This window comes from Scyliorhinus torazame, chromosome 5, assembly GCF_047496885.1.
Source record: "Scyliorhinus torazame isolate Kashiwa2021f chromosome 5, sScyTor2.1, whole genome shotgun sequence".
Lineage (NCBI taxonomy): Eukaryota > Metazoa > Chordata > Chondrichthyes > Carcharhiniformes > Scyliorhinidae > Scyliorhinus > Scyliorhinus torazame.
In genome coordinates this window covers 137,744,863-137,816,251 of record NC_092711.1, presented here as the reverse complement: position 1 = coordinate 137,816,251, position 71,389 = coordinate 137,744,863, and the positions used below count along the sequence as shown (strand labels likewise).

The 71,389-nt window shown below is 52.9% G+C and overlaps 1 protein-coding gene across 1 annotated transcript; it reads left to right on the top strand.

Moving 5' to 3' along the window:
- Positions 1–11,865: 11,865 nt before the first annotated feature.
- On the top strand, positions 11,866–49,888 carry homeza (homeobox and leucine zipper encoding a). Its single transcript, XM_072503869.1, has 2 exons — positions 11,866–12,237; positions 47,570–49,888. Exon 2 carries the CDS (start codon positions 47,617–47,619, stop codon positions 49,822–49,824), a length of 2,208 nt encoding a protein of 735 aa, XP_072359970.1. The 5' UTR covers positions 11,866–12,237; positions 47,570–47,616; the 3' UTR covers positions 49,825–49,888.
- Positions 49,889–71,389: the final 21,501 nt, after the last annotated feature.

Here is a 71,389-nt window from a genome sequence, read left to right as displayed (position 1 = left end):
GCATTCAGGATTGATCAGCGAGTGCTGTCCATTGGCAAAATCGCATCCAAAGTTCCACCTTAAGTTTTGAGTTTGCCAATAGGGTCGAGTTGAGTATTATTAGTAATCTGCCTATTGTAAACAGTGGAAGTGGCATGTTGTTAGGTATAATCCACCAGTCCTTAGAACGTACGGCCTACATACCGTGCATCACACAAACATTAAAATTCTTAGACCATGTTACTCGTTTGCGTGCGAGGCAGAAGGAGTCTTGGTTCGACAGCAACCTCCCGTCAGTCGATAATTTCGAGAGTCCCGTCTTTTAAATGTCTTTGTTCGATTTGAAAATGGGTCACGGTACGTTGCTACACTTTGTACCTCCCTTGACCCCCCGTACTTCCTTCACGATGTTGTGAGTCATTCTTGGCACGAAGGAAGGTGGTTGTGGGCGGTCGGTCGGAGGTCAGTCGTCCTTATCCCCGGGACATCGCTGCAGGAGTTCCTCGGGGCTAGTGACCTCGGCCCCACCCGCATGAAATTGAGGGAGGAAAATGTCGGGCATGCGTCCTGACTTCACCGCGCACTTGCGCAATCTGTCGGTCAGCCAGTGCAACTCCCGACTCTCAGGCAGGCGATTTAGCCAATTAAGGGGCCAATTGAACGTAATTCTGCACGGCCTGCCTGCTTTTATGGTTTGGGGGGGGGGGGGGGGGGGGGGTGGGGGTCACTTGGCCAGGCAGCCTTTACGTTTTTGCTCTGACCTCAAGTCAGAGCGATTTATTTTTCACTGGTCTACAGCTAACAGAGACAGCTCCGTGAAAGGCACTTCCCCTCCCTCCCCCGCCCTGAGGGAGCACAATGGAAAGGCTAGCTCCGCACCTTCCTGATTCTCAGCACTCGTCCACTTCCCTCGCCCTCCCCAGGCAGCGGGCAGACTTTCCCGTTCATCAGCCAGCCAGCGCGGGTTCGCGTTCCGGGGCCACCCACGTGCGCAAAAGCCGACGTGCGGGAGATTCAGGCTGCAGAGAGCATGAGTGGGCCTTGACCCTCGAGTCTGCTGGACCGTTCAACATGATCGTGGTTGATACTCTATCACAACGCCACAGTCCAGCACTCTCGCTCCCCTACCCCCTGCCGCCGCGCCCCCTCCCCCTTGATTGCTAGAAATGTGTTATAGAATACCTACAGTGCAGGGGAAGGCAATTTGGCCCACCAAGTCTGCACCGACCCTCCGAAGAGCACCCTGTCCAGGTCCACTCTCCGCCACCCTATCCCCGTAACCCCACCTAACCTGCACACCTATGAACACTAAGGGACAATTTATCACGGCCAATCCACCTAACGCGAGCATCTTTGGACTGTGGGAGGAAACCGGAGCACCCGGAGGAAACCCACGCGCACACGGGGAGGACGTGCAGACTCCGCGCAGTCACCCGAGGCCGGAATTGAACCTGGGACCCTGACGCTGTGAGGCAGTAGTGCTAACCACTATCTCCCTCCGAGTGAAGGGGTATCTCCTCATCTCAGTCCTAAATGGCCTATCCCTGAGACCGTGACCCCCTTGTTTTCCAGTCTGTCTCATTTCTTACGCGTTTCAATGCGATCCACCTCACCCTTCTAAACCTCTGTGAACACAAGGGCCCGGTCGACCCGATCTCTCCTTGTACGACAATCCTGGTGAGACTCTAGTGAACCGTCCCTGTGCATCCTCCGTGGCCTGGAGGCAGGTTCAATCGAGGGGCTTGAGAGGCCATCGGACGGCTATTTGAACAGGAACAACATGCAGCTGGGTTACGGGGGAAACAGACGGGAATGGTGCAAAGTCACGATGCTCGTTCAGAGAGCTGGTGCAGACACGACGGCCAAATGACGACCTCCTGCCCCACAACGCAGGAGACCAAAGAAACGAGGAGATTTTTTTTTTTTTTTAATAATTTTTATTAAAGGTTTTCATAAAATATCAATAACAAAATGAGAAAGAAAAAAGAACCCAACAGGGTTAAGTACAAAACACAATCTAAAAAACCAACCCCCCAAACCCCCCCCTGTACATAAATAATAAATTAACATTAACACCCCGAAGTAAGACAACAGGTGTATACACCCCCTCAGACCCTCCAGTGTAAATAACATAAACAAAAATAAAGTAAACCCCCCCACCCCCCGAGCTGCTGCTGCCATTGACCAATTTCTATCGTTCTGCCGGAAAGTCTAAGAACAGTTGCCACCGCCTAAAGAACCCTTGTACCGACCCTCTCAAGGCGAATTTCACCCCTCTCCAATTTAATGAACCCTGCCATATCGCTGATCCAGGATTCCACGCTTGGGGGCCTCGTATCTTTCCACTGAAGGAGAATCCTTCGCCGGGCTACCAGGGATGCAAAGGCCAGAATACCGGCCTCTTTCGCCTCCTGCACTCCAGGCTCCTCTGCCACCCCAAATATTGCGAGCCCCCAGCCCGGTTTGACCCTGGATCCTACCACCCTCCACACCATCCTCGCTACGCCCTTCCAAAATTCCTCCAGCGCTGGGCATGCCCAGAACATAGGGGTGTGATTTGCTGGGCTCCCTGAGCACCTAACACACCTGTCCTCACCCCCAAAGAACCTGCTCATCCTTGTCCCGGTCATGTGTGCCCTGTGCAGCACCTTAAACTGTAAGAAACGAGGAGATATATGAGGCGACCGGCTTTGCATAAAATTAAAGCAGGGTTACGTCGTCATTGCATTGTGGGATTGTGCTCTGCGCAGACTGGCTGATGCATTCCACACAAAGGCAGCAAATAGGAAGCAGGAGGAGGCCATTCTGGCTTGCTCTCTCTCCCCTCCCCACCATTCAATAAGATCGTAGCTGATAGGATTGTGGCATCAACTCTCATTCCCCTGCCTGTTTCCGGGCCCCCTTCCAAATCCCCCGACCCTCCTCGTCGATCGGAACCCTCTCTGACTCGGGCCTTGAATATATTCGGTGACCCGCAGCCTCCGCTGCTTCTCTGGGGGAGAGGATTCCACAGACTGGCCTCCCTCTGAGGGAAGTAATTCCTCCTCATCCCCGTCTTCAATGGGAGATCCCCTCATTTTTAAACTGTGCCCCTCCCACAGTTCTAGATCCCCCCCCCCCCCCCCCCCCCCCCTCCGCTGATCTTGTTCTTGATCTTGTTCTTTCTAAACTCCAATGGGTTCAGGCCCCGACCGGCTCAACCTTTCCTTACAAGAAGTAGGAACAAAAGGGGGCAATTCAGCCCCTCGAGCCTGCTCCACCATCCAATATGATCTCATCTCGACCTCAACTCCACTTTCCTGCCCGTCCTCCATAACCCTCCAACCCATCACTCATTAAAAACATGTCTATCTCCTCAAAGTTACTCAAAAGACTCTGGCATCCACGGTACTCCGTGTCATGATATGCGGACACACACATAACGATATACAGACAAGCAGCTAATGGACACAGAGAACAGGACATGACCAATAAGCAGGCAGGACACGCAGGGGTGGGATCTGACTATAAAAGACATGAGGCACTCACACTCCACCTCTTTCCACTGATGAACATCTACAGAGTGAGTCAGGGTGTATGTACAGCATCACACCTCCAGCACGTGGTTAAGAGCTAGTCTGGTTCAGTCAGACAGAGTAACCACACTTAGGTTAGCAGAGAGTCGAACTCACAGAGAACTGTGCTAACTATGCTACTGGTTCAATAAATCAGATTGAACTAACTTCAAGGTCTGGAGCATCTTTCTGATCTAAGCTGCATCCAGTTGCAGCCAGTGTTAGACCAGTGTACCTATCACGACACTCCGGGGTAGTGAATTCCGCACGTGCACGAGGGCACCTTGATCTCTGCACTAAAGCACTCCTTCATCCCAGGAATCAGTCCTGCGAGCCTTCCTTGAACCGCCCCTTTGTGGAGCGGACTCGATGGGCCGAATGGCCTTACTTCCGCAAGTTCGTCCCTCCACAAGTAACTGAAGTTCCCCAGGTTACAGTAAAGTAGCCATCGTCCCAGATGCTGCTTTCCCTTTCAGGGGGGGGGGGGGGGGGGAGCTGACCGGTGGTGATTTAACCCGAAGATCGCCACACCTCAGGCAAAGCTGAGAAGGCGGGGCCTTCAGGAGTAACCTCAGCCGGTGCGGGAATTGAACCCCCACCGCTGGCCTCGCATCACGGACCAGCTATACAGCCAACTGAGCTAAACCGGCCCACACTTTGACAAAGGGTTCCGTTGGGCGTCTTAAGTCAATGCGGCGGTTTAAAAAAAAAGCAGGACGTAGCAATGGGAGGCGTCCTTTGTTCGCGCAGGATTTGCGGCCCAGCAGGGAAGAAAATGATTCCCGTGCGGTACAAAATCGTCGCTCCCTCCCCGCTTTGGTCCAGACCAAAGGGTCATCACAGTGCGGAGGAGGAGGAGGAGGTCATTCGACCCATCGGGCCTGCACCGGCTCTCTGAAACGGCGTCGTGGGGAGGTGGGCGACGTTGTCTGGGCCAGCATTCATTGCCCACCCCCAGTTGCCCCTTGCGCGGCCATTTCAATGAGCATTTAAGAGTCAACCGCATTGGAGTCACGTGTTAGGCCAGACTGGTGTAAGGAAGGGCCGATTTCCCATCCCTAATGGGCACGTTAGTGAACCGGGCGAGTTATTCTTTTACGACCATCGACAATGGTTTCGCGAACATCGTTAGACCTGATTTAATTTTCTTTTCCCTTTGTGAATTCAAATTTCTTCCATCTGCCCCGATGGGATTCGAACCCCTGGTGACCGGTCCGGTGACTATGCCACTACAATCATTGCCTTCCCTCAGCCTGGATGAAGGACGGCAGATCACCTGCCCCTCAGGGGATAGTGAAGGAGTCAGGAGGGTGGTTAAAGGACGACAGGTCTGACCGCCTCACCACCCCGTCCGCTGGGAAAACAAGTTGTGCATTTTGAGATCTTCAACTGAATTCAGTCTCTCAAACCCAATAGCGTTGTCCTCCTTGGAGCGGAGAAGGCAGAGGGGAGGGGGACCTGATTGCGGTGCGTTAAATTATGAGGGGCATAGAATCCCCACAGTTGCTGAAGGTGGCCATTCGGCCCCATTGAAACTGTTATCAAAAGAGCGCCCTACCCAGGCTCACTCATTCTCGCCCCATCCCCATAAACCCCACCTAACCTGCACACCTTTGGACACTAAGGGACAATTTTAGTTTGGCCAATCCACCCCTAACCTGCACAAATGCAGACACAGGGAGAAAGTACAGACTCCACACAGACAATTACCCAAGGTTTCCTCCCACAGTCCAAAGATGTGCAGGTTAGGTGGGATTGGCCGGGATAAATTGCCCCATAGTGTCCCAAAAAAGGTTAGGTGAGGTCGCTGGGTGTTGCAACCCCCCTCGGAGGTCGCGGGCTGTCCCCGTGACTGCTGCTGAGTATGAATGTCTCCTGTAATGGGGTGGGGCATCCTCTTAACGAGGGGACCCTGTGCAGTATAAAAACCTCGGCCGAAGTGAAGGTCGGGGCATGAGAACCCTTCCGGGAGTGGAGTCATCTTGTTTACGCATGTTGATAAAACTGTTTATTTAAATAAATTTAGAGTACCCAATTCATTTTCTCCAATTAAGGGGCAATTTAGCGTGGCCAATCCACCTACCCTGCACATCTTTGGGTTGTATAGAACTCGCATAGAACATACAGTGTAGAAGGAGGTCATTCGGCCCATCGAGTCTGCGCCGACCCATCTAAGCCCTCACTTCCTCCCTATCCCCGTAACCCAATAACCCCTCCTAACTTTTTTTTGGACAAGAAGGACAATTTATCATGGCCAATCCACCTAACCTGCACGTCTTTGGACTGTGGGAGGAAACCGGAGCACCCGGAGGAAACCCACGCAGACACGAGGAGAACGTGCAGACTCCACACAGACAGTGACCCAGCGGGGACTCGAACCTGCGACCCTGGTGCTGTGAAGCAACAGTGCCATCCACTTGTGCTGCCCACGTGCTGGGGGCGAAACCCACGTTGACACAGGGAGAATTTGCAAACTCCACATGGACAGTGACCCAGAGCCGGGATCGAACCCGGGCTCTGAGCGTCATGAGGCAGCAGTGCTCAGATAAACCTATGATGTGGAGATGCCGGCGTTGGACTGGGGTGAGCACAGTAAGAAGTCTTACAACACCAGGTTAAAGTCCAACAGGTTTGTTTCGATGTCACTAGCTTTCGGAACGCTGCTCCTGCCTCAGGTGAATGAAGAGGTATGTTCCAGAAACACATATATAGCCAGATTCAAAGATGCCAAACAATGCTTGGAATGCGACCATTAGCAGGTGATTAAATCTTTACAGATCCAGAGATGGGGTAACCCCAGGTTAAAGAGGTGTGAATTGTACCAAGCCAGGACAGTTGGTAGGATTTCGCAGGCCAGATGGTGGGGGATGAATGTAATGCGACATGAATCCCAGGTCCGGTTGAGGCCGCACTCATGTGTGCGGAACTTGGCTATAAGCTTCTACTCGGCGATTCTGCGTTGTCGCGCGTGCTGAAGGCCGCCTTGGAGAACGCTTACCCGGAGATCAGAGCTGAATGCCCTTGACTGCTGAAGTTTTCCCCGACTGGAAGGGAACATTCCTGCCTGGTGATTGTCGCGCGATGTCCGTTCATTCGTTGTCGCAGCGTCTGCATGGTCTCGCCAATGTACCACGCTTCGGGACATCCTTTCCTGCAGTGTATGAGGTAGACAACGTTGGCTGAGTCGCACCAGTATGTACCGCGTACCTGGTGGGTGGTGTTCTCACGTGTAATAGTGGTATCCATGTCGATGATCTGGCATGTCTTGCAGAGATTGCCATGGCAGGGTTGTGTGGTGTTGTGGTCACTGTTCTGAAGGCTGGGTAGTTTGCTGCAAACAATGGTTTGTTTGAGGTTGCGCAGTTGTTTGAAGGCAAGTAGTGGGGGTGTGGGGATGACCTTGGCAAGATTTTCATCGTCATCAATGACTTGTTAAAGGCTGTGAAGAAGATGACGTAGTTTCTCCGCTCCAGGGAAGTACTGGACGACGCAGGGTATTCTGTCGGTTGTGTCCCATGTTTGTCTTCTGAGGAGGTCGGTGCGGTTTTTTGCTGTGGCGCGTTGGAACTGTCGATCGATGAGTCGAGCGCCATATCCCGTTCGTACGAGGACATCTTTCAACGTCTGTAGATGTCTGTTACGCTCCTCCTCGTCTGAGCAGATCCTGTACGGAGAGCTTGTCCATAGGGGATGGCTTCTTTAATGTGTTTAGGGTGGAAGCTGGAGAAGTGGAGCATCGTGAGGTTATCCGTGGGTTTGCGGTAAAGCGAAGTGCTGAGGTGACCGTCCTTGATGGAGACGAGTGTGTTCAAGAATGCAACTGATTCTGGAGCGTAGTCCATGGTGAGTCTGAATGGTGGGATGGAACTTATTGATGTCATCATGTAGTCGTTTCAGTGATTCTCCGCCCTGGGTCCAAAGGAAAAAAATGTCATCGATGTATCTGGTGTATAACGTCGGTTGAAGGTCCTATGCGGTGAGTAGGTCTTGTTCAAACTTGTGCATGAAGATGTTGGCGTATTGGGGTGCAAATTTGGTCCCCATGGCTGTTCCGTGCGTCTGGATGAAGAACTTGTTGTCGAAGGTGAAGACGTTGTGATCCAGAATGAAGCGGATGAGTTGCAGAATTGCGTCTGAAGATTGGCAGTTAACGGTGTTGAGTACTGAGTCTGTTGCAGCAATGCCGTCGTCATGGGGGATGCTGGTGTAGAGTGCCGAGACGTCCATTGTGACGAGGAATGTTCCTGGTTCAACTGGTCCATGGGTGCTGAGTTTCTGTAGGAAGTCCGTCATGTCGCGACAGAAGCTGGGCGTACCTTGTATGATGGGTTTCAAGATGCCCTCGATGTAGCCAGAGAGGTTCTCACACAGGGTCCCATTGCCTGAAACGATAGGGCGGCCAGGTGTGTTGGCCTTGTGTATTTTCGGGAGGCAGTAGAGATCTCCAATGCGGGGAGTACGTGGGATGAGAGCACGTAGGGTGCTCTGAAGATCTGGATCCAAGGTCCTGATCAGTCTGTTAAGTTGGTGGATGTGTTCCTTGGTCGGATCTGCAGGTAACTGTCTGTAGTGTTCTTACCTAGTTCTTACGTCCTCCCATTCGTTTCCCTGTGGTCACGCAGGGATTCAAGATCCAGAGGGGTTTGGTCAGGGTAAATAGTGAGAAATTCTGGGTCGCTGTCCGTGTGGAGTTTGCACATTCTCCCCGTGTCTGCGTGGGTTTCGCCCCCCACAACCCAAAGATGTGCAGGGTAGGTGGATTGGCCACGCTAAATTGCCCCTTAATTGGAAAAAAATAAAAAAAAAATAGTGAGAAATCCTCATGAAGAGCGAATGAAGAACGAGAGGTCAGGGAATTCAATATGATGGGCGAAAAACATTAAAGGGATGTGAGGGAATTATTTTATTCAGCCAGAGGATGGTTGGAGTCGGGAACAAACTTGCTGAGAGGGTGCTGGGGGCAGATTTGAGAGGGGTATTTTGAGTGGGACAAATGGCCTGCTTCCGCACTAAAGGTTCTGTGATACAACACGTGTGGCTACATGAACATGTCAGAGGCTGGGTTTACAGACGGACCAAGTGAGTTCAGATCCCCTGTCCTCAGCTTTGACTGAGGCCTGCTCCACCTCCACCCCTCCCCCATTAACTATCTCTCCCTCCCTTCATCCTTCCCTCTCTCTCCCCTTCCCTCCCTCACCCCTTTTCCCCCTCTTTCCCTCCTTATTCCCCCCTCTATTCTTTCCCCCTTCCCTCTCACCGCCCTTCCCGTCTCTCTCCTTCCCTCCTCTCTTTCCGTCTCCTCTCTCTTCTTTTCTCCATCCCCGCAGCCGGGGCTGAGGCAATCACGGGTGAATGTGGTGAACCACGTATTGCTACTAGATATATATATATATATTTACCGTTATTTGTCCGACTGTTATCCACCACTGTATATATGTTCACTATTGTTGTTATTCACTGTTACTTACTGTTGTTGTGTTGATGCTTCTGTTGGCTCCGCCTGTGGCTCCGCCCCTCGGGGGAGGTATATAATTGGCAGACCTGTGGCCAGCTCTCAGTGTGGGAGCAGCAGCAGGCTGGCATACTTCTTAGCTTATTAAAACCCACTGTTCTCTTCTACAACCCGACTCGTGTGAATTGATGGTCCATCACCCCCCATCCCCGACCACTCTCCCATTCCCCTCTCTCCCCCCATCCCCCCTCTCTCCCCCCCATCCCTCCTCTCTCCCCCCCCCATCCCAACTCTCCCCCATCCCCCCTCTCTCCCCCCCATCCCCCCTCTCTCCCCCATCCCCTCTCTCTCCCCCCATCCCCCCTCTCTCCCCCCATCCCCCCTCTCTCCCCCCCATCCCTCCTCTCTCCCCCCCCATCCCAACTCTCCCCCATCCCCCCCTCTCTCCCCCCCATCCCCCCTCTCTCCCCCATCCCCTCTCTCTCCCCCCATCCCCTCTCTCTCACTCCCCCCATCCCCCCTCTCTCCCCCATCCCCCCTCTCTCCCCCATCCCCGCTCTCTCCCCCATCCCCGACCACTCTCCCATTCCCCCTATCTCCCCCCCACCCCCCTTCTCCCCCATCCCCCCTCTCTCCCCCATCCCCCTCTCTCCCACCATGACCCCTCTCTCCCCATCCCCCCTCTCCCCAAACCCCCCTCCCTCTCCCCCATCCCTGTCTCTCTCCACACCTATTCCCCCCCTCCACCCATCCCCACTCTCCCCCTCCTCCCACTTCCCCCTCCCTACCCTCACTCCCCCTTATTCCCCCCTCACCCCCCACTCACCCTCCTTCTCTCCCCCTCCCTCCCTCACCCCTTCCCTCCCCTCCCCCACCCCATCCCTCACTCCCCCCTCCCCATCCCCCCCTCCCTCACTCCCCCTGCCCCTCTCTCACTCCCCCCTCCCTCACTCTCCCCCTCCCCCACCCCCAGCTTCACTCCCCCTCCCTCACTCCCCAAATCCCTCCCTCCCCATGCCTCCCCTTCTCCTCCCCTCCCCCTTCTCCTCCCCTCCCCCCTTCTCCTCCCCTCCCCCTCCCCTCCTCCCCCTCCCCCTCCCCCCTCCCCCTCCCCCTCCTCCTCCTCCTCCTCCTCCTCCCCCTCCTCCCCCCTCTATCCTGGGTCTGGGGCGAAGAGAGAGCAACGCCGCCTCGATTTGGGATTTTATTCTGGCAACTGGTCAGGAATCGAGAAGCAAACGGGGTCAACGTGGGGATGGATCCTCCCAGAGAGAGAGAGGGGGAGGGAAAAGCAAGGACTGGCTCATCAAAACATACAGACCTGGAGGCGAAAGCCTTGGATCTGAAATGGCCAAGAGAGGGTCAACCCAGTAAACTGTGTGGGCACACTCCCCAACATCTGATCACAGGGTGGAACCCCCCCCCACACACAAACACCCCCCCCACAAACACCCCCCCCCCCACACACACACAAACACCCCCCCCACAAATACCCCCTCACAAACACCCCCCCCACAAATACCCCCCCCACACAACACCCCCCCACAAACACCCCCCCACAAACACTACCCTACCTCAAACACCCCCCCCCACACACACAAACACCCCCCCACAAACACCCCCCCACAAACACTACCCCACCTCAAACCCCCCCCCCCACAAACCCCCCCCCCACAAACACCCCCTCCCCACAAACCCCCCCCCACAAATACCCCCCCCCCCACAAACACTACCCCCCACAAACACTCCCCACCCACACCCATCCCCACCCCCGAAGCCCACACCCACCCACAAACACCCCTCCCCCACAAACACCCCAACCCCCCCCCACAAACACCTCCCACCGCCCCCACAGACACCCCTCCACCCCCACACAAACACCCCCCACTGCCCCACAGACACCCCTCCACCACAAACACCCCCCACCACCACCACCACAAACACCTCCCCACAAAACACCCCCCTCCTCCCAAACAACCCCCAAACAGCCCCCTCCCCCAAACAGCACCCCCCCCTCCAAACATTCCCCTCCTCCAAACACCCCTCCCCCTCCCTCCAAACACTTCCCTCCCTCCAAACACCCCCTCCCCCTCCAAACACCCCCCCTTCTCCAAACCCCCCCTTCTCCAAACCACCCCCCTTCTCCAAACACCACACCCCCCCTTCTCCCAACCCCCCCCCTCCTTCTCCAACCCCCCCCCCTTCTCCAACCCCCCCCCCTTCTCCAACCCCCCCCCTTCTCCAACCCCCCCCTTCTCCAACCCCCCCACCCTTCTCCAACCCCCCCCCCACCCTTCTCCAACCCCCCCCTTCTCCAAACCCCCCCCCTTCTCCAACCCCCCCTTCTCCAAACCCCCCCCCCTTCTCCAAACCCCCCCCCTTCTCCAAACCCCCCCCCCTTCTCCAAACCCCCCCCCCTTCTCCAAACCCCCCCCCTTCTCCAAACCCCCCCCCCTTCTCCAAACCCCCCCCCCCTCTCCAAACCCCCCCCCCCTTCTCCAAACCCCCCCCCCTTCTCCAAACCCCCCCCCCCTTCTCCAAACCCCCCCCCTTCTCCAAACCCCCCCCCCCTTCTCCAAACCCCCCCCCCCTTCTCCAAACCCCCCCTTCCCCTTCTCCAAACCCCCCCTTCCCCTTCTCCAAACCCCCCCTTCTCCAAACCCCCCCCCCTTCTCCAAACACCCACATTTCAATCTGGGTCAGGACCCAGAAACTGCTCTCCCTCCCAGTCTCTTGTGCAGAGACAAATCACATCATGCTCAAATAATGGACTTGGAGAGAGACCCCTGGAAAGAATAATGTGCCTCTGAATTGTAGCCATGGTGGGGATGTCACCTCCCCCCCTCCCCTCTCCCTCAAATGGCTAAAATGCTCAGGTTGAGATTTATTCATGTGTGTTGTGTGTGTGTGTGTCTCCTATGCTCATTCTGCCCTCTCTTGGAGAGCCAGTGGCCTCGGCATCTCCCTCCAGAGAGCCAGCCTTTTTTTTCCCATGAATGTAGGGGTGGCGGCGGCAGCAGCAGCGGCAGCCCCTGTTTGAAAAGAAGGGAGTGCGAGAGAGAGAGTGTGAGAGTGGAGAGACAAAACACCGCAGACCAGCAACAACAACCATCGCCTTAATTTCCCAAACTAGCATTGCAGCGGAGGCATCTGTGAAGGACCTGTGAAAGTAAAGCCCTCCACCCCCACCAAACCTCCAGTCAAATGGACAACAGGCAGAGGAGGTGGTCAGCTAGCTGGATGTGAGATCTGGTGAGAATATGTTCCTCTTAAAGGGGCGAGAGAGTGGGAGAGAGAGAGAGCTCTTGTTTCTGCCCAGCGTCTGCCTCTGTGCGTCTCTCTTGCTTCGTTCTTTGGGAGATTTTCTTTTTAAAACAATAAATCTTTGCTGAAGATGGCGACTGCTTTTAGCTGGAGTGCAGGGGAGGGGAGCAGAAGAGATTGGATTTGGGAAGGGAAAGTGTGTGTGTGTGTGTGTGGAAATGTGAACTGGAGGCAGGTTGTAAAAGGTTCGACAGGACACCATTAAATCCCACATTACTTTCTCTCTCTTTCTCTCACACTCCCTCTCTTTAATTCCTCCCCCCTCTCTCTCTCTCACCCAGGTATAAACATCGTCGATTTCCGCTTGGAATTTAACCCATAGGATTCCTCCCTTCTCCCTCAGTTTATTATCGATTTGTGAGTTCACCCGCCCCCCCCCCCCCCCCCCAGCCCTTGCACCCCACCTCGAGAAGAGGGTTTTTCTTTTGCATTTGATCCCCAGAGAGAGGGAGTGTCCCCCCCCCCCCCAACAACTACCCTGAAACGCCTGTCTGCTTACAATGCCTATTTTTAAAGAAAGGATTTTCTTGTTTTTCTTTGCCAAATCTATTTATATATTTTGTATGTAGGGGAAGGGGGGGGGAAAGCAGGGGATTAAAGATTTGCAAATGTTTCCAGTCTTTAGAGTGCAGAAGGAGGCCATAACCGTGCTCAGCATGGCTGCCTCACAGCGTCGGGGACCCGGGTTCGATTGCGGCTGCGGGTGACTGCGGGGTTTGCACGTTCTTCCCGTGTCAGCGTGCGTTTCGCTCCGATTTCCTCCCACTGTCCCGTGTGTGGGTTAGGTGGGGTTACAGGGATGGGGCAAAGGGAGAGAGAGGTCCGAGGTAGGGTGCTCTTTCAGAGGGTCAGTGCAGACTCGATGGGCCGAATTATCTCCTTCTGCACTGGAGGGATTCTATGGTCCAGCCCGTTCTCCAGCCTGTTACACACGGCTGTATATAGTGGTGAACTGTACAGGCCTCAAGTTGGGACGCAGTTGGAAGTAGTGGTGAGCTGTCCAGGCCTCCGTTGTATGTAGTGGTGAACCGAACAGGTCTCTAGTTAGGCCACAGTTGTGTGTAGTGGTGAACCGTATAGGCCTCAATTGTATGTAGTGGTGAACCGTACAAGCCTCTAGTTTGGGTGCAGTTGGATGTAGTGGTGAACCATACAGGACTGAAGTTAGGCCCCAGTTGGATGTAGTGGTGAACCGTACAGGACTGAAGTTAGGCCCCAGTTGGATGTAGTGGTGAACCGTACAGGACTGAAGTTAGGCCACAGTTGGATGCAGTGGTGAACCGTACAGGCCTCAAGTTAGACCCGGCTGGATGTAGTGGTGAACCGAACATGCCTCAAGTTAGGCCGTGGTTGCATGTAGTGGTGAACCAAACAGGCCTCAAGTTAGGACGGAGTTGGATGTAGTGGTGAACTGTACAGGCCTCAGTTGTATGTAGTAGTGAACCGAACAGGCCTCAAGTTAGGCCGCGGTTGTATGTAGTGTGAACCATACAGTCCTCAGTTGTATGTTGTGGTCAACTGTACAGGCCTCAAGTTAGGCCGCAGTTGAATGTAGTGGTGAACCGTACAAGCCTCTAGTTTGGGTGCAGTTGGATGTAGTGGTGAACCATACAGGACTGAAGTTAGGCCACAGTTGGATGTAGTGGTGAACAGTACAGGCCTCAAGTTAGGACGCAGTTGGAAGTAGTGGTGAACTGTACAGGCCTCCAGTTGGGACGCAGTTGGAAGTAGTGGTGAACTGTACAGGCCTTAGTTGTATGTAGTGGTGAACCGAACGGGCCTCAAGTTAGGCCTTAGTTGGATGTAGTGGTGAACTGTACAGGCATCAAGTTAGGCTGCAGATGGAAGTAGTGGTGAACCATACAGCCTCCAGTTAGGCCACAGTTGGATGTAGTGGTAAACAGTACAGGCCTCATGTTAGGCCGCAGTTGGGAGCAGTGGTGAACTATACAAGCCTCAAGTTAGGCCCGGCTGGATGTAGCGGTGAACCGAACATGCCTCAAGTTAGGCCGTGGTTGTATGGAGTGGTGAACCATACCGGCCTCAAGTTAGGCCGCAGTTGTATGTCGTGGTGAACCGAACAGGACTCAAGTTAGGACGCAGTTGGAAGTAGTGGTGAACTGTACAGGCCTCAAGTTAGGACGCAGTTGGAAGTAGTGGTGAACTGTACAGGCCTCAGTTGTATGTAGTGGTGAACCGAACAGGCCTCAAGGTAGGCCGTGGTTGTATGTAGTGGTGAACTGTACAGGCCTCAAGTTAGGCTGCAGTTGGATGTAGTGATAAATCATACAAGACTCCAGTTAGGACGCAGTTGGAAGTAGTGGTGAACCATGCAGGCCTCAAGTTAGACCGCAGTTCGATGTAGTGGTGAAATGAACAGACCCCCCAGTTGGACGTAGTGGTGAACTGAACAGGGGTGTCCGGTAATGGTCTAACAAATCAAGGGAATGGCCAATAAGCAGGAAAGTATCGAGAGGGGTTGAGGAAGTGAAAGACCTTGGAATGCCTGTCCGCAGGTCGCTGAAAATGGACACGGTGGTCAAGAAAGCAAATGGAATGCTTTCCTTTATTGGGCGAGGTATTGAATACAAAGGCAGGCGTGTAATGCTGGAACTGTATAAAAGGCTGGTGTAGGCCACAGCTGGAGCTTGTGTTCCATTCTGGTTGCCACAGTATGGGAAGGAAGTAATTGCCCTTGAGAGGGAGTGCAGAGATTTCCAGGAATGTTGCCAGGGTTTGAAAATTCAGCTGTGAGGAGAGATTGGATAGGCTAGGGTTGTTTTCCTGAGAATATAGGGGGTGAAGGGGTGACTTGCTAGAAATATGGAAAATAGTAACAGGAGTAGGCCATTCGGGCCTGCACTACCATTCATTATGATCGTGGTTGATCAAGCAACTCCGTAACCTGCTCCCGCTTTCCCCCCCACCCCCCCACAACCTTTGATCCCTTTAGCCCCAAGAGCTATAACTAACACCTTCTTGAAAACATACAATGTACTGGCCTCAACTGCTTTCTGTGGTAAAGAATTCCACAGACTTACCACTCTCTGGGTGAAGAAACCTGTCCTCACCCTGGTTCACCCTGTATCCCTAATCTGTGACCCACCGTGATGAAGATCTCTATCACTTTATGGTCGCTCATCCCCAAGGAACTTCGCACAACTAGATTGCCAATGATTCCGTTCTCATTACAAATATTAAGTCTAGGTTGACCTGTTCTCTAATTGGTGAACCACATAGACCTCAGTTGGAAGTAGTGGTGACGATCCAGGCCTCAGGCTGCAGTTGGAAGTAGTGGTGAACCGTGCAGACCTCGGTTAGGCCGCAGTTTGAAGTCACGCTGTTACGGGCCTCGATCAGTTAGCCGGCAGTTGAAAGTGAAGGTGAACACCAGTACAAGATCGCAGTTAGGCAGCAGTTGGATTATGGTGAACCGTGTAAATGCTCCGTTGGAATTAAGGATGAACCTTGCAAAAGGCCTCAGTTTGAAGGACTGGGGAACCATCCAAGGCCTCAGGTTGCAGTTGGAAGTAATGTTGAACTGTAAAAGGTCTCGGGCTACAGCTGAAAGTAGTGATGAACTGTGCGGGCCTCAGGCCGAAGTGGGAAATAGTGGTGAACCATACACGCATGGAGGGAGCTTTGCTACATGCTGTACCCGACCTGGAAGTGTTTGATGGAGACTGCGTAGAGGGAGCTTTACTCTGTATCTAACCCTGTGCTGTACCTGTCCTGGGAGTGTTTGATGGGGACAGTGCAGAGGGAGCTTTACTCTGTATCTAACCCCGTGCTGTACCTGACCTGGAAGTGTTTGATGGGGACAGTGTAGAGGGAGTTTTACTCTGTATCTAACCCTGTGCTGTACCTGTCCTGGGAGTGTTTGATGGGGACAGTGCAGAGGGAGCTTTACTCTGTATCTAACCCCGTGCTGTACCTGACCTGGAAGTGTTTGATGGGGACAGAGTAGAGGGAGCTTTACTCTGTATCTAACCCTGTGCTGTACCTGTCCTGGGAGTGTGTGATGGGGACAGTGTAGAGGGAGCTTTACTCTGTATCTAACCCTGTGCTGTACCTGTCCTGGGAGTGTTTGATGGGGACAGTGTAGAGGGAGCTTTACTCTGTATCTAACCCCATGCTGTAGCTGTCCTGGGAGTGTTTGATGGGGACAGTGTAGTGGGAGCTTTACTCTGTATCTAACCCCGTGCTGTACCTGTCCTGGGAGTGTTGATGAGGACAGTGTAGAGGGAGCTTTACTCTTTATCTAACCCCGTGCTGTACCTGTCCTGGGAGTGTTTGATGGGGACAGTGTAGAGGGAGCTTTACTCTGTATTTAACCCCGTGCTGTACCTGTCCTGGGAGTGTTTGATGGGGACAGTGTAGAGGGAGCTTTACTCTGTATCTAACCCCGTGCTGTAGCTGTCCTGGGAGTGTTTGATGGGGACAAAGTAGTGGGAGCTTTACTCTGTATCTAACCCCGTGCTGTACCTGTCCTGGGAGTGTTTGATGGGGACAGTGTAGAGGGAGCTTTACTCTGTATCTAACCCCGTGCTGTACCTGTCCTGGGAGTGTTTAATGGGGACAGTGTAGAGGGAGCTTTCCTCTGTATCTAACCCCGTGCTGTACCTGTCCTGGGAGTGTTTAATGGGAACAGTGTAGAGGGAGCTTTACTCTGTATCTAACCCCGTGCTGTACCTGTCCTGGGAGTGTTTGATGGGGACAGTGTAGTGGGAGCTTTACTCTGTATCTAACCCCGTGCTGTACCTGTCCTGGGAGTGTTTGATGGGGACAGTGTAGAGGGAGCTTTACTCTGTATCTAACCCCGTGCTGTACCTGTCCTGGGAGTGTTTGATGGGGACAATGCAGAGGGAGCTTTACTCTGTATCTAACCCTGTGCTGTACCTGTCCTGGGAGTGTTGATGGGGACAGTGTAGAGGGAGCTTTACTCTGTATCTAACCCCGTGCTGTACCTGTCCTGGGAGTGTTTGATGGGGACACTGTAGAGGGAGCTTTACTCCGTATCTAACCCAGTGCTGCACCTGTCCTGGGAGTGTTTAATGGGGACAGTGTAGAGGGAGCTTTACTCTGTATCTAACCCCGTGCTGTACCTGTCCTGGGAGTGTTTAATGGGGACAGTGTAGAGGGAGCTTTACTCTCGATCTAACCCCGTGCTGTACCTGTCCTGGGACTGTTTGATGGGGACTGTGTAGAGGGAGCATTACTCTATATCTAACCCCGTGCTGTTCCTGTCCTGGGACGGTTTGATGGGGACAGTGGAGAGGGAGCTTTACTCTGTATCTAACCCAGTGCTGTACCTGTCCTGGGAGTGTTTGATGGGGACAGTGTAGAGGAAGCTTTACTCTGTATCTAACCATGTGCTGTACCAGTCCTGGGACGGTATGATGGGGACAGTGTAGAGGAAGCTTTACTCTTTATCTAACCCCGTGCTGTATCTGTCCTGGGAGTGTTTGATGGGGACAGTGTAGAGGGAGCTTTACTCTGTATCTAACCCTGTGCTGTACCTGTCCTGGGACGGTTTGATGGGGACAGTATAGAGGGAGCTTTACTCTGTATCGAACCCCGTGCTGTACCTGTCCTGGAAGTGTTTGATGGGGACAGTTTAGAGGGAGCTTTACTCTGTATCTAACCCCGTGCTGTACCTGTCCTGGGAGTGTTTGATGGGACAGTGTAGAGGGAGCTTTTCTCTGTATCTAACCCCGTGCTGTACCTGTCCTGGGAGTGTTTAATGGGGACAGTGTAGAGGGAGCTTTACTCTGTATCTAACCCCGTGCTGTACCTGTCCTGGGAGTGTTTGATGGGGACAGTGTAGAGGGAGCTTTACTCTGTATCTAACCCCGTGCTGTACCTGTCCTGGGAGTGTTTGATGGGGACAGTGTAGAGGGAGCTTTACTCTGTATCTAACCCCGTGCTGTACCTGTCCTGGGAGTGTTTGATGGGGACAGTGTAGAGGGAGCTTTACTCTGTATCTAACCCCGTGCTGTACCTGTCCTGGGAGTGTTTGATGGGGGCAGTGTAGAGGGAGCTTTACTCTGTATCTAACCCTGTGCTGTACCTGTCCTGGGAGTGTTTGATGGGGGCAGTGTGGAGGGAGCTTTACTCTGTATCTAACCCCGTGCTGTACCTGTCCTGGGAGTGTTTGATGGGGACTGTGTAGAGGGAGCTTTACTCTATATCTAACCCCGTACTGTTCCTGTCCTGGGACGGTTTGATGGGGACAGTGTAGAGGGAGCTTTACTCTGTATCTAACCCAGTGCTGTACCTGTCCTGGGAGTGTTTGATGCAGACAGTGTAGAGGGAGCTTTACTCTGTATCTAACCCCGTGCTATACCTGTCCTGGGAGTGTTTGATGGGGACAGTGTAGAGGGAGCTTTACTCTGTATCTAACCCTGTGCTGTACCTGTCCTGGGACGGTTTGATGGGGACAGTGTAGAGGGAGCTTCACTCTGTATCTAACCCAGTGCTGTACCTGTCCTGGGAGTGTTTGATGGGGACAGTGTAGAGGAAGCTTTACTCTGTATCTAACCCCGTGCTGTACCTGTCCTGGGAGTGTTTGATGGGGACAGTGTAGAGGGAGCTTTACTCTGTATCTAACCCCGTGCTGTACCTGTCCTGGGAGTGTTTGATGGGGACAGTGTAGAGGGAGCTTTACTCTGTATCTAACCCCGTGCTGTAGCTGTCCTGGGAGTGTTTGATGGGGACAAAGTAGTGGGAGCTTTACTCTGTATTTAACCCCGTGCTGTACCTGTCCTGTGAGTGTTGATGAGGACAGTGTAGAGGGAGCTTTACTCTTTATCTAATCCCGTGCTGTACCTGTCCTGGGAATGTTTGATGGGGACAGTGTAGAGGGAGCTTTACTCTGTATCTAACCCCGTGCTGTAGCTGTCCTGGGAGTGTTTGATGGGGACAGTGTAGTGGGAGCTTTACTCTGTATCTAACCCCGTGCTGTACCTGTCCTGGGAGTGTTGATGAGGACAGTGTAGAGGGAGCTTTACTCTTTATCTAACCCCGTGCTGTACCTGTCCTGGGAGTGTTTGATGGGGACAGTGTAGAGGGAGCTTTACTCTGTATTTAACCCCGTGCTGTACCTGTCCTGGGAGTGTTTGATGGGGACAGTGTAGAGGGAGCTTTACTCTGTATCTAACCCCGTGCTGTAGCTGTCCTGGGAGTGTTTGATGGGGACAAAGTAGTGGGAGCTTTACTCTGTATCTAACCCCGTGCTGTACCTGTCCTGTGAGTGTTGATGAGGACAGTGTAGAGGGAGCTTTACTCTTTATCTAATCCCGTGCTGTACCTGTCCTGGGAGTGTTTGATGGGGACAGGGTAGAGGGAGCTTTACTCTGTATCTAACCCTGTGCTGTACCTGTCCTGGGAGTGTTTGATGGGGACAGTGTAGAGCGAGCTTTACTCTGTATCTAACCCCGTGCTGTACCTGACCTGGAAGTGTTTGATGGGGACAGTGTAGAGGGAGCTTTACTCTGTATCTAACCCCGTGTGTACCTGTCCTGGGAGTGTTTGATGGGGACAGTGCAGAGGGAGCTTTACTCTGTATCTAACCCCGTGCTGTAGCTGTCCTGGGAGTGTTTGATGGGGACAGTGTAGTGGGAGCTTTACTCTGTATCTAACCCTGTGCTGTACCTGTTCTGGGAGTGTTTGATGGGGACAGTGTAGAGGGAGCTTTACTCTGTATCTAACCCCGTGCTGTAGCTGTCCTGGGAGTGTTTGATGGGGACAGTGTAGTGGGAGCTTTACTCTGTATCTAACCCCGTGCTGTACCTGTCCTGGGAGTGTTGATGAGGACAGTGTAGAGGGAGCTTTACTCTTTATCTAACCCCGTGCTGTACCTGTCCTGGGAGTGTTTGATGGGGACAGTGTAGAGGGAGCTTTACTCTGTATTTAACCCCGTGCTGTACCTGTCCTGAGAGTGTTTGATGGGGACAGTGTAGAGGGAGCTTTACTCTGTATCTAACCCCGTGCTGTAGCTGTCCTGGGAGTGTTTGATGGGGACAGTGTAGTGGGAGCTTTACTCTGTATCTAACCCCGTGCTGTACCTGTCCTGGGAGTGTTGATGAGGACAGTGTAGAGGGAGCTTTACTCTTTATCTAACCCCGTGCTGTACCTGTCCTGGGAGTGTTTGATGGGGACAGTGTAGAGGGAGCTTTACTCTGTATTTAACCCCGTGCTGTACCTGTCCTGGGAGTGTTTGATGGGGACAGTGTAGAGGGAGCTTTACTCTGTATCTAACCCCGTGCTGTAGCTGTCCTGGGAGTGTTTGATGGGGACAAAGTAGTGGGAGCTTTACTCTGTATCTAACCCCGTGCTGTACCTGTCCTGTGAGTGTTGATGAGGACAGTGTAGAGGGAGCTTTACTCTTTATCTAATCCCGTGCTGTACCTGTCCTGGGAGTGTTTGATGGGGACAGGGTAGAGGGAGCTTTACTCTGTATCTAACCCTGTGCTGTACCTGTCCTGGGAGTGTTTGATGGGGACAGTGTAGAGCGAGCTTTACTCTGTATCTAACCCCGTGCTGTAGCTGTCCTGGGAGTGTTTGATGGGGACAGTGTAGAGGGAGCTTTACTCTGTATCTAACCCCGTGCTGTAGCTGTCCTGGGAGTGTTTGATGGGGACAGTGTAGAGGGAGCTTTACTCTGTATCTAACCCCGTGCTGTACCTGTCCTCGGAGTGTTTGATGGGGACAGTGTAGAGGGAGATTTACTCTGTATCTAACCCCGTGCTGTACCTGTCCTGGGAGTGTTTGATGGGGACAGTGTAGAGGGAGCTTTACTCTGTATCTAACCCCGTGCTGTACCTGTCCTGGGAGTGTTTAATGGGGACAGTGTAGAGGGAGCTTTACTCTGTATCTAACCCCGTGCTGTACCTGTCCTGGGAGTGTTTAATGGGAACAGTGTAGAGGGAGCTTTACTCTGTATCTAACCCCGTGCTGTACCTGTCCTGGGAGTGTTTGATGGGGACAGTGTAGAGGGAGCTTTACTCTGTATCTAACCCTGTGCTGTACCTGTCCTGGGAGTGTTAGATGGGGACAGTGTAGAGGGAGCTTTACTCTGTATCTAACCCCGTGCTGTACCTGTCCTGGGAGTGTTTGATGGGGACAGTGTAGAGGGAGCTTTACTCTGTCTCTAACCCCGTGTTGTACCTGTCCTGGGAGTGTTGATGGGACAGTGTAGAGGGAGCTTTACTCTGTATCTAACCCCGTGCTGTACCTGTCCTGGGAGTGTTTAATGGGGACAGTGTAGAGGGAGCTTGACTCTGTATCTAACCCCGTGCTGTACCTGTCCTGGGAGTGTTTGATGGGGACAGTGTAGAGGGAGCTTTACTCTGTATCTAACCCCGTGCTGTACCTGTCCTGGGAGTGTTTGATGGGGACAGTGTAGAGGGAGCTTTACTCTGTATCTAACCCCGTGCTGTACCTGTCCTGGGAGTGTTTGATAGGGACAATGGAGAGGGAGCTTTACTCTGTATCTAACCCCGTGCTGTACCTGTCCTGGGAGTGTTAGATGGGGACAGTGTAGAGGGAGCTTTACTCTGTATCTAACCCCGTGCTGTACCTGTCCTGGGAGTGTTTGATGGGGACAGTGTAGAGGGAGCTTTACTCTGTCTCTAACCCCGTGTTGTGCCTGTTCTGGGAGTGTTTGATGGGGACAGTGCAGAGGGAGCTTTACTCTGTATCTAACCCCGTGCTGTACCTGTCCTGGGAGTGTTTGATGGGGACAGTGTAGAGGGAGCTTTACTCTGTATCTAACCCTGTGCTGTACCTGTCCTGGGAGTGTTTGATGGGGACAGTGCAGAGGGAGCTTTACTCTGTATCTAACCCCGTGCTGTACCTGTCCTGGGATTGTTTGATGGGGACAGTGTAGAGGGAGCTTTACTCTGTATCTAACCCCGTGCTGTACCTGTCCTGGGAGTGTTTGATGGGGACTGTGTAGAGGGAGCTTTACTCTGTATCTAACTCCGTGCTGTACCTGTCCTGGTACTGTTTAATGGGGACTGTGTAGAGGGAGCATTACTCTATATCTAACCCCGTGCTGTTCCTGTCCTGGGACGGTTTGATGGGGACAGTGTAGAGGGAGCTTTACTCTGTATCTAACCCAGTGCTGTACCTGTCCTGGGAGTGTTTGATGGGGACAGTGTAGAGGAAGCTTTACTCTGTATCTAACCATGTGCTGTACCAGTCCTGGGACGGTATGATGGGGACAGTGTAGAGGGAGCTTTACTCTGTATCTAACCCCGTGCTGTACCTGTCCTGGGAGTGTTTGATAGGGACAATGGAGAGGGAGCTTTACTCTGTATCTAACCCCGTGCTGTACCTGTCCTGGGAGTGTTAGATGGGGACAGTGTAGATGGAGCTTTACTCTGTATCTAACCCCGTGCTGTACCTGTCCTGGGAGTGTTTGATGGGGACAGTGCAGAGGGAGCTTTACTCTGTATCTAACCCCGTGCTGTACCTGTCCTGGGAGTGTTTGATGGGGACAGTGTAGAGGGAGCTTTACTCTGTATCTAACCCCGTGCTGTACCTGTCCTGGGAGTGTTTAATGGGGACAGTGTAGAGGGAGCTTTACTCTGTATCTAACCCCGTGCTGTACCTGTCCTGGGAGTGTTTAATGGGAACAGTGTAGAGGGAGCTTTACTCTGTATCTAACCCCGTGCTGTACCTGTCCTGGGAGTGTTTGATGGGGACAGTGTAGAGGGAGCTTTACTCTGTATCTAACCCTGTGCTGTACCTGTCCTGGGAGTGTTTGATGGGGACAATGCAGAGGGAGCTTTACTCTGTATGTAACCCTGTGCTGTACCTGTCCTGGGAGTGTTGATGGGACAGTGTAGAGGGAGCTTTACTCTGTATCTAACCCCGTGCTGTACCTGTCCTGGGAGTGTTTAATGGGGACAGTGTAGAGGGAGCTTGACTCTGTATCTAACCCCGTGCTGTACCTGTCCTGGGAGTGTTTGATGGGGACAGTGTAGAGGGAGCTTTACTCTGTATCTAACCCCGTGCTGTACCTGTCCTGGGAGTGTTTGATGGGGACAGTGTAGAGGGAGCTTTACTCTGTATCTAACCCCGTGCTGTACCTGTCCTGGGAGTGTTTGATAGGGACAATGGAGAGGGAGCTTTACTCTGTATCTAACCCCGTGCTGTACCTGTCCTGGGAGTGTTTGATGGGGACAGTGTAGAGGGAGCTTTACTCTGTCTCTAACCCCGTGTTGTGCCTGTTCTGGGAGTGTTTGATGGGGACAGTGCAGAGGGAGCTTTACTCTGTATCTAACCCCGTGCTGTACCTGTCCTGGGAGTGTTTGATGGGGACAGTGTAGAGGGAGCTTTACTCTGTATCTAACCCTGTGCTGTACCTGTCCTGGGAGTGTTTGATGGGGACAGTGCAGAGGGAGCTTTACTCTGTATCTAACCCCGTGCTGTACCTGTCCTGGGATTGTTTGATGGGGACAGTGTAGAGGGAGCTTTACTCTGTATCTAACCCCGTGCTGTACCTGTCCTGGGAGTGTTTGATGGGGACTGTGTAGAGGGAGCTTTACTCTGTATCTAACTCCGTGCTGTACCTGTCCTGGTACTGTTTAATGGGGACTGTGTAGAGGGAGCATTACTCTATATCTAACCCCGTGCTGTTCCTGTCCTGGGACGGTTTGATGGGGACAGTGTAGAGGGAGCTTTACTCTGTATCTAACCCAGTGCTGTACCTGTCCTGGGAGTGTTTGATGGGGACAGTGTAGAGGAAGCTTTACTCTGTATCTAACCATGTGCTGTACCAGTCCTGGGACGGTATGATGGGGACAGTGTAGAGGGAGCTTTACTCTGTATCTAACCCCGTGCTGTACCTGTCCTGGGAGTGTTTGATAGGGACAATGGAGAGGGAGCTTTACTCTGTATCTAACCCCGTGCTGTACCTGTCCTGGGAGTGTTAGATGGGGACAGTGTAGATGGAGCTTTACTCTGTATCTAACCCCGTGCTGTACCTGTCCTGGGAGTGTTTGATGGGGACAGTGCAGAGGGAGCTTTACTCTGTATCTAACCCCGTGCTGTACCTGTCCTGGGAGTGTTTGATGGGGACAGTGTAGAGGGAGCTTTACTCTGTATCTAACCCCGTGCTGTAACTGTCCTGGGAGTGTTTAATGGGGACAGTGTAGAGGGAGCTTTACTCTGTATCTAACCCCGTGCTGTACCTGTCCTGGGAGTGTTTAATGGGAACAGTGTAGAGGGAGCTTTACTCTGTATCTAACCCCGTGCTGTACCTGTCCTGGGAGTGTTTGATGGGGACAGTGTAGAGGGAGCTTTACTCTGTATCTAACCCTGTGCTGTACCTGTCCTGGGAGTGTTTGATGGGGACAATGCAGAGGGAGCTTTACTCTGTATGTAACCCGGTGCTGTACCTGTCCTGGGAGTGTTGATGGGACAGTGTAGAGGGAGCTTTACTCTGTATCTAACCCCGTGCTGTACCTGTCCTGGGAGTGTTTAATGGGGACAGTGTAGAGGGAGCTTGACTCTGTATCTAACCCCGTGCTGTACCTGTCCTGGGAGTGTTTGATGGGGACAGTGTAGAGGGAGCTTTACTCTGTATCTAACCCCGTGCTGTACCTGTCCTGGGAGTGTTTGATGGGGACAGTGTAGAGGGAGCTTTACTCTGTATCTAACCCTGTGCTGGACCTGTCCTGGGAGTGTTTGATAGGGACAATGGAGAGGGAGCTTTACTCTGTATCTAACCCCGTGCTGTACCTGTCCTGGGAGTGTTTGATGGGGACAGTGTAGAGGGAGCTTTACTCTGTATCTAACCCCGTGCTGTACCTGTCCTGGGAGTGTTAGATGGGGACAGTGTAGAGGGAGCTTTACTCTGTATCTAACCCCGTGCTGTACCTGTCCTGGGAGTATTTGATGGGGACAGTGTAGAGGGAGCTTTACTCTGTCTCTAACCCCGTGTTGTGCCTGTTCTGGGAGTGTTTGATGGGGACAGTGCAGAGGGAGCTTTACTCTGTATCTAACCCCGTGCTGTACCTGTCCTGGGAGTGTTTGATGGGGACAGTGTAGAGGGAGCTTTACTCTGTATCTAACCCTGTGCTGTACCTGTCCTGGGAGTGTTGATGGGGACAGTGCAGAGGGAGCTTTACTCTGTATCTAACCCCGTGCTGTACCTGTCCTGGGATTGTTTGATGGGGACAGTGTAGAGGGAGCTTTACTCTGTATCTAACCCCGTACTGTACCTGTCCTGGGAGTGTTTGATGGGCACAGTGTAGAGGGAGCTTTACTCTGTATCTAACCCCGTGCTGTACCTGTCCTGGGAGTGTTTGATGGGGACTGTGTAGAGGGAGCTTTACTCTGTATCTAACTCCGTGCTGTACCTGTCCTGGGAGTGTTTGATGGGGACAGTGTAGAGGGAGCTTTACTCTGTATCTAACCCCGTGCTGTACCTGTCCTGGTACTGTTTAATGGGGACTGTGTAGAGGGAGCATTACTCTATATCTAACCCCGTGCTGTTCCTGTCCTGGGACGGTTTGATGGGGACAGTGTAGAGGGAGCTTTACTCTGTATCTAACCCAGTGCTGTACCTGTCCTGGGAGTGTTTGATGGGGACAGTGTAGAGGAAGCTTTACTCTGTATCTAACCATGTGCTGTACCAGTCCTGGGACGGTATGATGGGGACAGTGTAGAGGGAGCTTTACTCTGTATCTAACCCCGTGCTGTACCTGTCCTGGGAGTGTTTGATGGGGACAGTGTAGATGGAGCTTTACTCTGTATCTAACCCCGTGCTGTGCCTGTCCTGGGAGTGTTCGATGGAGACAGTGCAGAGGGAGCTTTACTCTGTATCTAACCCCGTGCTGTACCTGTCCTGGGAGTGTTTGATGGGGACTGTGTAGAGGGAGCTTTACTCTGTATCTAACTCCGTGCTGTACCTGTCCTGGGAGTGTTTGATGGGGACAGTGTAGAGGGAGCTTTACTCTGTATCTAACCCCGTGCTGTACCTGTCCTGGTACTGTTTAATGGGGACTGTGTAGAGGGAGCATTACTCTATATCTAACCCCGTGCTGTTCCTGTCCTGGGACGGTTTGATGGGGACAGTGTAGAGGGAGCTTTACTCTGTATCTAACCCAGTGCTGTACCTGTCCTGGGAGTGTTTGATGGGGACAGTGTAGAGGAAGCTTTACTCTGTATCTAACCATGTGCTGTACCAGTCCTGGGACGGTATGATGGGGACAGTGTAGAGGGAGCTTTACTCTGTATCTAACCCCGTGCTGTACCTGTCCTGGGAGTGTTTGATGGGGACAGTGTAGATGGAGCTTTACTCTGTATCTAACCCCGTGCTGTGCCTGTCCTGGGAGTGTTTGATGGGGACAGTGTAGAGGGAGCTTTACTCTGTATCTAACCCCGTACTGTACCTGTCCTGGGAGTGTTTGATGGGGACAGTGTAGAGGGGGCTTTACTCTGTATCTGACCCCGTACTGTACCTGTCCTGGGAGTGTTTGATGGGGACAGTGTAGAGGGAGCTTTACTCTGTATCTAACCCCGTGCTGTACCTGTCCTGGGAGTGTTTGATGGGGACAGTGTAGAGGGGGGCAATAACACACCCCAGTCCCCTGCTGAGCCCTCTGGGCACAGAGGCTTCAATTATGTTGGCAGAATGGTGACGCAGTGGTTAGCACTGCTGCCTCACGGTGCCGAGGACGTAGGTTTGTTCCTGCTCCCGGGTCACTGTCCGTGCGGAGTTTGCACCTTCTCCCCGTGTCTGCGTGGGTTTCGCCCCCACAACCCAAAGATGTGGAGGGTAGGTGGATTGGCCACGCTGAATTGCCTCTTAATTGGGGGAGAAAAAAAAGTTGGCAGACGAAGTCCCTCTCCAAGGACACCTGGCAGCAAAAAACGCAGCAGTAGAGGGGCTGGCAGTCGGGGGTCGGGGGGGCCGCTTGTCGAGGGTGTGCCAGGTCAGTTGTAGAGGCCACTTTGTGTTGGACTCTATTGCATAGATGAGAGCACATCGATTTTAAAACTCCCCCCTTGTTTTAAATTACAATTTATACCAAAAGTTTGGATGAGAGAACCAAATGTAACATTTACAACTGTGCTGACGACACAAGACTAGGTGCGGGTGTGAGTGGTGAGGATGTTAAGACACTTCAAGGCGATTTGGACAAGTTGAGCGAGTGAGTGAGCAAATACGTCCCAGATGCGGTGTGACGTGGATCAGCGTGATGCTGTCTACTTTGCTGGGAAAACTACAAATGGTAAAGTATTACTTAAATGGTGGTAGGTTGGGAAAGGTTGACGTACAGGGGGACCCTAGTGTTCTGCTGCACCAGTCGCTGAAAGCAAGCATGCAGGTCCAGCACCTTTTATACGGTATTACTACTATAAATTATAAATTTAGGGTCAAAGAAGGCAAAAAAAGAATTTGAGTTTTTTATTTTTCCCCCCTCCTGTGAGGTGATGCCCTGCCTCATTTATCCACATGTAGCAGGGGACTAGTGTGCTGGCACGATGCCTATTGTAGCAACTGAGTAAAAGAACACAAAATAACTGAGGGAAAAATAAAAGGTGGGTGTACTCCAAAACGACGAGCGGAGCACGACCCAAAAAGGAGAAACGGAAACTTAACAAAACCCCGTCAAATCAAAGTGTGAGAATGGGGGTCGATAAGGCAGTCCAACCCCCGCGGCCTCCACCGAGCCCGGAAAGCTTCGAGTGTGCCCGTGGACACCGCGTGCTCCCGCTGCAGGGACACCCGGCCGCGAACGAGGCCGCGGAAGAGGGGCAGACAGTCGGGCCGGGCGACCCCCCCCCCCCCCCCTGGTCGCCCGCTGCCTGGACCTATAAATGGCAGGTCCAGCAAGCAGGCAGGACGACAAATGGTATGTTGGCCTTCAGTGCCAGAGGATCTGCATACCAGAAGCAAGGTTGTCTTGCTGTAGGTGTGCCTTTCTGAGACAACACCCGGAGTACAGTGTGCGGTTTTGGTCTCAGTACCCAGGAAAGGACATACTCGCCGTGGAGGGGGCGCGGCGAAGTTTCACCCCAGACAGACTCCTGAGGTGGCGGGTTTGTCGTAAGAGGAGAGATTGGGTCGACCGGGCCTTGTGTTCGCTGGAGTTTAGAAGAATGAGAGGGGATCTCATTGAGACGTATAAAATTCTGACGGGGCCGGACAGACTGGATTCCAGAATATCGTTTCCACTGACTGGGGCGGTTCTTGAACAAGGGGGGGGGGTCACCATGTCAGGATACGGGGTACATAGAACATAGAACAGTACAGCACAGTACAGGCCCTTCGGCCCACGATGTTGTGCCGACCATTTATCCTAATCTAAGATCAACCTGACCTACACCCCTTCAATTTACTGCTGTCCATGTGCCTGTCCAAGAGTCGCTTAAATGTCCCTATTGACTCAGACTCCACCACCCCAGCTGGCAGTACATTCCACGCATCCACCACTCTCGTGTGAAGAACCGACCTCTGACATCTCCCCTCTACCTTCCTCCAATCACCTTAAAATTATGTCCCCTCGTGACAGCCATTTCCACCCTGGGGAAAAGTCTCTGGCTGTCCACCCTATCCATGCCTCTCATCACCTTGTACACCTCTATCAAGTCACCTCTCTTCCTTCTTCTGTTCCAGTGAGAAAAGGCCTAGCTCCCTCAACCTTCCTTCATAAGACATGCCCTCCAGTCCAGGCAGCATCCTGGTAAATCTCCTCTGCACCCTCTCCAAAGCATCCACACCCTTCCTCTCATGAGGCAACCAGAACTGGACACAATATTCCAAGTGTGGTCTAACCAGGGTTTTATAAATCTGTAGCAAAACCTCGCGGCTCTTAAACTCAATCCCCCTGTTAATGAAAGCCAACCCAATTCATTTTTTCCAATTAAGGGGCAATTTAGTGTGGCCGATCCACCCACCCTGCACACCTTTGGGTTGTGGGGGTGAAACCCACACAGACACGGGGAAAATGTGCAAACTCCACACGGACAGTGACCCAGAGCCGGGATCGAACCTGGGACCTCGGCGCCGTGAAGCAGCAGCACTGTGCCACCGTGCTGCCCTCCATACGCCTTCTTAACAACCCTATCAACCTGGGTGGCAACTTTGAGGGATCTATGTACGTGGACCCCAAGATCCCTCTGTTCCTCCACGCTTCCTAGAATCCTGCCTTCATCCCTGTATTCAGCATCCAGGACGGAGATGAGGAGAATCCTCTACACTCGGAGGGCAAGTGAACCTGTGGCACTCTCGACCTCGGCGAGGCCGTGGGGGGGCCAAGTCACTGAATGGATTTAAGAAGGAAAAGACTTTAAAGATGTCACGGGGAGAGAGCAGGAGTGTGGGCGTTCAGATGAGAGGATCAGCCGCGATCACAGTCAGTGGCGGGGAGGGATCGATGGGCCAGGTGGCCTCCTCCTCCTGTTTTCCGTGCCTCGTGCCCGGTTCCCGCAACATTCATCGCCACCTCTTGCCGTTCCCCCTCTCGGCTTTACTGGCCCAAGTGTTCACCGGTTGGAGCTCCTTTTTTTCTTTTGCGACTCTTTCCTGTCCGACGGGTCTCGCCCTCCCACCCCCACTGCGCTTGCACTGTGACGGACGGCCTCCTGCCTTTGGCCGTGAGGTGCTGGCCGGTGGAATGGAGCCCACGGAGCACGTTCGCCAGCGGAGAGTCCAGAAGGGGGAGAGTCGGTGGGAGTTGGGTGATGGATAGGTTGCTGCCGAGAGGTGAGGGGGGGGGGGATAAGAGGGCTTGGAGGGTCAGTCTGCCCTACGCATTTCAATGAGATCGCGTCCAATCCGATGTGATAATCCTCAACTCCATTTCCCCGCCCTTATCCCATAATCCTCGATTTCCTCACTGATTACAAAATCCGTCTGTCTGAGAGAGTGGAACATACTCACTCTCTCCCACTGCCCCGCACCCTGCCCCCCCCCCCCTCAACGTTGACTCCTGCCCCGTTCACTGCTGCGTCTGACAGGACCGCGTGTGTAGACGGAGCTGGGAGCCTGCTATCGAATGCTGAATGTGCCCCTGTTCTTCAGCCTCTTAGTTCTCTCAGTCCTTCCTCAGGGTCCCACATCCAGATTAATTTATATGTGAAAGCCTGATGGGTGGCAGTTTTTCACCTCTCTGTCCTTCCCTTCCTTTCTCTTTCTGTCTCTCCTCGCCCTCAATATCCCCACTCTCCAGGTCTGTTTGCCTGCCTCTTTCTCATCCCCTTCTCTCCTCCTCGACTTCTCACGCTCCTACCCTCCCTCCTTTGCACTCCCCCTCACCTCCCCCTGCTCCGACACTGACCTTCCTCTCTCGCTCTCTTCCACCCCCTCATCTCTCATCCCTCGCTGCCCATTGCCTGCTCCTTGTGCCTCTCATCCTCTACCTTCTCTCTCACCCTGTTCCTCCCTGCCGTTCTCACTCTCGCTCTCCCTGATCTCCCCTCACTTGCTCCCTCTTGCTTGTCTACTCATCATCCCCCATTCCTCTTTCGCCCTCTTCATCCCTCTTTCTCATTCGCTCTCTCTCTCTCTCTCTTTCCCCTCTGCCCCCACTCTTCCCCCCCCCCCCTCCACCCCCAAACCTCTCTTGAATAACCCACTCTGCTCGTCACAATCCCCCACCCACATCTCGCTCCCCCTGCCAGAGAGAGTAAGGAGGAGTGTGTGCATGAAGTAGGGAGGGTGTGCGGGCGGAAGCGAGGGCGAATGAGTAGGAAGGAGGGTGTGGTGGGAGGAAGCAGAGAGAGTGGGAGGGGGTGGGCAGGATTGTGAGAGAGAGAGAGAGAGAGAGACAGCAGGAGGGAGAAACAAAGATTAAGGGTGAGGAGAGTGATAGAGTTGGGAGAGCGAGAACAAAAGGCTGGGGGAAGGCGGGGGGTCACGGTGGCTTAGAGCGTTTGGAAGAGAGAGAGGGAGAGTTTTCTCTCTTCACCCTACTGCCATCCAGCAAGGTTTTGAGAGTGGGGGCTTGTAAATAAACCCCCCCCCCCTGTCAGAAGATGAGAAATGCTAACAAAGGGAAATACGATCAGCTTGAGGCCAGGCAAGCCCCCTGCCCCCCGCTCCACCCCTCCCACCCTCACCTCCCCCATCCTGAGGGGCTGCTTGACTTGGTTGGAAGGCAGTAGATGCTTCAGTCTTTGATTGTGAGGTTGACGCCTGAGGGCCCCCCACCCTCTCCCCTCCCCTCCACATCCCCGAACGCTGGCCGATTTTATGCCTCGCCGCCTCTATTGATTTTTGCACTATCTGTCTCTCTCCCTCCCTGTCTCTCTCTATCTCTCTCTCACTCTCTCTCACCCCCACCCCGTGCTCTATCTTTTTTTCTTTCTTTGTTTTCTCTCTCCCTCTCCCTTTTTGCATTTGCGTTCCGTCTTGTCTTTTTTCATTCTTTGCCTGTCCCACTCTTTCCCTTGCGCTCTCCGTCTATCTCACACTGTTACTCCTCCTTTAGAGCCATATAATCGGGTCTGCGCTGGTCAAAAACAGCCACCTAACTATTCTAATCCCATTTCCCAGTACTTGGCCCACGGCCTTGTATACCCTGGGGTCGTAAATGTACATCTAAATACTTCTTAAATGTTATGAGGGTCTCTGCCTCCACCTCCCTTTCAGGCAGCAAGTACCAGACTCCCACCACCCTCTGGGTGAAAAGGTTTTCCCTCACATCCCCTCTAAACCTCCTGCCCCTTACCTTCAATCCAAGCCACTGGTCGCTGATCCCTTCACCAAGGGGAAAGGTTTCTTCCTGGCTACTCTTATCTATGCCCCTCATAATTTTATACACCTCAATCATGTCCCCCCTCAGTGTCCTCTGCTCCCAGGAAAACCATCCCAGTCTATCCAATCTCTCTTAATAATAATCTTTATTGTCACAAGTAGGCTGACATTAACACTGCAATGAAGTTATTGTGAAAAGCCCCTAGTCGCCACATTCCAGCGCCTGTTCGGGTCACAGAGGGAGAATTCAGAATGTCCAATTCACCCAACAGCACGTCTTTCGGGACTTGTGGGAGGAAACCGGAGCCCCCGGAGGAAACCCACGCACACACGGGGAGAACGTGCAGACTCCGCACAGACAGTGACCCAAGCCAGGATTCGAACTTGGGACCCTGGCGCTGTGAAGCAACCGTGCTAACCACTGAAAACCCTTCAGCCCAGACGACGTTCTGGTAAAACTCCTCTGCACCCTTTCCAGTGCTATCACATCTCTCCTGTAATGTGGATTCCAGAACTGCACACAATACTCTAGTGTGGCCCAACCAACATTTTGTACAGTTCCAGCATAACCTCCCTACTCTTATGTCTCAGCTAATCAAGGCAAGCATACTATAACAAGGAGCAGAGAAGAAAGGCCCTGGTTAATATTAGTTTAGACTAATGAATATGTTTTGATATTAATAGGATACATTTAGGGCAACAGGGTGGCGCAGTGGGTTAGCACTGCTGCCTCACAGCGCCGAGGTCCCAGGTTCGATCCCAGCTCTGGGTCACTGTCCGTGTGGAGTTTGCACATTCTCCCCGTGTTTGCGTGTGTTTCACCCCCACAACCCAAAGATGTGCAGGGTAGGTGGATTGGACACGCTAAATTGACCCTTAATTGGGTACTCTAAATTAATTTTTTTTAAAGGATAAATTTAATTTAATGGCTCCAGACTGTGATCTGCTCTTCTTGCTCCATGTGGGAGACCAGGAAGGTTTTCCAGTTCCCAGGACCAGCATGTGTGCAGGAAGTGTCTCCAGCTGCATCCCCTGGAAGCCCGGGTTCTGGAGCTGGAACGGCAGCTGGGGACACTGGAGGATCAAACTGCCGGCTCAGATTTCACAGGCAGGCAGGGAATGGGTGACCACCAGGCAGAGCAAGAGAGCTAGTCAGGCAGTGCAGGAGTCCCCTATGGCCATTCCCCTGCAAAACAGATATACGGCTTTGAATACTACTGTGGGGGGGAGGGGGGGGTGACTCTCAGGAAAGCAGCGACAACCAAACTCGTGGCACCACGGTTGGTTCTGCTGCAGAGGGGAAGAGTAAAAAGTGTGGGAATGCAATAGTTATCGGGGATTCAATTGTAAGGGGAATAGATGGGTGTTTCTGTGGCTGCAAACGAGTCTCCCGGATGGTGTGTTGCCTTCCCTGCTGCTAGGGTCCAGGATGTCTCGGAGTGGGTACAGGACATTCTGGAGGGGGAGGGGGAGCAGCCAGTGGTCATGCTACACATCGGTACAAACGACATAGGTTAAAAAAAACAGATGCGGTCCTGAAAGCAGAATATAGGGAGTTCGGAAGAAAGTTGTGAAGTCGGACCTCAAAGGTAATGATCTCAGGATTACTACCAGTGCCACGTGCTAGTCAGAGATAGAAATAGCAGAATATATCAAAGGAAGAGATGGTGAGGGGGAGGGTTTCAGATTCCTGGGGCATTGGAACCATTTCTGGGATCTGTAAAAACTGGGCGGGTTAGACCTGGGCAGGATCGGGACTGATGTCCCTGGGAGTGTACTTGCTAGAGCGGTTGGGGAGGGTTTAAACTAATATGGCAGCGGGATGGGAACCTATGTAATGATACAGAGCAGAGGGAATCAAGAGCAAGAGAAAAACACAGCAAGGAGAATACGAAAAGTGATGGGAAGAGATACCAAGGGGCAGTATCAGATAACGACACTACAAAATAGTATGGACCGGGCAAGGAATGTTAAAAGAACTAGCCTTAAGGTATTATCCCTGAATGCGTGGAGAATTCGAAATGAAATCATAGAATTTACAGTGCAGAAGGAGGCCATTCGGCCCATCGAGTCTGCACTGACCCACTTAAGCTTCCACCCCATCCCAGTAACCCCACCAAACCTTTTTGGACACTAAGGGCAATTTATCATGGCCAATCCACCTAACCGGCACATCTTTGGACTGTGGGAGGAAACCGGAGCCCCCGGAGGAAACCCACGCAGACGCGGGGAGAACGTGCAGACTCCGCACAGACAGTGACCCAGCGGGGAATCGAACCTGGGACCCTGGCGCTGTGAGTTGCGCAAATAGATGCAAAGGAGTAGGTACAGTTGGGTTTATGGAGACATGGCTCCAAGGTGACCAAGGATGGGAACTAAACATTGAGGGCTATTCAGTTTTTAGGAAGGACAGACAGAAAGGAAAAGGTGGTGGAGTTGCATTGGAAAATATTGATACAATATTGAGGAAAGATGTTAGTACAGATTATGTGGAATCTGTATGGGTTGAGTTAAGAAACACCACAGAGCAAATAACATTCGCTGGGGTGGTACACAGACTACCAAACTGCAGTGCTGATGTTGGGAATCGCATTACACAGGAAATCAGAGCTGCATGTGTTAAAGGAACATCTGTGATATAGATTGGGTGAGCCAAATTAGTCACAGTACAATAGAGGAGGAATGTCTGGAGTGTACACGGGATGGTTTTCTGCACCACAATGTTGAGGAACCAACAAGGGAAGAGGCCATCTTGGACTGGGTGTTGTGCCATAAGAAAGGATTTGTTGACAATCCAGTTATGAGAGAACCTTTGGGGATGTGTGACCATAATATGATAGAATTCTTTATCAAGGACAATAGTGAGGTAGCTGATTCTGAGACTGGGGTCCTGGATCTCAATAAAGATAACTGTGAGGCATGGGTTGACTACGATGGACTGGGAAACATTACTGAAAGGGAGGACTGTGAACAGGCAATGGCAGCCATTCAAGGAATGAATAGGTGAACTCCAAAAGTTTTTTCCTATTTGGCACACGAGTAGAAAGGAAACCGTGGCCAAACTATGGCTTGCAAGGGAAATCCGGGATTGTATTAGATTCAAAGAAGAGGTATATAAGATAGCAAGAAAAAGCAACAGACCTGAGGATTGGGAACCGTTTAAAATTCAGCAATGGCAGACCCAAGGGATTGATTAAGAAAGGGAAACAACATGAAAGTAAGCTAGCAGGGAACATTTAAAAACTGACTGTAAATGTTTCCATCGATATGTGAAGAGAAAAAGATTGATTAAAAACGAATGTAGGCCCCTTACAGTCAGAAGCGGGGGAATTCATAATGGGAGCAAAGAAATGGCTTAGGAACTAAATTCATATTTTGCGTCTGTCTTCACAAAGGGAGGTTCTGAGAAACAGAAGTTTTAGTAAGGAGTTGAAGGAAATTAGTATTAGTAAAGAAATAGTTTTGGGGGAAATTAATGGGATGGAAGGTGGATAAATCTCCAGGGCCTGATAACCTTCATCCCAGAGAACCGAAGGAAGTAGCCCTAGAAATAGTAGACCCATAGCGGCACGGTTGCTCAGTGATTAGCACTGCTGTCTCACAGCTCCAGGGTCCTGGGTTCAATTCCGGCTTGGGTCACTGTCTGTGTGGAGTCTGCACGTCCTCCCCGTGTCTGCGTGGGTTTCCTCCGGGTGCTCCGGTTTCCTCCCACAGTCCAAAGTTGTGCGGGTTAGGGAGATTGGCCAGGTTAAATTGCTCCTTAGTGTCCAAAATATTAGGTGGCTTACGGGAATAGGATGGAAGTGTGGGCTTAAGTAGGGGCTCTTTCCAAGGGCCGGTGCAGACTCGATGGGCCGAATGGTGTAAATTCTATGATCTATTCGCGAGCATTTTCCAAAATTCTTTGGATGCTGGAATGATTCCTACAGATTGGAGGGTAGCTAATATAACCTCGCTATTCAAAAAGGGAGGTAGGGAGAAAACAGGGAACTATAGACCAATGAGCCTGACGTCAGTAGTAGGGAAGTTGCTAGAGTCCATTGTCAAAGATCTCATAGCACAGCATTTGGAAAGCAGTGGTGTATTCAGACAAAGTCAGCATGGATTTACGAAAGGGAGATGATGCTTGACAAATCGACTGGAATTCTTTGAAGATGTAACTAGTAGAGTTGACCAGGGAGAACTGGTGGACGTGGTTTATTTACACTTTCAGAAGGCTTGCGACAAGGTCTCGCATAGCAGATTGCTACGTAAAGTTAAAGCGCATGGGATTGTGGACAGTGCGTTGAGGCAGATAGAAAGCTGGTTAGCAGATAGGAAGCAAAAAGTTGGAATAAATAGTTTTTTTTTCAAATTGGCAGGCAGTGACTAGTGGCATACCGCAGGGATCTGCGCTGTTGCTAATTTTCTCCTTGGTTCAATTGCTCTGTTTTATTACCTTTGCTCTCGAGTCGCCAGGTATCTTTCTGATACCGCCACGAGGTTCAAGTCCGAGTAATGATCAATAATCCAATACACCGATTAGTAAGATTTAAATCAAAGCACATTTATTATACACAGTAAATCGCTACTCATGCACAAATTCTACGTCTAAGCTACTTCTACAACTAACAGGCCTATACTTAACTTTGAACTGGCCCACCAGGTCAGGGGAAAATGGCCTTTCGTTCGGGTTCTGAGCCTGCGGGATTCGAAGTTGGTACGGATTGGTAGCTAGGAGCGCCTATCTCGTAGCGAGCGTTGAGTTAAGACTTACGATTTCGATGATCACTGGAGTCACTGCGCCGGTCACGGTCAATGTTGGTTTGTTGTTGCTGAGTGACCCAGGCAGGAAGAAGAGAGCGGTGAAGAGCGATTTGAACTTGGGGCTCAACTCTTATAGTCCCCAGGGGCTTCCCGCCTTACGGGGCGGACCCTGTACCTGATCCCAAGTAATTGGACTTTGTCCCAATCGCCTGGTTCGATTTTCTCCAATACTGGAGCGGTTCCCTGATCGATGGGTGGTCTTGAGGTGCTCGTTCACCTTCTTTGTTTTGGCTTTTGCTGGTGCCGAGGAGTCTGGCTTTGCTTTGTGTGTCAAAATGTTACTTATTGTTCCCGGGGATTGCTCATCAGTATGCAGATGGCTGTTTACTTTGTTATGCTGATAGTCGCTGGTATCGATGTTGTCTGGGTTTTGCAGAGATAAATACACAGCAAACCTGCAGCTGCTGGTTTTTGTCTTGTTGGCTGACTTTCCCATCAGCCTTTGCCGTTCGCCATTTTAAATCGGGAGTTGGCCACTTTAGGTGGCTACATTGCTAGGACCCTAACTGTTCACATTATATATTCGTGATTTGGACGAGGAAACCAAATGTAGCATTTCCAAATTTGCAGATGATACAAAGTTGGGCGGGAGGGTGAACTGTGAGGAGGATGCAGAGGTTCTTGGGTGGGATTTTGGCAGGCTGAGTGAGTGGGCATATGCCTGGCAGATGCAGTATAACGTGGATAAATGCGAAGTTAATAATAATAATCTTTTATTGTCACTAGTATGAAGTTACTGTGAAAAGCCCCTAGTTGCCACATTCCGGCGCCTGTTCGAGTAAGCTGGTACGGGAATGGAACCCGTGCTGCTGGCCTTGTTCTGCATCACAAACCAGCTATCCGCTTTGGTGGCAAAAACTGGAAGGCAGATTATTATTTGAATGGGTGTAAATCGAGAGAGGTGGATACTCAGCGAGACCTTGATGTCCTCGTGCATCGGTCGCTGAAAGTAAGCGCGCAGGTACAGCAGGCCGTAACAAATTCAAATGGTACTTTGGACTTCGTAACGAGAGGATTTGAGTAGGAGGAATGGGGATGTTTTGCTACAATGGTATAGGGCATTGGTGAGGCCACACCTGGAGTATTGTGTACAGTTTTGGTGTCCTTATCTCAGGAAGGATGTTCTTGCTATGGAGGGAGCGGAGATTTACCGGGCTGATTCCTGGGATGGCGGGACTGTCGTATCAGGAGAGATTAAATCGGTTTGGATTATAGTCATTGGAGTTTAGAAGAGTGAGAGGGGATCTCATAGAAACTTACAAAATTCTAACAGGATTCAACAGGGTAGATTCAGATAGAATGTTCCCGATGGTGGGGGAGTCCAGATCTAAGGATGATAGATTGAGGATAAGGGGTTAACCTTTACGGACTGAGGTGAGGAGAAATTTCTTCACCCAGAGAGTGGGGAATCTGTGCAATTCACTACCACAGAATGTCGTTGAGGCCAAAATGTTGTGTCATTTCAAGTTGGAATTAGATAGAGCTCTTGGGGTTGAAGGGATCAAGGGATATGGAGGAAGGTGGGTTCAGGGAATTGAACTTGATGATCAGCCATTTTAAAAAAATAAACATTTTTATTAAGGAATTTATAAATAAACATCAAACACAACCAAAACCATGATCAAAAAGAGATCAAAGAGGGGATTACATCATAACTAAATAAGTAACAACCACAACCTTAGCCAACAACTTGGCATCTACATCCAATAGTGATATTGGGCGGTAGGACCCACACTGTTCCGGGTCCTTATCTTTCTTCAGGATCAGAGATATTGAGGCCTGCGATAAGGTGGGGGGGCGGGGGGGGGGGGACAACTCACCCTTCTCCCTCGCCTCATTAAATGCCCTCACCATCAGGGGTCCCAGGTCTCCCGAAAACTTCTTATAAGATTCTACTGGGAAGCCGTCCAGGCCCGGGGCCTTCCCTGCCTGCATTGCCCCTGTGCCCCCACCATCACCTCCACCAGTCCAATGGGAGCTCCAGCCCCTCCACCTGGCCCTGCTCCTCCCTGGGGAAGTCCAGCCCGTCCAGAAAATATCCCCCCCCCCCCCCCCCCATCTCGGTCAGGGGCACGGATTCAAAAAGCCTCCTGTGGAACTCTTCAAATACCCCATTCACCCCTACCGGGTCTAGTACCACTCCACCCTTCAACCTACCAATCTCCCTCGCTGCCCTTGCTTCCTGAGCTGGTGAGCTAGCATCCTACTAGCCTTCTCCCTGTACTCCTACACCCCCCCCCCCCCTCCCCCCCCCCCAGCCGGCCCGGCCCTCTCCGCAACTGCCCCCTTGTAGACACCAGCCCAAACTCCATCCGGAGCTTCTGCCTCTCCTTCAACAATCCCACCTCCGGGGGCTCCGTTCTGTCCACCTGCGAAATCTTGTCCACCAACCTTGCCATCTCTGCTCGCTCCTCTTTCTCCCTGTGTGCCCGAACCGATATAAACAACCCCCCCTAATCACTGCGTTGACTGCCTCCCACAGCGTGGCAGCCGAGACCTCACCTGTTATTTAGTTCCATGTATCCCCCCGGATGGCGGCCCTCATCCACTCACCGAACACCGCCTCCGCTAGTAATTCTACACCCAGCCTCCACTGTGGGCTGTGGCCCCCCCCCCCTCGATCCAATCGCAAGTCCACCCAATGCGGCGAGTGGGCTGAGACCACACTCCCGCCAGCAACGACTTACCACAAAAGAAATCAATCCTTGTGCACATGGGAGAAGTACGAAAACTCCTTCGCTCTCGGCCTCCCAAACCTCCATGGGTCCACTCCCGCCATGCGCTCCATAAACCCCTTCAGCCCTTCACCACCGCCGATACACCCCCCCGGCCTCGGGCTCGACCGGTCCAGCCCCAGATCAGTGACCGTGTTAAAGTCCCCACCCATAATCAGCCAGTGCGAGTCCAGGTACGGGATCTTCCCCAATACTCGCCTCATGAACTCCACATCATCCCAGTTTGGGTGGTAGGACCATTTATCAGGACCACTGGCATCCCCTCCAACTTCCCCCCCCCGCCCGTGCCACGCGACCCTCCAGGCCCACCCCCGGATGTCCACCGTCACCACTAACCGCCATATAACGTCACGGCAACAGCACCTTCGTCAGCAGCTCCCCTCTTTCCCCTTCCCCTAAACAAAACAACAACCCCACCCCCCTCTATTTCACAAACCACCTGTTCTCTTCCCCCCCCCACCCCCCCCCCCCCCCCCCCTCCGGCTCTCGTTAACTAGCCCGTCCAGCCCCCGTCCAAATTAGGGTTCGGGTTAGGCAACCCCTCACTGACCCCCCCCCCCCCCCCCCCCCCGCCCCACTCGCCCGCACACCTCGCAACCAACCGTGCAACAAGGAAAAACAAAAGAGAATACAAACACTAAAGCACAAAAGGTGCACTCGTCCCACATCGCATCAAAACATCTCGGAGGCGAATGGTTCCCCAACCACCAACAGAACAAAAGATTCAGGGATTACCTAAATAACTGGGGCGGGGCGGGGGGGGGGGGGCGAACAACAACAAATTCCTCTCCACACTCCTCCTCCACAGTTCAATGTCCCCCTTCCCCTGCCAGCCCATTGTCCCTCACAAACTCCATCGCCATCCCTGGTGTTCCAGAATAGTGCTCTAACGTTCTCGGCGAGTCCAGGTACAACATCCCGAACTTCACCCCCTTTCTAAAGAGGGCAGCCTTCACTTGGTTAAACCCGGCCCTCCCCTTCGCCAGGTCGGGGCCCAGGTCATAGATTATCATAGAATTTACAGTGCAGACGGAGGCCATTCGGCCCATCGAGTCTGCACCGGCTCTTGGAAAGAGCACCCTACCCAAGATCAACACCTCCACCCTATCCCCATAACCCAGTAACCCCACCCAACACTAAGGGCAATTTTGGACTCTAAGGGCAATTTATCGCGGCCAATCCACCTAACCCGCACATCTTTGGACTGTGGGAGGAAACCAGAGCACCCGGAGGAAACCCACGCACACACGGGGAGGATGTGCAGACTCCGCACAGACAGTGACCCAAGCCGGAATCGAACCTGGGACCCTGGAGCTGTGAAGCAATTGTGCTATCCACAAGGCTACCGTGCTGGCACACCTGAAGCTCGCTGCCCTTCCAGATGCACCTCCTCGTCTGCCTCGCCACCTCAGAATCTTTTCCTTGTCCAGGAACCGTTGAAGACGCACCACCATTGCCCTCGGCGGCTCGTTCGCCTGCGGCCTGCTCATCAGTGCCCCGTGCGCCCGGTCGACCTCCAGGGGCTGGTCAAAGGCCCCCTCTCCCGTCAGCTTTACTAGCATTCCAGCCACATACGTGGCAGGTTCTGCTCCCTCGATGCCTTCAGGTGTCCCTGCAATTCTCAAGTCCTGCCTCCGGGAGCGGTTTTCCAGGTCCACCTTCTCCTACAGCTGCTTCTCGGACTCCCGCATTACTCCTACCTTGGCTGCCAACGGAGACAACTGCTCCTCCCCCCACTACCTCCAGCACTTTCTGGGTGGCCTGGCCCTGGGACTCCAGCCTCTGCTCCACTCGATCGATTCCCGACTTCAACAGACCTACAGCCTTGGCTAAGTCCTCACGGGCCTCTCTCCTCTGCTGGCTGAACTTCTCGTTGAAGACGTCCACCGGTTGACCCATCGACCATTGCGCAGGCCCTTAACCCTCCGCCATCTTAAGCTGTGGTGCACGAAAATTCTCTTGCTCCGACTGCTCCCTTCTTCTCGACCCACTTCTTGTCCGTGGATCCATCCACCAGTCCCACCAGTGGAGTCCCTCTGGCCACCCACACACCTTCTTCAGACACGCATCCACCCTCCGAACGTGAAAGACCAGCCACGGGCGGGAGCTTCCAAATGTGCGACCGCTCACACCATGGCCGCCACCATGATCAGAATGAATGGCAGAGCAGGCCCAAATGTTTTTATTGGTTTTCACATTTTTATATGACGTATTTCAGTTCGAACGTTGAGTTACAGGAGTCGTACCTGCGTGTAGAAATTTACACGGGCAATCAAGATGTGGTCGTACCAGGGGTTAAAAAGCCAACGTAGTACAAACAAATGAGGCTCATTGTACACCTTGGGGAACTCCAACCCGTCTAAGAAACGCCTCATTCCCTCCACCCCGGCTGGGGGTCCGAATCATATAGCCTCTTGTAAAAGTCCTCAAATACCCCATTCACCCCCACCGGGTCTAAGACCATATTACCCCTCCTTATCCTTCACCTTCCCGATCTCCCTCGCCACCTCCTGCTTCCTCACTTGGTGTGCCAACATCCTACTCGCCTTTTCCCCATATTCATAGTCTGTCCCCCTGGCCTTCCTCAGCTGCCCCACTCCCTTACCCGTAGACACCAGCCCGAACTCCATCTGGAGTTTCTGCCGCTCTTTCAACATCCCAGCCTCCGGGGCCTCCGAATCCCTCCTATCCACCCGCAGGACCTTGTCCACCAGCCTCACCATCTCCACCCGCTCCGCCTTGTCCCTATGCGCCCGTACTGATATAAACTCCCCCCTGACCACTGCCTTCAGTGCCTCCCATAATGTGTCCGCCGACACCTCACCCGTGTCATTCAGCTCCACATACCCCCGAATAGCAGCCCTCACCCGCTCACAAACCTCATCTGTAAACAACCCCACATCTAACCTCCATTCGACCGCGGACTCGACCGATCCAATTTCGGCTCAATAACCATATTAAAATCCCCCCCATTATCAGCCGGTGCGAGTCCAGGTCCGGGACTACCCCAGCACCCACCTCATGAATTCACCATCGTCCCAATTTGGGGCATAAACGTTCACCAGGACCACAGGCATTCCCTCCAATTTCCCACTCACCATTACGAACCTGTGGTTAGCACGGTAGCACAGTGGTCAGCACTGTTGCTTCACACTGCCAGGGTCCCACGTGTTCGATTCCCGGCTTGGTTCACTGTCTGTGCGGAGTCTGCACGTTCTCCCCGTGTTTGCGTGGGTTTCCTCCGGGTGCTCCGGTTTCCTCCCACAAGTCCCGAAAGACGTGCTGTGAGGTGAATTGGACATTCTGAATTCTCCCTCTGTGAGCCGGACAGGCTCCGGAATGTGGCGACTGGGGGATTTTCACAGTAACTTCATTGCAGCGTTAATGTAAACCCACTTGTGACAAGAAAGATTATTATTTTTATTCTCCCCGAGTCTGCTACTATATTCCCCAGCTCAAACGCTACCTGCTTATTTATTAGGACCGGCAGCCCCCCCGTGTCTTCATATTTAATCCTGAGTGGAAGACCTGTCCTACCCAGCCTTTCCTTGGCCTGGTCTGATCCCTGATCTTCAGATGGATTCCCCCCCCCGCCTGATCGAAATCAAACACAGCCCCTCTTGGGCCAGCCCCCGGCCCGTGTCACGGAACCCTCCAGGCCCGCCCTCGGATGGCCACCGTCATCGACCCCTCTCCTCTCGTACTTCAAGAGCCCCACCCGTCAGCAGTCCCCCATCCCCCCCCCCCCAAACGCAACAACAATCCCAACCCCCACTAATCACTCACTCACCTTCCACTGTGCTCCTGTGAATTATCCCGCCCAGCTATCCTGGCAGCCCCCGCCCATGGCGCCTACATCCTACCCCCCACTGATTCCCCCCCCCCCCCCCCCCCCCCCCCCCCCCCGCTCACACACTCCCATCGTGCAAACAACAACAAGAGAAAAAGGAATACACACAGAGGGGGAAAAGGGTGCAGAACACTTCAGCATCTCATCAGATAACCCGGAGTGAAAACACGTTCTCCTCCATAACAGTGAACAAAAAGAAAACCCCAAACACACTAGCAAGAGGGGCAGAGAGAACCGACCTCCCCAAACCCCTCCTCCAAAGCTCAATGTCCTCCTTCTCCTGCTAGTCCATTGTCTCTCATAAACTCCATCGCCTCCTCCAGTGTACCAAAATAATACTCGCGACCATTGTGGGACACCCAGAGATGGGCCCGGTACAACATCCCAACCATCACCCCCTTCTTAAAGAGGGTAGACTTAACTCGATTGAAACCCGCTCTCCTCTTGGCCAGTTCCGCACCCAGGTCCTGGTATACCCGGAGCTATTTACCCTGCCAGGTACATCTCATCTGCCTGGCCCACCTCAAGATCCTTTCCTTATCCAGGAATCGGGGAAACCTCACCACCATCGCCCTCAGCGGCTCGTTCGCCTGCAGCTTCCTGCACCCTCTGCGCCTGATCCACCTCCGGGAGCCGGTCGAAGACCCCCTCCCCCAGCAGCTTCTCCAGCATTTTGGCTCCATAAGAGCCAGCGTCCGCTCCCTCGGTGCCCTCTGGCAACCCCACAAGCCTCAAATTCTGTCTCCGGGAGCGGTTCTCCGGATCCTCCACTTTCTCCTTGAGCCACTTCTCTGTATCCCTCAACGTCCCGATTTCAGCCGCCAACGAAGAAAGCTGCTCTTCGTGTTCCCCCACCGTCGCCTCCAACGTCTGGATCGCCTGACTTTGGGTCTCCAGCCTCCGCTCCATGCGATCGATCCCCGCTCTCAGCGAGCCTACCGTCTTCACCAGGTGCTCCAGGACTTCCCTTCTCTGCTGGCTGAACTTTTCATTCAAAAAGTCCATCAGCTGTTCCATCGACCATTGAGCTGGTAGGGCCGATCCCTTGCTCTCCGCCATCTTTCCCTGTGTCGCAGGAAAGTTTTCTTGCTCCAACAGCGCCTTTCTTCTAAAACCACTTCTGGTCCCCGAATCCATTCTTCCTCCACCACTCCTGCACCGTTTTCCTTGAAAACATCCGCCCGTTAATCGGGGAAAAGGTCCAACAAAACCGCTTTGAGCGGGAGCTGTCAAATGTGCGACCCCTCACACCATGGCTGCCACCGGAAGTCCCCCTCCGGCCTCTTCAGCAGTTAACAAGGGCTCTTGTTAGACCACTCCTGAAATACTGTGAACAGTTTTGGTCTCCTTATCTGAGGGACGATATACTGGCATTGAATCATCGAATCATAGAATTTACAGTGCAGAAGGAGGCCATTCGGCCCATCGAGTCTGCACCGGCTCTTGGAAAGAGCACCCTACCCAAACCCACACCTCCACCCTATCCCCATAACCCAGTAACCCCACCCAACACTAAGGGCAATTTTAGACACTTAAGGGCAATTTAGCATGGCCAATCCACCTAACAGCACGGTAGCATTGTGGCCAGCACAATTGCTTCACAGCTCCAGGGTCCCAGGTTCGATTCCGGCTTGGGTCACTGTCTGTGCGGAGTCTGCACATCCTCCCCGTGTGTGCGTGGGTTTCCTCCGGGTGCTCCGGTTTCCTCCCACAGTCCAAAGATGTGCAGGTTAGGTGGATTGGCTATGATAAATTGCCCTTCGTGTCCAAAATTGCCCCTAGTGTTGGGTGGGGTTACTGGGTTATGGGGATGGAGTGGAGGTGTTGACCTTGGGTAGGATGCTCTTTCCAAGAGCCGGTGCAGACTCGATGGGCCGAATGGCCTCCTTCTGCACTGTAAATTCTATGACAAAAAACCTGCATATCTTTGGACTGTGGGAGGAAACCGGAGCACCCGGAGGAAACCCACGCACAAACGGGGAGGATGTGCAGACTCCGCACAGACAGTGACCCAAGCCGGGAATCGAACCTGGGACCCTGGAGCTGTGAAGCAATTTCATAGAATTTACAGTGCAGAAGGAGGCCATTCGGCCCATCGAGTTGTGCTAACCACCGTGCTACCGTGCTGCCCACTGGATTGAGGATTGGAAGCAGTCCCAGAGAAGGTTCACTCGGTTGATCCCGGGTAGGGAGGGATTTTCTTACGAGGAGAGGTTGAGTAGGTTGAGGCCTGTCCTCAATGGAGTTTAGAAGAATGAGAGGCGACCGTATTGAGACAGACAGGCTTCTCAGGGGGCTCGACAGGGCCGATGTTGAGAGGATGTTTCCTCTTGTGGGAGAGTCTTGGACCAGAGGGCAGAATCTCAGAGTGAGGGGGTCGCCCCATTTCAGACAGAGATGAGGAGGAATTTCCCCTCTCGGAGGGGGGTGAATGTGTGGAATTCTTTCCCGCAGAGAGCTGCAGAGGCTGGGCCGTTAAGTACGTTCACAGAATCATAGAGTTCCTACAGTGCAGAAGGAAGTAATTTGGCCCATTGAGTCTGCACCGGCTCTCTGAAGGAGCACCCTCCCTCGGCCCAATACCCCCACCCTATCCCTGTAACCCCACCTAGGGGCAATTTATCATGGCCAATCCACCTTAACCTGCACACCTTTGGACTGTGGGAGGAAACCAGAACATCCGTAGGAAACTCACGCAGACACAGTCGCCCAAGGTTGGAATCGAACCCGGGTCCCTGGTGCCGTGAGGCAGCAGAGCTAACCACCTGTACAGTCGTGCAGCCCAGAGGCTGAGGCACAGCGAGATAGGCTATCTTAAGGCTGAGATTGACAGATTTTGAATCAGTGAGGGAGTGGAGGGTTAACGGGATAAGTGGACTTGAGGTTTATTACATCAGATCAGTTATAAGACAAAGACATAGGAGCAGAATTAGGCCATTCGGCCCATCGAGTCTGCTCCGCCATTCAATCATGGCTGATATGTTTCTCATCCCCATTCTCCTGCCTTCTCCCCATGGCCCTTGATCCCCTTATTTTATTTAAATATAAATTTAGAGTACCCAATTCATTTTTTCCAATTAAGGGGCAATTTAGCGTGGCCAATCCACCTAGCCTGTACATCTTTGGGCTGTGGGGGTGAAACCCACGCAGACACGGGGAGAATGTGCAAACTCCACACGGACAGTGACCCCGGGGCCGGGATCGAACCTGGGACCTCGGCACCGTGAGGCAGCAGGGCTAACCCACTGCTCCACCGTGCTGCCCCTGATCCCCTTGTTAACCTATCTATCTCTGGCTTAAAGACACTCCGTGACTTGGCCTCCACAGCCTTCTGCGGCAGAGAGTTCCACAGATTCACCACCCTCTGGCTGAAGAAAGTCCTCTTCACCTCTGATTTAAAGGATCTCATTCAATGGGCCGAATGGACCTACGTTTGCTCCTGCGCCTTACGGTCAATAAGACCCACCACACTTCTCCCTCACTTCAGTTCTGAATAAGTCATCGGGACTCCAAACGTTAACTCTGTTTCTCTCTCCAACGACCGACTAAAGTTTTTCCAGAATTTTCTGTTATTGAATTTTTCATAGAATTTATTTACAGTGCAGAAGGAGGCCATTCGGCCCATCGAGTCTGCACCGGCTCTTGGAAAGAGCACCCTACCCAAGGTCCACACCACCACCCTATCCCCATAACCCAGTAACCCCACCCAACACTAAGGGCAATTTAGGACACTAAGGGCAATTTATCATGGCCAATCCACCCAACCTGCACATCTTTGGACTGTGGGAGGAAACCGGAGCACCCGGGGGAAACCCACGCACACACGGGGAGGATGTGCAGACTCCGCACAGACAGTGACCCAAGCCGGAATCGACCCTGGGACCCTGTAGCTGTGAAGCAACTGTGCTAACCACAATGCTACCGTGCTACCGTGAATTGTAACAGAGGGTGGTAGGATTCTGGAGAGGATTGGTGAGGTGGGGAGGCCGGTGAGGAGGGCGGGGGCTGCAAGAAGGGATCTGAATAAGAGGTTGAGGATTTGAAGATCGAGGGGTTGTTTGGAAGGGGTGGAAAGGGGGCAAGAGGAGGGATGTTTATTGTCACAAGTCACACGCCTTGACCCTTTCTCTCTCTCTCTGTTTTGGCTCACAGGTATGCAGCTTCGCTAGCCACCGGACATCCCCCCTCCCGCCCCGGGCATGTCAGCCAAACGCAAGTACGGCGCGGCCTGCCCCACCGAATGGAGAATGATGGAGCGGGAGCCGGCTGAGGGCGAGGAAGCGGCCTGGGCCCGGGCCGTTGGGGCCCCCGAGGTGGTGTATGACCGGATCCAGGACCGTGAGCGGGCGCTGGGCGGCAGCCGCCGCTGGATGACTGAGGATGAGGAGGACGACGGCGGCGGCGGCGAGGACGACGATGACGAGGAGGGGCCGGAGGGCTACCACTGCCAGATCTGCGGCTTCCACACCGACCAGCTGCAGCCCTTCAATATACACCTGCATTCGGCTCACCCGACCGTGGTGCTGCAAGAACTCTATGGGCTGCTGGGTTTGACTGGATGCCCCATCCCCGGCCTCGGCCCGTCCGGAGGCCCCTTCCCCAACCTAGACCTACCTGGAGGCCCCATCCTTGGCCTAGGCCCATCTGGAGGTCCAGTCCCTGCCTTAGGACCTCCAGGTTACCCCACCCCCAGCCATGGCTTGTCTGGTGTCTCCATCGCCGGTCTGGGCCACAAGGAGGGCAGGGATGGGGGGAAGTCGGACATTGTGCACATTGACCTGACAGGCGAGGACGAGAATGGCGAGCAGGAGGAAGGCCCTGTCCCCGCCCAGGAGCCCATCCCGGCCTCCTCACTCAAGCAGCCGGGGTCCCCAGCCGAACAAGCGGCCCCCCAGGAGCCGGGCAGCGGCCTCGAGTTGGACGCCGAGGGGCCCTTGGCCAAGGCCTTCAGCCGCTTCCCGTACCCGAGCCCGGACGAGCTAGCCCGTTGCGGGATGTCAGCGGGGCTGTCGGCCGAGCGGGTGAGGATCTGGTTTGCTGTGCAGAGGCTGCGGCACGGCATCAGCTGGACCCCCGAGGAGGTGCGGGAGGCCCGGGACAAGCTGTGGCAGAGACCGGGCACCCTGAAGCTGCCCATTCCGCCGCCACTGGCCCTGCTCACCGACCACCCACTTGGCCTGGTCCCTGCGTCTGGCCCAACTGAATCCCGGACCTCGTCTGGCGGGGAGGCCCAAGACAGCGTCTCAGGGCAACCTGAAGGATGGGGAGGCCTCAAGAAGGCCCGCACCTCGCCCGACGGAGCTGATTCTCCTGAAGTCCAGGGCTGCCCACCCAGGGTCCCAACGCTGGCCGGTGAGAGGCGATGGCGGAAGACCAAGGGTCAGCTGGCCACCCTGAAGAGCAGCTTCGCCCGGGACCGCTACCCGGACGAGGCGGAGATGCGCAGGCTGCAGGCCCGCACTGGCTTGGGCAAGTCCGAGATCAAGCGGTGGTTCAGCGACAGCCGCTACCAGCTGCGGGGCCTGCCCGCCTCCTACCTCCAGCTTCGCCGGGGTGGGGGCCCGTCCTGGCTGTGCAGCGGCAGGCTCCTGGCCCAAACCGAGGATGGACCTGCCCGAGGGGAGGGATGCCACGAGGCTGGCGGGGACACCCTACACCGCTTGGGTGAAGTCTCACCAGTGCCAACTGCCCAGCGGGAGGTGGGGGGCGTCGATTTGAGCCAAAGAAAACCAGAGGTTGGGGGCGGGGGAGTAGAAGAGGAGGAGGGCAAGACGCCGAGCCCGCCTGGGGGCTCAGTCGTCACGGAGACGGCGGCCCACTGTGCCATCGGGAGCTCGATGGCCGCAGAGACGGCCTACCGTGCCCAGGCCTCGGCTCCCTCGCCAGGCCGGCCCAGGAAAACCAAAGAGCAGCTTGCCGTCCTGAAGGCCTTCTTCCTGCGCTCACAATGGCCGGGGGGCGATGACTATACGAGGCTGGTGGAGCAGACGGCCCTGGCCCGCGCCGACATCATCCAATGGTTCGGCGACACCCGCTACGCCCTGAAGAACGGGCAGCTCAAGTGGGTGCACCGCGGCTCAACGGCCTTGGGGGCCGGGCCCCCCGGGGCCGAGCCAGAGCCTGGGCCAGGGGCGGACTGCGGGCCCCTGGAGGAGTACCTGAGCCGGCACGGCGCCCGCCTAAGGCAGGACGACCTGTACAGGCTCTGCCTGGAGAGCCGGATGAGTGCCCAGCAGGTGGCCGAGTGGTTCCGGCGGAGTGGGAGGGGGGCCCGGCCCCCGGAGCCGCCGGCAGCAAGCGAGGACGGGGGGTCCGAGGAGGACAGGCCGGTTGAGGACAGCGGAGTGGGGTTGGGTGAAAGAAAAGTGGACCACGTGGGGGGCCACGTGATCAGAGTGACGCTTTAATCCCATTAAGGCGGGAACAAGGGGCGGAAGTGGTTGACCGGGGCGGGGAGAGGGGGAGGGCGGGGGGGGGGGGGGGGGGGGGGGGATTCTTCCTGGTCTGGAAAAAGGTCAACTCTACCTGAGATCAACTTTACCCGGTTTTTCCGAGGGGTGGTGTGGCGGGCAGGGCCTGGGTTCAATCCAGCCCTCGGTTTGTCTTCGCCTCCTGCTCGCCAATCCAGGATGTGGTGGCGTGTTAGTGGGGTTTGGGGGAAGGGTAGGTGCAAGTGGGTGGGGTTGGGGGGAGGTGGCGGGGGGAGATGCAGGTGGGTGGGGTTGGGGGGGAGATGCGGGTGGGGTTGGGGGGGGGAGATGCGGGTGGGGTTGGGGGGGGTGGGAAGGTGCAGGTGGGTGGGGTTGGGGGGGAGATGCAGGTGGGTGAGGTTGGGGGGGAGATGCAGGTGGGTGAGGTTGGGGGGGGAGATGCAGGTGGGTGAGGTTGGGGGGTAGATGCAGGTGGGTGAGGTTGGGGGGGGGAGATGCAGGTGTGTGAGGTTGGGGGGGGAGATGCAGGTGCGTGAGGTTGCAAGGTGGGGTGCAGCAGGGGGTCGATACCTTCCGAAGTCGATTGGGGCTGGTGGGGGGGGGAGGGCAGTGGTTTGGTATTGGAGGAACCCATATTCCATCCAGGAATCAGCACCGTCAGGATGTGGTGGAGATTAGGAAGGAGGTGCAGGAGGAACGGGTCCACCTCCACAGACGCAGTGGGGTGGGGGAAAGCAGTATCGGCGACCTGGGGTTGGAGGTCACAAAATCCCCACTGCAACCCTACTCCAACCGGGCCAAGTGTACCCTCCCGCCAACACGGCGACAGAACGGATGCTCTGAGTGGGTTGTGGGGAGGGGGAGGTGAGGAGGCATCAGTCTAGAACTGAGATGGAGCATTCCCCCTCCTCCTCCCTCTCTGGAGAGCGAAGGAAACAATGTCCCTCTTCACCCCTAAAACCCAAATCCCCCCCCCACCCCCGCACCTTCTACATTGTCGCCAGGACGGGACGCGAACCGATGTAGCTCCCTGTCGCCGCCAAGTTTGTTCCTTTTCGTTGAACTTTTCGTCAGATTGGAAAAAGAAGACAGTGAGAAAAGGAGAAAAAAACAATAGGACATTGACATTGACTGACCAAAATGTGTCTCTGAGCCAGTTTATGCGCCGGGTTTATCCGAGCGATTATCCGGACTGATGACGTGTGTTCTGATTTCCAAATACAAGAGAGCGAAGAAAAGAAAATCTTTTATAAAAATAAACCTGCTTTGACTGTGCGTCTCTTTCTTACTCGGGAGGGGCTGTGGGTGGGGGGGTGCTCTCCATCCAACCACCTAACCCGGCCAGCTCATCCTCCTCGCCGTCCCCTGGAGTGTGACAATTTGTCGACTGGGAGGATAAAGGGGAAGAATTGGTCCACCTTACTGAGGGTGGCGCTGTGCCCTTGCTGGCACCGCGGGGCGCAGAGAGGGAGGTTTACCAGGGCGCTCGGCGGAGGCGGGAGAGGATCCGCAGGGGGAGCGGGTACCAGATGAAACTTCAATTTCCCAGCAAAAAACTGTGAAAGATATCGGACTTCAGTAACCGAGGGGGGAGGCTTTTCAGGAGGCGGTTCAGGGAGGGAAATCGAGTTTGGCGCCACTGGTGGTGTGATTCAACTTGGGGACGCCCAAATGCCGGAACAGGGAGACTTTATTAGATACAGAGTAAAGCTCCTTCCACATTTCCCCATCAAACACTCCCAGGACAGGTACAGCACGGGGTTAGATACAGAGTAAAGCTCCTTCCACATTTCCCCATCAAACACTCCCAGGACAGGTACAGCACTGGGTTAGATACAGAGTAAAGCTCCCTCTACTCTGTCCCCATCAAACACTCCCAGGACAGGGACAGCACGGGGTTAGATACAGAGTAAAGCTCCCTCTACACTGTCCCCATCAAACACTCCCAGAACAGGGTCAGCACGGAGTTAGATACAGAGTAAAGCTCCCTCTACACTGTCCCCATCAAACTCTCCCAGGACAGGTACAGCACGGGGTTAGATACAGAGTAAAGCTCCCTCTGCACTGTCCCCATCAAACACTCCCAGGACAGGTACAGCACGGGGTTAGATACAGAGTAAAGCTCCCTCTACACTGTCCCCATCAAACACTCCCAGGACAGGTACAGCACGGGGTTAGATACAGAGTAAAGCTCCATCTACACTGTCCCCATCAAACACTCCCAGGACAGGTACACACGGGGTTAGATACAGAGTAAAGCTCCCTCTACACTGTCCCCATCAAACACTCCCAGGACAGGTACAGCATGGGGTAAGATACAGAGTTAAGCTCCCTCTACACTGTCCCCATCAAACACTCCCAGGACAGGTACAGCACGGGGTTTGATACAGAGTAAAGCTCCCTCTACACTCTCCCTATCAAACACTCCCAGGACAGGAACAGCACGGGGTTAGATACAGAGTAAAGCTCCCTCTACACTGTCCCCATCAAACACTCCCAGGACAGGTACAGCACGGGGTTAGATACAGAGTAAAGCTCCTTCCACATTTCCAAATCAAACACTCCCAGGACAGGTACAGCACAGGGTTAGATACAGAGTAAAGCTCCCTCTACACTGTCCCCATCAAACACTCCCAGGACAGGTACAGCACGGGGTTAGATACAGAGTAAAGCTCCCTCTACACTGTCCCCAACAAACACTCCCAGGACAGGTACAGCACGGGGTTAGATACCGAGTAAAGCTCCCTCTATACTGTCCCCATCAAACACTCCCAGGACAGTTACAGCACGGGGTTAGATACAGAGTAAAGCTCCCTCTACACTGTCCCCATCAAACACTCCCAGGACAGGTACAGCACGGGGTTAGATACAGAGTAAAGCTCCCTCTGCACTGTCCCCATCAAACACTCCCAGGACAGTTACAGCACGGGGTTAGATACAGAGTAAAGCTCCCTCTACACTGTCCCCATCAAACACTCCCAGGACAGCTACAGCACGGGGTTAGATACAGAGTAAAGTTCCCCCTACACTGTCCCCATCAAACACTCCCAGAGCTCACATTTTATTTGCAATACCGATGTGTGGGTCTGGTGTCACATGTAGGCCAGACTGGATAAGGATGGCAGATTTTCTCCCCTGATGGACATTCGTGAATCAGATGGGTTTTTATGAATTTACAAAAATTGACAATGGTTTCATAGTCATCATTAGACTTTGTGTAGGAGCTCTTGTCAAGTGACACTTAAACCCGAAACACTTCTTCAGTGTTTCCCTCCCTACCCCTTCCTCTAACCAAAAAAACCCAGCCGCTGTAAGGATCAAGAGGAAGGCTTGAGGGCAGGTAGAAGTGGAAAGTTGAACCGTGACATCACAGCCTGCAGGTAAGGGATTGGCTGGTGACTGGTAAGTAGTTTTTATTTATTTTCCCTCGGGTGTTATCGTGCGGGGCGCAGAGGTTGCTGAGTGAGTGCTTGCTGAGAAGGGGAGTGAATAACAGGTAAGCTCTTTTTTTATCTAGAGGGGATGACAGGGAAGGTAGTGCAATGTTCCTCCTGCAGAATGTTTGAGGTGAGGGACGCCGTCAGTGTCCCTGCTGATTTCATCTGTGGGAAGTGCACCCATCTCCAGCTCCTCAGAAACCGCGTTAGGGAACTGGAGCTGGAGTTGGATGAACTTCGGATCATTCGGGAGGCAGAGGTGGACATAGATAGAAGCTTCAGGGATGTAGTTACTCCGAAGAATAAAGATAGATGGGTGATGGTGAGAGGGGCTGGGAGGAAGCAGTCAGTACAGGGATCCCCTGTGGCAGTTCCTCTTAGTAACAAGTATACCGCTTTGGATACTGTTGGGGGGGACGACTTACCAGGGTTAAGCCATGGGGTACAGGTCTCTGGCGCAGAGTCTGTCCCTGTTGCTCAGAAGGGAAGGGGGGAGAGGAGTAGAGCATTAGTCATTGGAGACTCCATAGTTAGGGGGATAGATAGGAGATTCTGTGGGAACGAGAGAGACTCGCGGTTGGAGTGTTGCCTCCCAGGTGCCAGGGTGCGTGATGTCTCGGATCGTGTTTTCAGGATCCTTAAGGGGGAGGGGGAGCAGCCCCAAGTCGTGGTCCACATAGGTACCAACGACATAGGTAGGAAAAGGGATGGGGATGTAAGGCAGGAATTCAGGGAGCTAGGGTGGAAACTTAGATCTAGGACAAACATTATCTCTGTGTTGTTACCCATGCCACGTGATAGCGAGACAAGGAAAAGGGAGAGAGAGGAGTTGAACACGTGGCTACAGGGATGGTGCAGGAGGGAGGGTTTCAGATTTCTGGATAATTGGGGCTCATGCTGGGGTCGGTGGGACCTCTACAAACGGGATGGTCTACACCTGGACCAGAGGGGTACCAATATCCTGGGGGGGGGAATTTGCTAATGCTCTTCGGGAGGGTTTAAACTAGTTCAGCAGGGGATTGGGAACCTGAATTGTAGCTCCAGTATACAGGAGGTGGGAGTTGTGAGGTCATGAGTAAGGTTTCAAAGTTGCAGGAGTGTATCGGCAGGCAGGCAGATGGTTTAAAGTGTGTCTTCTTCAATGCCAGGAGCATCCGGAATAAGGTGGGTGAACTTGCGGCATGGGTTGGTACATGGGACTTCGATGCTGTGGCCATTTCGGAGACATGGATAGAGCAGGGACAGGAATGGTTGTTGCAGGTGCCGGGATTTAGATATTTCAGTAAGCTCAGGGAAGGTGGTAAAAAAGGGGGAGGGGTGGCATTGTTAGTCAAGGACAGTATTACGGTGGCAGAAAGGATGTTTGATGAGGACTCGTCTACTGAGGTAGTATGGGCTGAGGTTAGAAACAGGAAAGGAGAGGTCACCCTGTTAGGGGTTTTCTATAGGCCTCTGAAAAGTCCCAGAGATGTAGAGGAGAGGATTGCAAAGATGATTCTGGATAGGAACAAAAGCAACAGGGTAGTTGTTATGGGGGACTTTAACTTTCCAAATATTGACTGGAAACGCTATAATTAGAGCACATTAGATGGGTCCATTTTTGTCCAATGTATGCAGGAGGGTTTCCTGACACAGTATGTAGATAGGCCAATGAGAGGCAAGGCCATATTGGATTTGGTACTGGGTAATGAACCAGGACAGGTGTTGGATTTGGAGGTAGGTGAGCACTTTGGTGATAGTGACCACAATTCGATTACGTTTACTTTAGTGATGGAAAGGGATAGGTATATACCGTAGGGCAAGAGTTATATCTGGGGGAAAGGCAATCATGATGCGATGAGGCAAGACTTAGGATACATCGGATGGAGAGGAAAACTGCAGGGGATTGACACAATGGAAATGTGGAGCTTGTTCAAGGAACAGCTACTGCGTGTCCTTGATAAGTATGTACCTGTCAGGCAGGGAGGAAGTGGTCGAGTGAGGGAACCGTGGTTTACTAAAGCAGTCGAAACACTTGTCAAGAGGAAGAAGGAGACTTATGTAAAGATGAGACATGAAGGTTCAGTAAGGGCACTCAAGAGTTACAAGTTAGCTAGGAAGGACCTAAAGAGGGAGCTAAGAAGAGCCAGGAGGGGACATGAGAAGTCTTTGGCAGGTAGGATCAAGGATAACCCTAAAGCTTTCTATAGATATGTCAGGAATAAAAGAATGACTCAGGTAAGAGTAGGGCCAGTCAAGGACAGTAGTGGGAGGTTGTGCTTGGAGTCCGAGGAAATAGGAGAGGTGCTAAATGAATATTTTTCGTCAGTATTCACACAGGAAAAAGACAATGTTGTCGAGGAGAATACTGAGATTCAGGCTACTAGACTAGAAGGGCTTGAGGTTCATAAGGAGGAGGTGTTAGCAATTTGGAAAGTGTGAAAATAGATAAGTCACCTGGGCCGGATGGGATTTATCCTAGGATTCTCTGGGAAGCTAGGGAGGAGATTGCTGAGCCTTTGGCCTTGATCTTTAAGTCTTGATCTTGAAAGTTGCCACCCAGGTTGAGAGGGTTAAGAAGGCGTACGGTGTGTTAGCTTTTATTGGTAGAGGGATTGAGTTTAGGAGCCATGAGGTCATGTTGCAGCTATACAACACTCTGGTGCGGCCACATTTGGAGTATTGCATTCAATTCTGGTCACCGCATTATAGGAAGGATGTGGAAGCATTGGAACGGGTGCAGAGGAGATTTACCAGAATGTTACCTGGTATGGAGGGAAGATCTTATGAGGAAAGGCTGAGGGACTTGAGGCTGTTTTCGTTAGAGAGAAGAAGGTTAGTAAGGCATTTGATAAAGTTCCCCATGGTAGGCTTATGCAGAAAGTAAGGAGGCATGGGATAGTGGGAAATTTGGCCAGTTGGATAACGAACTGGCTAACCGATAGAAGTCAGAGAGTGGTGGTGGATGGCAAATATTCAGCCTGGATCCCAGTGGCGTACCGCAGGGATCAGTTCTGGGTCCTCTGCTGTTTGTGATTTTCATTAATGACTTGGATGAGGGAGTTGAAGGGTGGGTCAGTAAATTTGCAGACGATACGAAGATTGGTGGAGTTGTGGATAGTAAGGAGGGCTGTTGTCGGCTGCAAAGAGACATAGATAGGATGCAGAGCTGGGCTGAGAAGTGGCAGATGGAGTTTAACCCTGAAAAGTGTGAGGTTGTCCATTTTGTAAGGACAAATATGAATGCGGAATACAGGGTTAACGGTAGAGTTCTTGGCATTGTGGAGGAGCAGAGAGACCTTGGAGTCTATGTTCATACATCTTTGAAAGTTGCCACTCAAGTGGATAGAGCTGTGAAGAAGGCCTATGGTGTGCTCGCGTTCATTAACAGGGGGATTGAATTTAAGAGCCGTGAGGTGATGATGCAGCTGTACAAAACTTTGGTAAGGCCACATTTGGAGTACTGTGTACAGTTCTGGTCGCCTCATTTTAGGAAGGATGTGGAAGCTCTGGAAAAGGTGCAAAGAAGATTTACCAGGATGTTGCCTGGAATGGAGAGTAGGTCTTACGAGGAAAGGTTGAGGGTGCTAGGCCTTTTCTCATTAGAGCGGAGAAGGATGAGGGGCGACTTGATAGAGGTTTATAAGATGATCAGGGGAATAGATAGAGTAGACAGTCAGAGACTTTTTCCCCAGGTGGAACACACCATTACAAGGGGACATAAATTTAAGGTGAAAGGTGGAAGATATAGGAGGGATATCAGAGGTAGGTTCTTTACCCAGAGAGTAGTGGGGGCATGGAATGCACTGCCTGTGGAAGTAGTTGAGTCGGAAACATTAGGGACCTTCAAGCAGCTGTTGGATAGGTACGTGGATTACGGGAAAATGATATAGTGTAGATTTATTTGTTCTTAAGGGCAGCACGTTAGCATTGTGGATAGCACAATTGCTTCACAGCTCCATGGTTCCAGGTTCGATTCCGGCTTGGGTCATTGTCTGTGCGGAGTCTGCACGTCCTCCCCGTGTCTGCGTGGGTTTCCTCCGGGTGCTCCGGTTTCCTCCCACAGTCCAAAGATGTGCGGGTTAGGTGAATTGGCCAATGATAAATTGCCCTTAATGTCCAAATTGCCCTTGGTGTTGGGTGGAAGTGTTGAGTTTGGGTAGGGTGCTCTTTCCAAGAGCTGGTGCAGACTCAAAGGGCCGAATGGCCTCCTTCTGCACTGTAAATTCAATGATAATCTATGATTAATCTAGGACAAAGGTTCGGCACAACATCGTGGGCCGAAGGGCCTGTTCTGTGCTGTATTTTCTATGTTCTATGTTCTATGTTAAGAGGTGACTTAATTGAGGCATACAAGATGATCAGAGGATTGGATAGGGTGGACAGTAAGAGTCTTTTTCGTCGGATGGTGATGTCTAGCACGAGGGGACATAGCTTTAAATTGAGGGGAGATAGATATAAGACAGATGTCAGAGGTAGGTTCTTTACTCAGAGAGTAGTAAGGGCGTGGAATGCCCTGCCTGCAACAGTAGTGGACTCGCCAACACTAAGGACATTCAAATGGTCATTGGATCGACATATGGACGATAAGGGAATAGTATAGATGGGCTTTAGAGTGGTTTCACAGGTTGGCGCAACATCGAGGGCCGAAGGGCCTGTACTGCGCCGTAGTGTTCTATGTTCTAATTCCAGATTTTTATTGAATTAAAATTTCACCATCTGCCCTCGTGGGATTTGAACCTGGTACCCCAGAGCATTACCCTCGGTCTCTGAATTACTAGTCTCGTGACAATACAACAATCTTACCGCCTCCTCTAAATAGTGCAGAATAGAGAGTTTTAGGACATTAGCACCAGTTTTTAAAAATTCATTTACAGGATGTGGATGTCGATGATTAGGCTCAGCATTTATTGCCCATCCCTAGTTGCCCTTCAGTAGGTGGTGGTGAATTGCCTTCTTGAACCGCTGCAGTCCTTGAGATGTAGGTACTCCCCCTGTGCTGTTAGGGAGGAGTTCCAGGATTTTGCCCCAGCGACAGTGAAGTAGCGGTGATATATTTCCAAGTCAGGATGGTGAGTGACTCGGAGGGGAACCTCCAGGTGGTGAGGTTCCCAGGTATCTGCTGCCCCTTGTCCTTCTAGATGCTAGTGGCCGTGGGTTTGGAAGGTGCTGCTTAAGGAACCTTGGCAAATTACTGCAGTGCATCTTGTAGAGGGTACACAAGGCGGCCACATCGGTGATGGAGGGTTTGAATGTTTGGAAGGAAGAGCAATCAAGTGGGCTTTTTAAAATAATGTAAGCCTACTTGTGACAATAAAGATTAACACTGCAATGAAGTTACTGTGAAAATCCCCCAGTCGCCACATTCCGGAGCCTGTTCGGGTCACAGAGGGAGAATTCAGAATGTCCAATTCGCCTAACAGCACGTCTTTCGGGACTTGTGGGAGGAAACCGGAGCACCCGGAGGAAACCCACGCAGACACGGGGAGAACGTGCAGACTCCGCACAGACAGTGACCCAAACCGGGAATCAAAACTGGGACCCTGGTGCTGTGAAGCAACAGTGCTAACCACTGTGCTACCGTGTCGTCCTTGGAGGCGATGGGAATGAAAGAGGCTGAATGGGTGGCACCTGAACATAAGCAGGGAGAATGTCCTTGCAGGCCGGTTTCTGGTGCGATGGGTAGTTTTAAGTCTAAGCGGGCAGGGGATGGGAAAATGGACGTAACATGAAGGGAGGGAGAGACAAGGTGCACAAAGCAATGCGTAGAGTCAGCACTAGTGTCCAAAATAGTGAGGCGGGTTCAAATTCCGCCACGTCAGCTGGTGGAATTTAAATTCAATTACTAAAATCTAGAATATATGGCACTAATCTCAGTAATGATGACCGTGACAATGGTCAGCGATTAAAAACCCATTTGGTTCACTAATGTTTCTTTTAGGGAAGGAAAGGAAATCTGCCACCCTTACCCAGTCTGGCCGACATGTGACTCCAGACCTCCTCCCACCCCACCACACAGCAATGTGGTTGACTCTTAACTGCTCCACCCCCACACATACCCCTCTGAAATGGTCGAACAAGACACATTCAATTCAAAGGCGATTTGTGAACAAATGTGCCAGGGACCATAAGACATGGGAACAGAAGTAGGCCATCGGTTCTGCTCTGCCATTCAATGAGATCATGACCGATGTGATAGAAAGTCAAGGAAGAGGTGCAAGAATGACAAAGTAGTCACAATGGGGGGGGGGGGGGGGTGGATTTGAATGGTCCTAATATAGACCGGGTGTGCAATAGCATGGAGGGCAGAGAGGGAGAAGAATGTTTGAAGTGTGTTCGGGAGAATCTTCTGCATCGACAGGGATTGGCCATTGCTGGATCTTATGGGGATCGGGGGGGGGGGGGGGGGCGGGCGATGGTGGTGAGATTGGGGGACAGTGATCGTAGTATAAAGGTTTCTGTGAATGGATGAGGCGCAATCTGGAGTAAGAATCATGATTAACTGAGAGGATGTCAATTTAATTGGGGTGAGAATGGATCTGGCAGACAGCGCGGTGGTGCAGTGGGTTAGTGCTGCTGCCTCACGGCGCCGCGGTCCCAGGTTCGATCCCGGCTCGGGGTCACTGTCCGTGTGGAGTTTGCACATTCTCCCCGTGTTTGCGTGGGTTTCGCCCCCACAACCCAAAGATGTGCAGGGTGGGTGGATTGGCCACGCTAAATTGCCCCTTAATTGGAAAAAATGAATTGTGTACTCTAAAATTTATTTTTAAGAAACTCCATCTGATTCACTGATGTCCCCCTTCAGGGAAGGGAAATCTGCTGTCCTTATTCGGTTTGATTGACAAGTGACTCCAGCCCCCCACCCACCCCACACACAGCAATGGCGTTGACTCTTTTAAAATATATATAAATTTAGTGTACCCAATTCATTTTTTTCCAATTAAGGGGCAATTTAGCGTGGCCAATCTTTCTGGTTGTGGGGGCGAAACCCACACAAACACGGGGAGAATATGCAAACTCCACACGGACAGTGACCCAGAGCCTGGATCGAACCTGGGACCTCGGCACCGTGAGGCAGCAGTGCTAACCCACTGCGCCACCCTGCCGCCCAGGAGTGCTTCCACTCTTCAGTGCTGTCCTCCCTCTGAAATGGCTGGGCAAGCCCCAGTTCAAGGGGACAATTAGGGATTATCAAAAATACTGGGGTTTGGCCAGCAATGCCCACATCCCGTGAAAGAACAAGAGGGGGGGGGAAATACAAGTGAAAATCGGGTCGAACACAGGAAAGTTCGGGAAGTGAAAAGAAAAGGGAAACAAAGAAAAAGTATGTGATGAGACCAGAAGCCGCCTTTGGGCAAGTGAATTGTGAAAGGAGTTGCGATGAGGTAGATGCTGCTGTCAAAGTCATAATGAAGGAGGAGGTAGTCGAGACACTGAGAGTTGGGCGAAGAGAGATTGGGGAAACTGGGCTTTGTATTCTCTGAAAGGGAATAATCAAGTGGATGTGGTGAACCACTGTAATAGGAGATGTAAGGTAGGACCTGCACTACAGGTTCGCCGGTAGCTCCTGCCGGCTGGCTCCGCCCACCGAGAACTGTATAAATATGCTTGACCTCCAGTGCCCTGCCATTTCGCCAGCTGCAGCAGGAGGCCACGCATCTGACTGTAATAAAGCCACAGTTCTACCCAACTTTAGTCTTTGTGCAACTGATCGTGCATCAGGGGGGATGCAGAGTTTGAGATGTTTCCCCTTGCTTGGGGAGGCTGGAATCAGAGGACGCAATCTCAAAATGTGGGGAGTGGGGGGGGGGGGGGGGGGGTGGAGCTGCCTAGCACTGCGAGGAGGAATTTGTTTCACTCAGAGGGTTGCGAATCTACGGTCTCCACTCCCGTAACAGCCTCCCCGAACAGGCGCCGGAATGTGGCGACTAGGGGCTTTTCACAGTAACTTCATTTGAAGCCTACTTGTGACAATAAGCCATTTTCATTTCATTTCATTCATTTTCATTTCATTCCTGAGGGCTATTGAAGCTCAGGTCACTGAGCAGGAAGAGAGATCGGCAGATTTCTAGATACCAGTGATGTAAAGGGATGTGGGTATAGTTTAATGTGGGTGGTTGCAGTGGGTGATCAGCCCCGATAGTATTTAATGGTGGAGCAGGCTTGATGGGCCGAATGGCCAATTCCTGCTTTTTTTTTTCCCCCCCTCAAAATTGATAGAGGCAGTATTGGAAAAGTTGGCCATGGGGTTGATAAGTCACCAGAAATAGGTCAGATTGCATCCGAAGATTACAGATTATAAATCCATAAAATATATAACAATCCACCTAACCTGGACATCTTTGGGCTGTGGGGGCGAAACCCACGCAGACACGGGGAGAATGTGCAAACTCCGCACGGACAGTGACCCAGAGCCGGGATCGAACCCGGGACCTCAGCGCCGTGAGGCAGCAGTGCTAACCACTGCATCACCGTGCCACCCTACGCTTCCTTAAATGTTAATGGGAGCTTTCGACTCGACTACCCTTGCAGGCAGAAAGTTCCAGACTCCCACCGCCCTCTGGGTGCAAAGGTTTCTCCCCAACCCCCCTCTTGGGCAGCACGGTAGCACGGTGGATAGCACAATTGCTTCACAGCTCCAGGGTCCCAGGTTCGATTCCCGGCTTGGGTCACTGTCAGTGCGGAGTCTGCACGTCCTCCCCGTGTGTGCGTGGGTTTCCTCCGGGTGCTCCGGTTTCCTCCCACAGTCCAAAGATGTGCAGGTTAGGTGGATTGCCCATGATAAATTGCCCTTAGTGTCCAAAATTGCCCTTAGTGTTGGGTGGGGTTACTGGGTTATGGGGATAGGGTGGAGGTGTGGACCTTGGGTAGGGTGCTCTTTCCAAGAGCCGGTGCAGACTCGATGGGCCGAATGGCCTCCTTCTGCTCAATAAATTCTATGATTTAGCCTTCTGCCTCTTACCTTAAAACTTCGCTCCCTGACTATTGACCCCCTCTACTCGCTTTTTTTTAAATTTAGAGTACCCAATTATTTTTGTCCATTTAAGGGGCAATTTAGTGTGGCCAATCCACCTACCCTGCACATCTTTGGGTTGTGGGGGCGAAACCCACGCAAACACGCGGAGAATGTGCAAACTCCACACGGACAGTGACACAGAGACGGGATCGAACCTGGGACCTCGGCGCCGTGAAGCAGCAGTGCTAGCCACTGTGCCACCGTGCTGCCTTACACCCCCTCTACTAATGGAAAAAGTGCCTTCCTGTCCACCTAATCTATGCCCCTTATGATCTTAAACACTTCTATCACGTCACCTCTGAACCTATGATGCTCCAAGGAAAACAGAGGATACTCAGGGAATGTTATTGAGTTTCACAGCAGAGCAAGAGGCCCTTCGCCCCATTGTGTCCGTGTCGGCCATCAAGCACCTTTCTATCCTAATCCCATTCCCCAGCACTTGGTCTGTAGCCTTGTACGCTGTGGCGTTTCAAGTGCTCATCTAAATGCTTCTTAAATGTTGTGGAGGGTTCCCGCCTGTGGTATTATCAGGTATTATAGTACCCGAGAGGCTGAAGACCATTGGTTAAACCTAGGAGTTTACCATTGGCTGTTTGGAATGTAGCTCCGCCCTGACAGGCAGGGTATAAGAACCGGTGCCGTCCCAGCAGCCCTCATTCTGTACCGAAGCTGCTGGGGAACAGTTCTAGTCTATTAAAGCCTTCAGTTATGTTACTACCTCATCTTTAATCGTAATTGATCGTGCATCACCATCTCCACCGCCCTTACAGGCAGCGAGTTCCAGATTGCCACCACCTTCAGGGTGAAAAGGGATTTCCTCAAATTCCCTCTGAATCTCCTGCCCCTGTCTTAAATCCATGCTCCCCTGGTTATTGACTCCTACAAAGAGGAAAAGTCTCTTCCTATCTACCCAACTATGCCCCTCATAATTTTGTACACCCTCAATGAGGTCCCCCCTCAGCTTTCTCTGCTCCTGGGAAAACAACCCCAGCCCTACCCAGCCTCTCTTCATCGCTGAAACACTCCAGCCCAGGCAACATCCTGGTGAATCTCCTCTGCAGCCTCTCCAGTGCAACACATCCTTCCTATAGTGTGGTGACCAGAACAGCACACCGTACTCCAGCTGGGCCGAACCAGCGTTTTATACAGCTCCGGCATCACCTCCCTGCTCTTATATTCTATACCTCGGCTAATAAAGGCAAGAATCCCACATGCATGCCTTCTTTTTTTTTTAAACTTTTTAATTCCCCTTTTTCACATTTTCTCACAAATTTACACCCACCAACAATAAACAATAAGCAGTAACGAATATAATGTCAATCGCCATATCTATAACAATCCCATCCTCCCACCAAACCCCCAAACAACTGCCCGCATGTTAACATAAACAAATAACAAAAAGGAATCGCCCATAGTCACCATTAACACACACAGTCGCCCTCCCCCACAACCGCACCTCACGTATGTTCGATGTGATCCAATTCTTGAAAGTGCAGAATGAATAATGCCCATGAATTGTAGAACCCCTCCATCCTTCCCCTCAGTTCAAATTTGACCTTCTCAAGAGTTAAGAATTCCAACAGATCCCCCCCCCCGCCACGCCAGGGCACAGGGTGGAGATGTTGATCTCCATCCCAACAGGATCCGCCTTCGGGCGATCAACGAGGCGAAGGCTACAACATCTGCCTCCGCACCCGTTTCCAACCACAGCTGGCCTGACACCCCGAATATGGCCTCCAAGGGGCCTGGGTCCAGTTTCACTTGCACCACTTTAGAGATTATCCTCAAAACCTCCTTCTAGTAATCCTACAGCTTTGGACAGGATCCAAACACACATAAACATGGTTTGCGAGCTCCCCCCCCCCCCTCCCCCGCAGCGTTCACACACATAATCTACCCCCTCAAAGAGCCGGCTCATCCTCGCCCTTGTGAGGTGTGCTCTGTATACCACCTTCAGCTGTATTAGCCCCAACCTCGTGCACGAGGTGGAGGCGTTCACCCTCCAGAGCACCTCACACCAGAACCCCCTCCTCCATACCCTCTCCCAACTCTTCCTCCCACTTTGCTTTGATCCCTTCCAGTGGTGCCATCTCCTCTTCCAAAATAGCTCCGTAAACCGCCGACACTACCCCTTTCTCCAGTCCCACTGTCGTCAGCACCTCCTCCAGTAATGTGGAGGCCGGCTCCACCGGGAAGCTCTGTATCTTCTTCCTGGCTGATGCACTATCAATTACGACGAGACGAGAGTAGAGAGTAATCGAGGCTTTATTACACAGAGATGTGTGGCCTCCCGCAGCTGCTGCCGAAATGGCTGCAGTTAGGAGAGCACACACATTTATACTCCGCCTACTGGGCGGAGCCAGCAGGCAGGGATCTACCCCCGTACCTGTAGTACAGGGGCCTTACCGCAAAACCCTCGTATGCAGTGCAGTACATACAATATAATACAACAGTGGTGACTACCACATTCACCCCCTGTTAAAAATGAGTTCAGCGGGGGTGGTGGAAAACTATTTACATACAGGTTGTCATTAAAATTTCAGAGAAGGTTACAAAGTTAGGCGGTCGGGCGCCTTGATCGGTCGTTGAGAGCGCCGCAGTGCTGGTGGCGAGTCAGGCGTCGGCTCGGTCGCCGGTGACTCCGGGAGCGTGTCGACATCCTCTTCATCCCCGGGGGGGAACCAAGGGGAGGACGGATTGTCCTGGAGCGGGGGCTGTGGTGGGGTGTGTTGGGGGGAGGGTGGCACCGGGGCACTGGGGCAGGGGGGGGGGGGGGTGGGGACCCAGCTAGTGCCAGGTCCCTGAGGGAGACTGTGTCTTGGCGGCCGTCGGGGTACACTACGTAGGCGTACTGCGGGTTTGCATGGAGTAGCTAAGTATAGGCCTGTTAGTTATAGAAGTAGCTTAGACGTAGAATTTGTGCATGAGTCGCGATTACTGTGTATAATAAATGTGCTTTGATTGAAATCTTACTAATCGGTGTATTGGATTATTAATCATTACTCGGACTTGAACCTCGTGGCGGTATCATAAAGATACCTGGCGACTCGAGAGCAAAGGTAATAAAACAGAGCAATTGAACCAAGGAGAAAATCAGCAACGCCGTGCGCAGGAGCGACCAAATGGAGTGGAGCGAGTCGGAGAGGACTTCCTGCCAGCGGGAGACCGGGAGATTTTTAGACCGCAGGGCCAGCTGGACAGCCTTCAAGGCCGTCCCATTCTCCCGCTCCACCTGCCCGTTTCCCTGGGGACTGTAGCTGGTCGTCCTGCTCGAGGCAATGCCCCTGTTGAGCAGGTACTGGCACAGCTCATCGCTCCTGAATGAGGATCCCCGGTTGCTGTGGACGTAGGCGGGGAAACCGAACAGAGCGAAGATGGTGTTGAGGGCTTTGATGACGGTGGCAGACGTCATATCGGGTCATGGGATGGCGAAGGGGAATCTGGAGTACTCACCAACCATACTGAGAAAATACGTGTTACAGTCGGTGGAGGGGAGAGGCCCTTTGAAATCCACGCTGAGGCGTTCAAAGGGGCGGGAGGCCTTCACCAGGCGCGCAAGGTCTGGCCGGTAGAAGTGCGGTTTACACTCCACGCAGACCCGGCAGTCTCTGGTGACAGCCCTGACTTCCTCGATGGAGTAGGGCAGATTGCAGGCCTTAATGAAGTGGTAAAAGCGGTGACCCCTGGGTGACAGAGATCGTCGTGCAGGGTCCGGAGTCGGTCCACTTGTGCGCTGGCACATGTACCTCGGGACAGGGCATCGGGGAGCTCGTTGAGCTTACCGGGGCGATACAAAATCTCGTAATTAAAGGTGGAGAGCTCAATCCTCCACTGCAAGATATTATCATTTTTGATCTTACCCCGCTGTGTGTTGTTAAACATGAACGCAACCGACCGTTGGTCAGTGAGGAGAGTGAATCTCCTGCCGGCCAGGTAATGCCTCCAGTGCCGCACAGCTTCTACGCTTGCTTGGCCTCCTTTTCGACGGAGGAGTGCCGGATCTTGGAGGCATGGAGGGTGCGGGAAAAGAATGCCACGGGCCTGCCCGCCTGGTTGAGGGTGGCGGCCAGAGCGACGTCTGATGCATCGCTCTCGACTTGGAAGGGGAGCATCTCGTCGACCGCGTGCATCGCGGCCTTTCAAAAAAAGGATGCAAGGCTGAATCCAGCAATTGCAGCCCTGTCAGTGTAAACCCGATGATGGTGATGCACAATCAATTACATAAAGACGACCACACTGAGGAAGTACGTGTTATGGTCGGTGGAGGGGAGGGGCCCTTTGAAGTCCACGCTGAGGCGTTCAAAGGGGCGGGAGGCCTTCAGCAGGCGCACACGGTCTGGCTGGTACAAGTGATGTTTACACTCCGCGCAGACCTGGCAGTCCCTGGTGATCGCCCTGACTTCCTCGATGGAGTAGGGCAGGTTGCGGGCCTTGATGAAGTGGTACAAACATGTGACGCCCGGGTGACAGAGATCGTCGTGCAGAGTCCGGAGTCGGTCCACCTGTGCGCTGGCACATGTACCTCGGGATAGGGCATCGGGGGCTCTTTGAGCTTACCGGGGCGATACAAAATCTCGTAATTGTAGGTGGAGAGCTCGATCCTCCACCTCAAGATTTTATCGTTCTTGATCTTGCCCTGCTGTGTGTTATTGAACATGAAGGCAACCGACCGTTGGTCAGTGAGGAGAGTGAATTTCCTGCCGGCCAGGTAATGCCTCCAATGCCGCACAGCTTCAACGATGACTTGGGCCTCTTTTTCGACGGAGGAATGCCGAATTTCGGAGGCATGAAGGGTTCGTGAAAACAATGCCACGGGCCTGCCTGCCTGGTTGAGGGTGGCGGCTAGAGCGACGTCTGATGCGTCGCTCTCGACTTGAAATGGTAACGTCTCGTCGGCTGCGTGCATTGCGGCCTTGGCGATGTCCGCCTTAATACAGTTGAAGGCCTGGTGAGCCTCGGCCATTAGGGGAAAAAGAGTGGATTGAATGAGTGGGCGAGCCTTGTCCGCATAATTTGGGACCCACTGGGGGTAGTAATAAAAGAACCCCAGGCATCGTTTGAGGGCCTTGGGGCAGTGGGGCAGGGGGAGTTCCATGAGGGGGCGCATGCGGTCGGGATCGGGCCCCAGAACTCCGTTCTGGACCACATAACCGAGGATGGCTAAGCGGTTCATGCTGAACATGCACTTCTCCTTGTTATATGTTAGGTTGTGGAGAGTGGCGGTGTGGAGAAATTTGGCAAGGTTGGCGTTGTGGTCCTGCTGATCGTGGCTGCAGATGGTGACATTGTCTAGGTGCGGAAAGTGGCCCGCAGCCCGTAACGGTCAACCATTCGGTCCATCTCCCATTGGAAAACCGAGACCCCGTTTGTGACGCCAAAGGGAACCCTAAGAAAGTGGTAAAGGCGGCCGTCTGCTTCAAACGCAGTGTATGGGCGGTCCGCCTTGCGGATGGGGAGCTGGTGGCAGGCAGATTTAAGGCCCACAGTTGAGAAGACCCGGTACTGCGCAATCTGATTGACCATATCAGATATGCGTGGGAGGGGGTACGCATCGAGCTGCGTGTACCGATTGATGGTCTGGCTGTAGTCCACGACCATTCTGTGTTTCTCCCCAGGTTTAACGACTACCACTTGGGCTCTCCAGGGGCTGTTGCTGGCCTCGATGATGCCTTCCCGAAGCAGCTGCTAGACTTCGGACCTGATGTAGGTCCTGTCCTGGGTGCTGTACCGTCTGCTCCTGGTGGCGACAGGTTTGCAATCTGGGGTTAAGTTTGCAAATAGGGAAGGTGGGTCGACCTTTAGGGTCGCGAGGCCGCACACAGTAAGGGGTGGTAGGGGCCCGCCGGATTTCAATGTTAGGCTCTGGAGGTTGCACTGGAAGTCCAGGCCGAGTAGCAAGGCAGCGCAGAGGTTGGGGAGGACGTAGAGGCGGAAGCCGCTGAACGCCACGCCCTGGACAGTGAGAGTGGCGATGCAGTACCCCCGGATCGCCACGGAGTGGGACCCGGAGGCCAGGGAGATTCTCTGGTTGCCGGGGTGTACCGCGAGGGAGCAGCGCCTTACCGTATCGGGATGGATGAAGCTCTCGGTGCTCCCGGAGTTCAGCAGGCAGGAGATCTCATGCCCATCGATTTTCACATTGGTAGAGGCCGTTGCTAGGTTGCGTGGGCGGGACTGGCGAGACGCAGCTGGTCGTCGATGGTGGCAGACGATGGGGTGCTCGGGGGGCATGGGTCCTGGTACGATGGTGGCACCCACGGGCCGCACATGTCGTGGGGGAAACAAGATGGCGGCACCCACAGGCCGCACATGGTGGGAGTAAAACAAGATGGCGGTGCCCACGGGCTGCACGTGGTCCGGGGAGGGGAAGATGGCGGCGCCCACTGGCCGTACGTGGGGGGGGTCGGAACAATAGTGGCGACTGCACGTGCCTGGCACACCGCAGCGAAGTGTCCCTTCTTGCCGCAGGCCTTGCAAAGGGCGCTCCGGACCGGGCAGCGTTGTCAGGGGTGTTTTGGCTGCCCACAGAAGTAACATTTGGGGCCCCCGGGGTTGGTTGGCTGCCGTGCGGCACAGGCGTGGGGTTGGCTGAGTGGGGTCCCCGATGGGGCGGCCGTCTGCCGAGTCCACAATGCGTAGGAGGGGTGGGCCGCGTGGCCAGGGATGTAGGCCTGGATGTTGCGCGAAGCGGCCATCAGTGAGAGCGCAAGCTTTTTGGTTGCCGCGAGGTCGAGCGTGGCCCCTCCTAAGAAGCGCTGGTGGATGTAATCCGACCCTATCCCCGTAACAAAAGCGTTTCTCATGAGCAAGTTTGAGTGTTCCGGGCCATGACGGCCTGACAGGCACAGTCTGACTAGGGAAATTAGAGCACGCCAGAAATCTTCCACTGACTCACCAGGAAGTTGACTATGAGTGGAGAGGATGTGTCTGGCGTAGAGCGTGTTAGTCCGCTGAGCGTAGTTTTCCTTCAGTAGCGCCATGGCGTCTGCGTAGGTCGGCGAGTCCTGGATAAGCGGAAAGACGTTGGAGCTCAGCCGCGTGTAGAGGATCTGAATCTTCTGAGCTTCCGGAATTGGGTCTGGTGCAGACCTGATGTCAGCTTCGAAACAAGCTAGCCAATGTTCAAAGTCCTTTTTGGCGTTGCCTGATTGCGGATCCAGCTGCAGGCGATCCGGCTTGATGTGGAGGTCCATTTTCTGAAAACTTTAGTGTAATAAATTGATGCACGATCAATTACACAAAGACGAGAGTTGGATGCAATCGAGGCTTTATTACACTGAGATGTGTGGCCTCCTACAGCAGCTGGCGAAATGGCTGCTGTACCCGGGAGCACACATATTTATACTCCGCCTACTGGAGGCAGGGAACTACCCCTGTGCCTGTAGTATAGGGCCTCACCACAAAGCATCTAATGTATACATCAGTGGTGATACCACAGATGGGAAGGCTTTATAAAACGATAATCCGGGAAAAGATAAAACAGCCACTCAGCCAAGTGTAGGCTGCATATAAACAAGGAAAATAGGAGCAGAAAGAGGCCATTCAGCCCTTCGAGCCTGCTCCGCCATTCACCATGATTATAGATGATTATTGTTATGGGCGAGGCGTTTTCAGAACCCCAAAATGTATCATGGAGTTCAAGCAACCTCTCCCTTTAATGGATTTGTTGCTTTTCCGAGCACACGGCTTTTTCCCAGGTGTGGATTACAATTATGGACACAAGAGTTTTTAAACACAAAACACTGTTTATTCCATGAACTCAACTTAACATCTTAAATAAACATTGGATCTCTTAACACCCCTTACTTCAAAGATAACTCAGGAAATATTCCAGCAGTAAATAATTCCTTAAAATGTTCCTTCAAACTCCCAAGAGACTGAACACCTTTAAACAAAATCACATCAGGTTAAAGGCTTTACTTATAGTCACCCAAATGATCCAGAGATAGTCTTTCATGGCAGAGGTCCAGCTCTCTGGAAACACACACACACTGCTTTTTAAACCGAAACTAAAAACCTGCAAAATGGCTGACCTGAGCTCAGCCCCACCCACTCTCTGACATCACTGTTTTCTTAAAGGTACATTGCTTAAACATCCATGTCTTAAAGGTACTCTGACATGACACTATCCAACTCATTAACCTGTTCCCGGTTCCGCCCCATATACTCAAATCCCATTCACCCCAAGAGCTATATCCAACACCTTCTTGAAAACATACAATGTTTTGACCTCAACTACTTCCTGTGGTAGTGAATTCCATAGGCTCACCACTCTGTGGGTGAAGAAATGTCTCCTCATCTCTGTCCGAAATGGTCTACCCCATATCCTCAGACTGTGACCCCTGGTTCTGGACACACCCACCATCGGGAACATCCTTCCTGCATCAACCCTGTCAAGTCCTGTTAAAATTTTTTGGTCACTATGAGATCCCCCTCTCATTTTTCTAAATTGCAGGGAATATAATCCTAACCGACTCAATCTCTCCTCATATGTCAGTCCCACCATCCCAGGAATCAGTCTGGCAAACCTTCGCTGCACTCCGTCTATAGCAAGAATATCCTTTCTCAGATAAGGATTACACAACTGCACACAATACTCCACCAAAGCCTTGTACAACTGCAGCAAGACATCTCTGCCTCCTGTACTCGAATCCTCTTGCTATGAAGACCAACCTCCCGCCTGCTGGGGAAAGGAAGCCAGCACAAATTTGTGATCAGCACGTCATGTGTTAACTAACCTCATAAGAGCATTTTGATGAGACAACAGAGGGCTGTTGAGGGTAATGTGGTGGATGCACTGTACATGGACATCCAAATGACAGTGCCACATAACGGACTTGGCCACAAAGTCATAGCTCGTAGAATGAAAGGGACAGTGGAGGTACTCATAATAATAATAATCGCTTATTGTCACAAGTAGGCTTCAATGAAGTTACGGTGAAAAGCCCCAAGTCGCCACATTCCGGCGCCTGTTCGGGGAGGCCGGTACGGGAATTGACCCCGCGCTGCTGGTGTTGTTCTGCATTACAAGCCAGCTGTTTAGCCCACGGTGCTAAACCAGCCCCTTGAGCATATGAGCAAGAGTAGGCCACTTGCTTATTCTGCAATT

Excerpts from the sequence above, each read along its gene's own strand:
- homeza (XM_072503869.1), top strand. The coding sequence starts at position 47,617 with ATGTCAGCCAAACGCAAGTACGGCGCGGCCTGCCCCACCGAATGGAGA.